The sequence below is a fragment of the Gossypium raimondii genome, chromosome 1 (genome assembly GCF_025698545.1).
Source record: "Gossypium raimondii isolate GPD5lz chromosome 1, ASM2569854v1, whole genome shotgun sequence".
Classification (NCBI taxonomy): domain Eukaryota; kingdom Viridiplantae; phylum Streptophyta; class Magnoliopsida; order Malvales; family Malvaceae; genus Gossypium; species Gossypium raimondii.
In genome coordinates this window covers 45,499,319-45,571,407 of record NC_068565.1, presented here as the reverse complement: position 1 = coordinate 45,571,407, position 72,089 = coordinate 45,499,319, and the positions used below count along the sequence as shown (strand labels likewise).

The following is a 72,089-nucleotide window of genomic DNA, read 5'->3' as shown; positions in this document are numbered from 1 at the left end:
AGCAATCACCCCGAGCTTGGAACAGCCATATTGATTATTATTTTCAGAAGTGTGGATTCCAGAAATGTCCATATGAGCATACTCTCTACATCAAAAGCAATTCTCAAGGAAGATTCATGGTTGTAAGTCTCTACTTGATGATCTTATTTTCACAGGAAATGATGTGAAGATGTTGAAAGAATTTCAACACTCAATGATGGCAGAATTTAAGATGACAGATTTGTGAGAACTTCATCATTTTCTTAGCATTGGAGTTTATCAATCCGAGAAAAGAATTTTCATTTCACAAGAGAGCTACGCAAAGGAAGTTCTAAAAAAGTTCAAGATGGAAAATGTTAATCCAGTCTCTACTCCATGCATCACAGGTCTGAAGTTATCTAAAGATGGTGAAAGAAAGCTTGTCAATTCCACCATATTCAGAAGTTTGGTTGGGAAGTTGATGTATCTGACTTCGACAATGCCTGACATCGTGTATGTTGTTAGCTTGGTGAGTAGATTCATGGAGAGACCTTACTCCAATCACTGGGAGGCTGCCAAGAGAATATTAAGATATGTGAAGGGAATCATTAATTATGGAATTTTCTATAAAGCTAATGCATTAGTTGATCTCATTGGCTATACGGATAGTGATTTAGCAGGAAACATTGATGATAGCAGAAGCACTTCTGGTTATGTTTTTCACCTTGGTAGTGGTGCAGTTTCATGGAGCTCAAACAATCAATTATGGCGCTTTCGACTACAAAAGCTAAATATATCGCTGCATCTTATGCAGGATGTCAATTGATTTGGTTACGTGGAATTTTAGAGAGTCTTAAGCAAAAGCAGAACAAGTCAACGATTTTGTTTTGTGATAATAGTTCTACTATTTCGGTCACAAAGGATCCAGTTCTTCATAGAAGGACAAAACACATTCGCATTCGGTATCACTTCTTGAGGGAACTGGTGAATAATGGTGATGTTCAAGTTGAATATTGCAAGACGGAAGATCAGATGGCTGATATCTTCACAAAGCCACTCAGTGGACAAGTCTTCAAGAAAAATGTTGAAAGGTTGGGAGTTCGAAGCATGTTTAATTTAAGGGAGGCATTGTTGGCACATAATTAAATTAATCATGCACAAAATAAATTATGAAGAGTTGGAAATGTGAAGAAACTTGAAGATCAAGAGTTAGAAATGTTAAGAGACTTGAAGATGAAGAGTTACACACATGCATGAATAGTCACAACTCCTATAGCATTTAAGTGATGTAGATGAATAGTCACAACTCCTATAGCATTTAAGTGATGTAGATGAATAGTCACTTACAACTTCTATATAAAGAGTTGTATGTGATGAAGCATAAGTAGAGAATGAAATAAAAAGAAAAGTTTATTAGAAAGGGTGCTTCTCTCTTCCATACAAAATTTATTTCTCTTCTCCATTATATTCTTCATCATTTTCTTTGTTTTACTTCTCTAAATATTAATTATTCTTCTACATTGATGTAGTTGGTTGAAAGGAATAGATATAAAATAGATCACAGATGAAAATTTTACCTTTAGACTGAGATCACACCAAATAGACGCTGAAAACAAAATCAACAGAGGAAAAATGGACAGACCCCTCGAATACTCATACGAAAATGTAGGCTAAGATTACAATTTGAAGACCCAACAACTTCAAGAAGCCCTAACTCACGGACGAGTTTAGACAAAAACACTTTCAAGAACAGTTAACTCTCCTATTTAGTTGAAGCTAAGATCAGATCCATTTACATCACTGTCGACAATCATCGGAAGTTCATGACAGATTTCTCATAACATAACTTTCTTATTTTTGGCTTGATTTTTTTTTCTGAAAGCTTACCAATAAGCCAAGATCTATAGAAAAAATGGTTGCTTTTAATGAATTTTCATGGTCCACCTCTCTATCTCCCCCCTCAAATTTTTTATTTATTGTTGTCTTCTCTTTCAAAATTTCGAGCTCAACACCCTTTGGTTTTAACCAAAAACCTCTTATTTCTAACTTGAATAAAAAACCTAGAAAGTCTCTTTCCTTTTTTTTTATGCCTGGTAATCCATTTGCAGAAGAGGTTGAAGAACGCCAATTATAAGCTCAATTAGGTTTTCTCTTGTTTTGGCTTGAAATATTGTAGTGTAAAATTGAAAAATAAAATTTGTATCTATTCATGTTACGCAGAATTGCTATTCTTTGGTATAAAGTTAAAGAATAGCTATTACGGGAATATTTGTAATCAGACTGTAATATGTTTTCAACTGAATAGATAATTCAATGAACCAAATGACTGAATAATTATTCCCTTAAGATTAGACTTGGATTTGAGATGCTATTCTTCCCAAGCAAACGAGCTGTAAATTGATTACTTTTTAAAATTTACAAAAGAGACATTATTAAATTATTTTCATTGTCTCTAAGAGTTTTTCTATTGCAAGTGCTAATAGTGAGGTTTGTTTTACTTAAGCAATTTCGTGTTTAGTGTTTGTGATTTTAGATTCTACAACGATGCGCACACGAAACTATTTAAATAAACAAATCTCATTGTTAACACTCGCAATAGAAACAATTCTTAGAGACAATATTTTTATATGAATTTATAATCTAAATATACTAATAGATAAAAATTAACTCCCTTTTCATTGCTATGGTAACAAAGGTAAAAAATCACATTTAACTCGAGGGCAGTGGGTTGGAACAAAAACCACAATTCAGCCTAATGGCAATGGGTCAAAAACCATTAATCTAGTTCAATAATGGTATGGTTGAAACTGATTTCCTAGCACAAAATATAAGTTGACATGACCAATGCTTAACACCCATTGGTAATGTTGGAACATAACATATGAGGAGAAAATATATTTCTTATACAAAAATATAAATTGACGGCATGTTTTTTTAGAACACACTTTATACTAAAATATAATTGATTACCATACATATACCAAAGGGGTAATATCCAATAACATATTTCTCAAAAATAATCACATTAATCCATTTTAAGTATAGAAAATATAATACTTAGAGAATTCAAATTATAATATTGTAAATTTAAAACCATACTAATATGCTAAACCTAATTTTTCATAAAATATGGTAACATATCATATATTTCATAAATAACATAGAACATTTGTAGCTAATTTTTCAGGAATTAAACACTAAAGGAATTTCGAGTCACTTGGTCTACTAAATCGACACTGGAGCAATCACAAATCTCCTAGTAGCCTAAATTTAAGAACTAAACTTGAAAATTAGAATTCGATCAATAAATTAGAAGCCTAAAAGGTACCATTTTCTGTGATAATCCTAATACATTTTAGTTGTGTGGCGATCCCTTTAACAAACTAAGATACAATTGTACAATTTAACAAAATCATCTTTTTACCTTGAATGCAAGTAAAATAAATTTACTAAACTACATACATATATATAAGAAAATTCAATAAATTAATAAAACTCAATTAGTATGGTTTCCAACCAAATAATATGTATTTAAACTAAAAATATTTTAAAAATAATTTAAAACTAAAATTTCAAAATTCTAAAATTCTAAACTTCATGGTCGTTCGGCTTACTTGAAGTTGTTCAAACTCACAGTTTACTTGATATTTCGACAATGTAAAAACATGAATTAGGAGATTAAATGTATTACTAAAACTTAGAAACTTTTTTTTTGTCAAAATCGGTTGCCAAAAACTCAAATTTCGAAAACCAAAACATAAGAAATCATCACAATATGCCCAAATATTTTTCTAGGTTAACAGTTTCAACTAACCTACTATGGGGCCTCGTATTTCTTAGCACAAGAGTCATATGACCTAGATAGTAATACCAAATGAAAGTAAAAACTTTGTACTACCAAAAAACATCTAAATTTCAAAACACATGAACACATATAGACAGATTTCTAACGTGTCAAAGCCAACTACTTGAAACTGCCAAGACCCACAAATTAGAAACTTCAAAAATTAGTCTCCTGATTTCCTCAATAGAAATTGATGCCACACTTACCATTTGAAAGATCTTGAAGAAAACTTTCATTTGTGGTCAATAATATAACGAAAATCTCATCGAAATTTGACAAACTATAAAATTAATCCAAATAAACTAGATGAGTTTTAAGAAAAATAATTTAAAACACAAAGATTTCAACAAATCTAAACCAAAACTCACCTTAACCATTAAAATCCAACATTGATTTGCAATTCCTCTTCCGTAGGGTTAGCTTCTCCCAAATTGTCAAAATCATTGACTAAGAAAAATATCTATAAAACACATAGAGTTGGGCTTATAAAAAAAATGAACTAATAGACCACATAAATAATACTCAATTGAAAATGATGTAATACACGCAAACTTTCAAGAGACCATTATAATAAAGAATTCATCTATCGATGTTACCATGTTAAAAGAATAGTTGTGAACATTTGATAGTTCTCATACAATGTCATGTGTTAATGTGCTCATATTATTTTTTTATTGCAATTATTTTCAATGTAATATATCCATATAATTTTTTAATAATTTTGATGTATTTATATCATTTTTATGTTTTATCATATTTTAATTATTGAATGTTGAATTTAAATTCATATTGTTCAGTTTGATATTTTTTATTCTCCAATATAAACAAAATTTAAATTCATAAAATTGAAAATCATTAATTACAAACTAAAAGTTTTAAAATTAGGTTTCAGACTCCCAAGTGATTAATGATTATTCACATGTTCTCACAATTTTGGATGGAATCCCAAATTGCATTATCAAAAAGCAAAAAGAACCTAGAACATAGAACATAGACATACTTAATTATTTAGAACCTTCTAATATATGATATGGGAATTAAATATTATAAACAATTTATATTAATTGAATAAATTATTTTCTTATATTTTTATTAAAAGTCATGAATTTAAGTATAAAATATAAGTTTTGAGGGTATCAAATATTTCAGTGATATACCGTATAATATATTACTTAGATACATTTATACCGTAATCACTTCATTCAACAAGTTGGTATCTCATACTAATGCCATCAACTGGTAGGCAAATTAACATCCAATGAAACGAAACGTAATTAAAATATCTTTCAATCTTGTCAAATCATTATTACGTTATTTTTAAAATAATTATTATTATATTCTAAATAAAAACATAGTGTTATTTTAATTTTTGAGTAAATTAAAATATATTTTCAAATTTTCAATTTTATATAACTTTTATGTTGTAAAGATAATATGAAAATTTATTATTTTTCAAAAATAATAATAATATTTTTAAAAATTTATATGCATTGAATTTTATACACAAATTATATATTTTTAAATTCTAAATAATTAAAAAAAATTTACTCTAGTAAAAGGTCTTACTTTCCTAGCATGTTTCTGTCTACTGCTTCTAGCAGGTTCTTGTTTTTAGGTTTGTGTTCGTGTTGTGGTGTTCTCCAAGGGTCTAGACGATGTTGTTTATGAAAGGGTCTACATTTTATTTCATTCGTCGGTCTGCTCTGTGTAGTTTGAATCATGGAAAGAGGTTTGGCTGCATTATCTCTAGATGATAAAGAAGAGGAAATTTTGTAGGCTCGGAAGGAACCTGATTTGGTTTTAGAGGAAGATAAATTCTGTTTGGTAGGGTAGTTTTTAACAGTAAGTGTTATACACTTCCTAGAGATGAGAAGCACAATGGCAAATCTTTGGCATCCGATAAAAGGGGTACAAATCTCAGATATGGGGGAGAAAATATTCTTGTTTAGGTTTTACAACAGAATGGATCTAGAGAGGGTACTAAAGGGGTCCCCGTAGACTTTTAATAACCATCTTCTAGTAATCTTTGTGAATTTTGGGGTACAAATTCATAAAGTGCCCCTGGGGTTTTTCTTTGAGGCGTAGGCAAGGAAAATTAGGGATTTTCTTGGAAAATTTTTAGAGTATGATGGTTCAAACCTGGGGAAAGGAATGTGAAATCATCTACAAATAAGGGTTCAATTGGATATGAGGCAATCTCTGAGGAGCAAAAAGACAGTTCTGTTTTTGTTTGGGAATTGTTCTTATGTCAGTTTTAAATATAAACAATTAACCCTATTTTGTTTCTTCTGTGGACAGTTAAGGCATAGTGGTTCTTTTTGCCAACCTAATATGGAGTTTAGGTTTGAAATAGCTGAGATGGGCCGGGATTTGTCACTACGAGCTCAATCTAGAAGAGCTCTTGTAATGAATATTGTGTGGCTGCGAGATGATAGGGGAGGAGTAAAAAAAGGGAGTTCTTTTGAAGGGCATGACTTGGGTAGACACAATTAGGAGGATGCGTGTAATACCCTTAATTCGTCTCCGTCGCAAGATTAGGGTTACAGAGTATTATTGTACAATCTAAAACATTTAAACATTATATCATTCAATATTATAATCACATCATAAATCATTAGTACACATGCATATTGTCCCTAAATTGAGCATTCGAGTCCCTAAAAATAACTTAGAAACAATTTGAGACCAATTTGAAACAATTTAGAAAGTTTAAGAAAAAGATGCAAAATTTGCAAAACAGGGGTCACACGGCTTTATGGCCAGGCCGTGTGCCTCACACAATTGAGACACACGCTCGTGTCTCAGGCCGTGTAACCTTCAAACTAAGTACACACGGTCGTGTCTTAGTCCATGTCCTCACTCGTGTAACTCTTTGAATAGGGCCATACGGCTGTGTCACACACATGTGTGCCAGGCCGTGTAACTCTCTGAGTTGCCCTACACCCCCATGTACCAGACCATGTGTTAGGCCGTGTAACTCACTAATTTGCATCCTAAGGAAATCATTAGATGATACACGGTCGTGTCGCCAGGCCATATACCTCACACAACCGTGTCGTTAGGCCGTGTGGACAATTTACCTAAAATTAAATCATTTTCAAAACCATTTCATGTATGACCTTTCAACCCATTTTAACACACTTTAAAAGTACCTAAACATCACAAAAGCACACATCAAAATACCATTTCAAAATCCTAATTCAACTAACCAATATATCATTCAAAGGCACCTCAATTGCATACAAACAACACCAACCTAAACATGTCAAAATTACCACATTTCAAGCATCATATCCTAGCTCAACACTTACTAAAACATACCACATATTGACCATTCTCAATCCATTCAAAAAATACCATAAAGGACCTTATAAACATGTATAACAAGGTGACCAAAGTGACACAATTTGTCAAGACATCAAATGGTATCAAACCAACATAACTTCCAAAGGTTTATACATGCCAAAGCACCAACATCACATTCATCAAAATATCATTACAAAACACCCTATACATGCCATTATAATCCTTGGCCAAAATACTCAAAAATTACTGAAAAGATTTCTGGATAGTGATAGATCTTCAACCAAATCGAGCTTCTGATAATCTATAAAACAAATGAAAGAAACTTCGTAAGCAATAATGTTTAGTAAGCTCGCGTCAACATAAACACAACTTACCATTTCCATAATACATATCATAGTTTAAAATACAATTCAAGATCAATACCAAAAGCTTATAAATGTCTAGCCAACATCATCAACTCATAAGTTAGTAAGTTTTTCCATGATATAATGAAATCAACCATATGTACATCATATAGTTCATATTTCCATTCAATAAGTCTTGATTCAATCTAATTGTAGACTTACCTTTTCATTCCCTTTTCATGCCTATTGAATCATATAAAATTTCATCGGACACTTGAGAAAGCTCACACGAAATATGCCTTTACATATAACCATAAAATTTCATTTACATTATTTCTCACACGAGCTATGAAATAGGCCTGGTCACATAAGCTGTGGGTCAAAATATAAGCTACACGATACTGCTCACATGAGCTATGGAGAACCCGTAACAAATGTAGGACCTCAGCCATCGGTAGGAAATTCAAGACTAACACCCGAAACATGAAATCCCTAATAACATGTCATTTGTATCTTACGAATTCCTAAGGTTCAACCGGGACTTGATATCCGTTAATTCATCACAACATTGATACATTTATATATTGATCCATTTACATTATAAATAACATAATAAACATTCAATTCAAATAACATAAATCTAATAACCGTTCATACAAACTTACCTCGATGACCAAGGGCGTAGAAGTTAGGTCGAACTAATCTGAAGCTTTGTCTTTCCTCGATTTAGGTCCAGTTGAGGTTTATCTTAATCTAAATAGATAATTATATTCAATTAAGTACTTCAATTAGCCTCAAACATTCAATTCAATTCATAACTCACATTTATACAAATTTACCAATTTGCCCTAACATTTTAAATTTTTTACAATTTAGTCCTTAAGCTTGTAATTTAAAATCTAATCATTTTAATCCGCTTTTAGGCTAACAAAATTATTTAAGGACTCATACCAACTCAATTAAACTATCATTTCATAAATTTAACATTAAATTTTACTATTTTCACAAATCAATCCTTAAATGCAATTTCATCAAAAATCACTTTACAAAACTTGTTCATATTTCAACCAAGATTCATAATCTATCATTTAACATCAAAACCTACTCAAAACCATGCATGGAATAAACCTTAACCTTTAACAATTTTACAAATTAACCCCCGGGCTAGCTAGATTAAGCTAAAACGATCTCAAAAACATATAAATCATTAAAAACGAGATGAAAAACACTTACCATGCACCAATTTATGCTTGGTCGAACCAAGCTACCAAAAATAGAGATTTCATTCTCTTAAAATTGGTTAAGGAAGAAGAAAATAAGATGATACATATTTCTTTTCTTTTGTTTTTAAGTTTATTTACCTATTTACTATATTAACCTTTAAAACTAACAAAATTTCAATTAAACCACGCCATAAACATCCACTATCAACATATATGGTACAATTACTATTTAAGTCCATTTACTTCCCTTTCCAAAGCCATTTAGCCTTTTTAACTAATATAACTAAACTTTTTCACTTTTTATGATTTAGTCTTTTTACTTAATTAATCATGCAAACATCAAAATTTATTAACGAAATTTTAGTAAGAATTTAACATACTCCCATAGACATTAATTAAAATAATAAATAATAATTTACTCGTCAAAATTGTGGTTCCAAAACCACTATTCTGATATCATTGAAAATGGGCTGTTGCAATACGGATAGAAGAGGTTTTGAGAGTTTTAACGATCCCATCTTAAGTGTAAATTTGGAGGGGGTCTAAATCGATTATCTGGTTTGGATGTAGGGTCTTTGAAAACATAAGAACAAGCGGATATGGACTATGATGCAGAAGATTGTGTGATTGAAGGGGGAGATAGGAACAAGAGGCCTAGAAGGAAGGGTGATAAATTTATGGAGGGGGAAGAGATGGGATCTTTGGTTATTAGAAATAGGATAGTGTTGGAAAAAATCACTTTTTATCAACGGCTGCCAAGGGGCAAGCCGACCGGTCGCAATGAAAATAATAAGTTGGAATGTTCATGGATTTGAGAGTTCACGGGCTATCAAAAGGCTTCAGCATTTGCTGAAGATGTATAATCTCCAAGTGGTATTCTTCATGGAGACTAAGATTAAGAGTGCGCGAATGGAGGGTATAAGAAGGAGATGCGGATTTCTAAATTGGATTGACATCACATCGGTTGGTTCAAAAGGTGGATTGTGTATAACATGGAAGGAAAATGCTACAGTTAGTCTAAAAAGTTATTCAAACTCTCACATAGATGTTGAATTACAAGAAAGGGATGGCAAAAAGCAATGGAGGTTCACTTGATTCTATGGCTCACCATATGCGCATAATAGAGAGGTTTCTTAGAACTTGCTAAGAAATTTAAGGGGTACCAAGGGATGAGAGGAGAACGGCGGCTTTTAGAGATGTTTTAGCGGATAACCAGTTAATGGATGTGGGGTGCTCGGGAACTTGGTTTACTTGAGAAAAAGGGAATTTGCCAAAGACTAACATTCAAGAAAGGTTGGATAGAAGAGTGGCGAATGTGGAGTGGATTAATTTGTTTTCATCTGCAGTGATCCAGCATTTGTCGCACTCTTTTTCAGATCATTGCCCTCTCCTTATTCAAACAGACACAAGATTGAATAAGTTGTCTAGAAGGAAAGCTCGTTTTGAGGCATGGTGGGTGAAGAAGGATTCTTTTGAGGAAAAGGTAAGAAGTTTTTGGTAGTCCACCAAAGACGATGTCGAAACCATCTTTAAAATTTGAAAAAATGAGGATCGACTTTAAAAATAAAATGGCAGTCGCTACCGATCTTTTATTAAGGTGTGATCGGTTCACCATTAAAATAAATTTTAGGTCTGCGAGATTTGAGAAAATAGGTCCGGGAGTCAGTTACGTACGACGAAGGGTTAGCACCCTCGTAACACCCAAAATTGGTAGCGAATTGAATGTTTAATGTCTTAATGTCGAAACTTTGAAAAGATTTAAAATACGATCTTTTGAAAAGAAAATTTGAGTAAAATAAATTGGATGATGTGATTCACTTATTTCAAAGAAATAAATCGTCACACTCAGTAAGTTAGAGTGCAACATTTTAAATCCTCTAAATTAAATTCATCTCTTAACTTTTAAAACCTATACATTTTGAGAATGATATCTGATTATTTGGGTCAAACGGCAAATTAAAACCCAATAAGTTAGGGTTTAATTTCCCGAAATTCTTAAACATCAAATATTACCTTTATTTTAAAATCGAGATAACAAAATGCCATACCCAGTAAGTTAGGATCCAACATTTTGAAGTCTCAAAAGCTTTATTTTACAATTGTATGGTTTTACCAAAATAAGCAATTGGCTATCCAAGTTCATCGAGAATAACTGAAGCCCAGTAAGTTAGGGCACAATTCTCTCGAAAACTATGAACACCAGGCCTTTTTGAAAATTATGAGATAGAATGGTTGTAATGCTATAGCAAAACACATTTTAAGAAAAATGAATGTAGCATAATTAATGTGTAATGTAAAAAAATAAATGATAATTCAAACACATACTAAGAAGTAACAAACAAGCAATAGGTAAATACAAATAAAAATAGCAACAATTGTTTTAATAATATTATACAAATGCCAATACGACAACCAAACATCAAAGAAATTAATGTACAATTTTCTAAAATATACCCAAAATAATAAAATAGGAATTACGCCTAATGAATCCTATGCCAAACGTTCTAAAAAAGATTTATACATGATCTCAAAATAGACTTGAAATAAAATAATAAAAACATTGTATAATAGTATTTTGAAATAAATTTGAAAATGATAATCAATAATTACAATAGTATCAATGAATTTAAAATTGGAATTTAAATAAAATTAGAAATAATAAAAGGGTAAAACCAAAATTAAATAAATATATACAATAGATTCAAAATATTAGTTTATGATGAATTCAAAATATTAATAACAAATTAAAATAATAACTTATTATGTTTTAAACTATAATAATAGTAAATTTAAAAATACTATCTAAAGTTAAATATTGAGCTAATGTTAATCTTTTCAAAAATAATATATCAAAACAAGATTTATCATATTTAAAAAATGTGCTAAACAAACTAATTAAATACCAAATTAAAAGGATAAAATACACAAATTTGGACTAAATTGGTGATTGATTAAACTCAACGGGACTAAAATAATAATTAAACGCAAAGTTTGAATGCTCAAATCTAAATAGTGAGAACGATGCCGTTTTAAATAAGGATCGAAATGAAATTTAAATCAAATATGCTGTACAAATTGAAAAAATTGAAGAAAATCAAATTGCAATTACGCCAAACACATAGGGACTCGTCGTGCAAATAGACCCTTGAACTAAAATGCGCGGATCCTACCCCAGGTCGAGTCACCGCGCGGGTCGCACGTCTCTAAACGGTGTTGTTTGATGCTTTACAGAACTAATAAATAAATAAATAAACGAAAACTAAAAACAGAAACAAACTAAAACCCTAGCCCCTTTCAATCAGAATCGCGCCGCAATCAACCTCCGTCCCTCTCGATTTCCGACCACTCTGAAGCGGCCTAGGACTCGATGACTCGACGGTTCTGATACACAGGTAAGCCCCTTTCCTCTCCGCTGCCTTGAAAGCCAGAACTCTCCTCTCTCTCATTTTGATTCGGACAGAGTAGAGGATGGCTCCAATGGCGCGCAAAGGTGAGGTTCATCTTCCCTTTTTCTTTTATTTCACGTTATTTATCTACTGAGTAAAAAAAAGAACAAAGAAAAGTAAAAAAATTCAAAAATCACCTTACGAAACTCTGTTTTTCTTTGAATATCCTTTTTTTTTTGTTTTTTGTATTCAATCTTCTGTCTTTTTTGTATTCGAATATGCGTAAGAAAAAGGAAAAAAGATCCCCTTCAATACAGAAAAATGGGGTTTTATAGCCCCCGAAAATACAAAATATAAAAAATAAAAATAATACAAAATCCTCTCTGTTATTGTTTTTCTACTCATTTTCTCTGCTGCGTTTTTCGTGTGTATTTTCTGCTGTTGTTGGCCCTTCTTTTCATTTGTTGCGTTTGTTTGTCCTTTGCAGGTGTACGGAGGTCGTACAGTGACGCGAGCGAAGAGCGGCTTGAAGGTGTGTGGCGCACGCACGAAAGGAGGCCTGGCTCTACTGCGGCGCTAGAGTTTACTGTCTAGGGTTCCTATTGCTAATTTTCTCTGTTTTGGGCTGCAGGTAATTAGGCTTGATTTTGGGGTAGTAATCTGGGTTTAGGTTTAGTATTTGGGTTAATTTGGCTTTAGTTCTGGGTTTGGGTTAACTGGGCTTACTGTTGTAAACTGGACTGTTAATAATTTATTTTTTTAATTTGGTTTATTTTGTTGGTTTATGGGCCGGGCAAAAATGGGCTCTTACAGACAACATCTTGGAGAAATTGAATAGGTTACAACATGGTTTAGCATGATGGGCGGCCTCAATTAAATACAAAAGGGTAAGTCAAAAGTAGAAGTTGACGAAAATATTAGAGGTTTTGATGGAAAGTGAAAGAATTGATGAGAATTTAGTAGAATTAATTGATGCAAAAATCCATCTAAAGCTCGAGATTGATAAGGATGAGATGTATTGGGAACTAAGGGCTCGTGCTAATTAGTTGAAGTTATGAGACAAAAATACGAAATTTTTCCATAATTACGCTACAGAGGAAAATAAGGAATACTATTCAGAGTTTAATGCATGAAGATGGGAGAGAGACTAGTGATGAGGGAGAAATGGAGAACATTGCTCGAAACTATTTTCAAAATATTTTCTTGTCAAAGGGGTTTGGGAATATTGATCATATCCTTTTTGGAATTAAGAGATGCGTCTCAGAGAAGGTAAATTCAAAGTTAATTGCCAAATATACGAAGGAGGTCATGGTGGCTTTGAAGGAAATGGGTCCAACAAAGGCGTTTGGAGATGATGGATTTTCAGCTTTATTTTTCCAACAGTTCTGGCATATTATGGGGAGTGATGTAGTCAACTTCTGTTTGGGTGTTTTAAAAAAAGGCATGCCTGTGGAATCTTTTAATGTTACTAATATTGTGTTAATTCCTAAAGTTTCTCCTCCGACGAACTTAAGGAATTTTAAACCAATTAGTTTATGTAATGTTCTGCATAAAATGGTAACAAAGATGATTATTAACCAATTTAAACACATATTAGAAGCTTGCATTGATAACCCTCAAAGCGCCTTTATGCCGGGTAAGCTAATTTCAGATAATGTTCTACTTATGAGATTTTGCATACTTTTTGATAAAAGAGAATAGGGAAGAAAAGGTTCATAGCACTAAAGTTGGACATTAGTAAAGCTTACGATGGAGTTGAATGGTCTTTCCTAAGGGCAATGATGCTATGAATGAGATTTCTTACTTCGTGGGTGGAGAATATTATGAAATGCATCTCAACTATCTCATACTTAGTAATCGTGAATGAGAAAGCAGAGGCAATTTTTAAACCGACAATGGGGCTTTGACAAGGGAATCCACTGAGTCCTTTTCTATTTTTGATTTGTAGTGAGGGTCTCTCATCGCTTATGAGACTAACCTTGAAGGATGGTTTGATCAAAGGTGCCAAAATAGTAAAGGGGCCCTCCAATTTCGCATTTACTATTTGTCGATAATTGTATTCTATTTGGGGAAGCAAGTGAAGGGGAATCAAAAATTTTAAAGTTAATTTTGAGGGAATACAAGAGATGTTCTGGGCAATGTGTGAATTATGACAAATTCACTGTTTTTATAGTACAAATACTTCTGAAAGGATTAGACATGTTGTATCTGACATCCTTGGAGTAAGGAATTCGAATAATATGGAGCGATACCTAGGATTGCCATATGTAGTAGGGAAAATAATAATAAAAAAGCTTCTTTCCAGATTTTAAAGGGTTGTATGAAGCAAAGAATTGAGAATTGAAGTGTGAGATTTCTATCGCAAGGGGGAAAGGTGGTTTTATAAAAGCAATCTTGCAGGCTATCCCTACTTATTCTATGGCATGTTTCTTACTCTCAAAGTCCTTTTGTGGCGAATTGGAAAGTACAATAGCTCGATTTTGGTGGCAAAAAGGTCATGGGAAAAAAGGGATCCATGGGACCGCTATGCAAATTAAAGGAGAATGGGCGATTGGGATTTCATAGTTTGACCAAGTTCAATGTTACCTTATTAGCAAAACAGGGATGGCGCATTATAAATTATCCAAATTCATTATTGTTGCGTGTTCTAAAAGCTAAGTATTTCCCAAATACTGATTTTTTAAATGCTGAGTTAGAGAATCTACCTTCTTCTACCTAGAAGAATGTGTGGGCAGGTAAGGGTTTGCTGTAGGATGGAATGTGTTGGCAGGTAGGAACCGGGGACAATTTTTCAATTATAGCTGATACGTGGCTTCCAAGGGCTGCATGTTATGAGGTGTTGTCAAACATTAACAATGATGAGGTCAATATGGTTCCGGACTTAATTGATGCACAATCAAGAGAATGGAAAATTAAGCTTATTAATTCTACCTTTTAATATTAAAAATCCCCTTAGCAGTGGAAGCCCATGATGATATGATGGTTTGGAGAGAAGAGCCATTAGGGGAGTTTTCTGTGCGAAGTGCGTACAAACTATTACATGAAGGTAATTCTAGTCCTAGTTATATATAGACCGAGCTGAAATTTTTTTACAAAAAACTATGGAACATTTATATCCCAGCAAAAATTAATATTTTAATTTGGAAAATTTCTTGGAACTTCATCCCTAATCTAGCTAATTTGTGCCTAAAAAGATTGGTAGCGGAGGTAGCGTGCCCGAAATGTGGAGGGGTTGTTAAGATGAGAAGTTTGGGAAAGTTTAACCGAGCTGAATTTTTTTTACAAAAAACTATGGAACATTTATATCCCAGCAAAAATTAATATTTTAATTTGGAAAATTTCTTGGAACTTCATCCCTAATCTAGCTAATTTGTGCCTAAAAAGATTGGTAGCGGAGGTAGCGTGCCCGAAATGTGGAGGGGTTGTTAAGATGAGAAGTTTGGGAAAGTTTAAGTCTTGATTGGGTATTGACAGAAACAAACTTGGATAGTTGGGAGTGGGGCTTACTTGGGTGTTCAATAGCAGTACTGGTTTGCAATGCCGAATATTTTGCTGCTCCTTATGGGCGATTTGGACCGATAGAAATAAGGGGTTACATGAGGGGAAGAGGAGCATGGGTTATGGTATTGAGGCATGGGTCACAAGGTATATAAAGGAAATGGATGAGTGTGAGATTAAAAAACTAACCAAGGAAAGTGTGAATATGGAATGGTGCCCTCTGAACGAGTCAGATATTAAAATGAACTTCGACGCGGCATTTGATGTGCCACAGGCCAAATCGGTTTCAGCGGTGGTGGCAAGAAATGCTTCTAGGGAGATTCTCGTCCCTAAAACGGTGGCTCACGGGGAGGTTGCTTCTCCGTTCACAGTAGAGGCCCACGCGTGTCTCCAAGCAGTATTATTGGGGAAACAGATGGGATATGCATTAGTAATAACAGAAGGGGATATGCATCAGTAATAATAGAAGGGGATTCGACATCAGTCTTAAAGAAAAGCAATCCAGATCTAGTGGATAGGTCAGTGATAGGGGATTCGATAAGAAACATACAGCATCATATAAGGTTCTTTCATCAGATACTATTTAATCACATTCCAAGATCTGCAAATTTAATGGCACACGAACTAGTCAGGGAAGCTATGAGAGATGGGTTACAGACTTACCTTATTGGAAGACTGCCTGAGCACGACGCATCGGAGGTTGGATCGCGAAGGAGAAGAGAACCAGATTAAAGCTTGACTATTGGATGCATATCGGGTTCGGAAGAGAAAGAGGAAACAGGTGATGGTTTGATGGTTTTTGGAAACTGCTTCCTAGGGACTTGAACCGTCGAAATGAATAAAGATGACATTTAGCGGGTGCCAGCTTTGATGAAACTGGGATTTTTTTTTTATCTATTTTTTTCTGTTTTATTTTAGTTTCTAGGTTATTTTGTTGGTTGGCTTTGTTTAACCCGTATGGTAGGGGTGTGCATAATTCGGGTAAAACCGAAAAAATTCGGTTAACCGACCGAATTCGGTTAATCGGTCGGTTAACCGAATTTTTTTCGATCGAAGTCGGTTAATTTTTTATGATTTTTCGTTAACGATTAATTGTTCGAAACCGGTCGGTTAACCGAAAATTTTCGGTTAACCGAAAAAATTAATAAATAAAATTATCCAACCCAACCCAAACTCAATTACCCAACCCAATAAAACTAAAACTAAAGTTTACCCAATTACCCAATCCAATAAAACTAAAACTAAAAGATAACCCAATTTACTAAAGTCTAAAACCCAATTTACTTTAATAATTTATAAATTTTAAAAATTTTAAAATAAAAATAAAAAAATTGGTAATTCGGTGTTTTTCGGTAATTCGGTTAATTCGGTTAATTCGGTAATTCGTTAATTCGGTAATTGGGTAATTTTAACCAAAATAAAAATACATAATTTTCGGTTAATTCGGTTAACCGACCTTATTAACCGAAAAAATTTCGGTTCGGTTAAATTTTTTTTAAAAAAAATCGGTTCGGTTAACGGTTAAAATTTTTGGAAGGTCGGTTAATTCGGTTATAGTAATTTCGGGTCGGTTAACCGGTCGGTTAACCGAATGAACACCCCTACCGTATGGTCAGACTCATTTTATTGGGCTCCGTTGTATTTTTCATTGTGGGTCTGCCTGTGTGATCTTAAATTGTGATATTTTTTTTTTTAAAATCTAAATAATCATAGTAAAATATTTCAAATTTTTATATTATAAAAATAATAAGAAGATTTTTATTTTTACTTTTACTTTAACATTTTAAATATTTTGAATTTTTATATTATAAAAAAAATGAAAAAATCAGAAATATTTAATGCGTAATTAATTGAATGTTTTATTCAATATATGCTGGGATAGCGTCTGTTTTTTGGTTGCAAATAGTTGGTTCCGCTGTGTCCATTCATAGCTGTGTTGGGACACTCACACTACCATGTCTGATTTTATTTGTCATTTTTGACGTCACCCATGGATGTGTCGGTCTCAAGGGGTTTCCCCCTTTTATTGTTTCATAGCCCCTCGAACAAACAAAACACAAATACAACTACATAATATCAACTCGTGTCACAATCTGTACTCATGCATACATTTTATTTCCATCTGTTTGCAACAAAATATATAATTTCTTCGGATTTTCACTTTTTCTAATTTGAATTTTACATTTTGTTTATTTTTAATTTTTAGATATATATATTTTATAATTTCTTTTATATTTTAAAAAATTATATAAATTATATATTTTTCTACTTTTAAATATTTTTATAAAAAACATATTATAGCATCATCTGTGTCACGTGTCACAATCTAAGAGTGTTATGTGCCTTATATTTAACACTGTTACAGAAAATATCAAAACTCTTGACGGAATAAAAATTAAAGTGCCATCCTGGGACAAGAAAAAACATAAGCACCAACTTGAGAGAATGTGTCAAGTTCGGTGGCCTAAATGAATATTTGAGCTTCATAAATATAATTACATATAAGCAGCGTAATATACAATAATCATTTAATTATATGTGTTTGAGGATGAAATTGATTAAATGAATAAGTATTGTGTGAAATAGAAAATTTTAAACTTGGATGACCAAAAAAGAAATGGGTTGAAAGATGAGTGATGAAGAGTGTAGTTTACCCAATACATAATGATAATGTTAGATCCATTTTATGATTAAGTAGAAAACCGAAATAGAGGTGGGATTAATACGGTTACAACCAAACATTAATGAAAGAGTATAAGTGGAAGTAATCTCTTCTCCTAACCTCTCCATTGATTGCTACCATTACCAACACTCCTTTTATCTTCCCCACAAGTTTCAGAGGTTTGAACCCAAAAAGCCATGTTCATGTTCAGTCGAAGCATTTGTTGTGCAAAGTTGAATCAACTTTCAACATTTGAAACCCTTTTCTCCAACCTGAAGGTATTTCATTCTTCTTACTTTAAACCTCTGTTTTCTCAACTCCTCTTTTATTTTATTTTTTTCTTAATATTTTGCAGCTAAGGCCCTGTGCTACACCTCTCATTGGTCCATTACAGACTTGTGAGTACAGAATTTACAGGTAACAATAGCAATACAATCAATAAAACTTGAGAATATTGATGTTGTAAATTGGAGAGATTATTATTTGGTCAAATTAAGATCATAACTACACCTACAAAGCTGGCTATTTTAAATATATATATATATATGGTTGTTGAATGAAGAAATGAATTCATAAAATTTACCAATTGAATTTTAGTTTAATATTTGAGTTCTAAGCGTTGTATAATAAAATGCTATAATGAGATTTGTTTAATCTTTAGTATCTATATATACTTCATACTTTGGGTTGAACTTCAAAGTCTTGGTTTTATTCCTTGATTCTTTTTGCCAAAGTATTGGTCTCAATTGAATAGAAAGAGAATATTAATTTGTAGTACATAATTCCCGGTGGAAAGAAATCAACCATAAAGGAGTAATTAAGTAGTACCTAACAAAAGAGGATTGATTAAGATATTATAATATAGATTGTACTGGATTCCTTACTAAAACTTTACAATAATTTTTCCAATGCTTTAGGATGATTGATACAACTCTGAATTTTAAATCTAAATCTTAAACTTTAAAGTTTACCTTCTAATTCAGAGTTTAAAATATTATCAAAATTATTCATAGTAATTTTAAATTACTCTAATTTCTAAATCTTTAAATTAGAAAATGTTATTAAACATTTAAGCCTATTTAAACCCACGACCTTGAAGTTGTTGCTACAACACCGTATTAATTGAATTAATATTAAAATTTTTAATAAAATAACCCAGAAAAACTCATTTTTAAAAATCAAAACAAATACAAACTAATGCAGTAGTTTTTTTTTTTTAAACATTGAACTTATCTAATTCATATGCAAACAAATAGAAATCAATGCATGGACAGTCAAAAGGAATCTCCTCAGGTAGGTGTGAAACCATGAGAGTCATTTTATATATATATATTTCCTTTTTTTGGTTAAAGAATTCAATGGAAACTTAATCCCACGTACCCTATTTCATATTTCCATTTTTTATAAATAAAATGCATTTATTTTTCCTATATAAACCCTTCAACACTCACTAGTTTCACAGTAAGTAAACAAAACCCAATTTGGTTTTTCCTTCCCATTTTCGTTTCCTTGCCTTTTCCTCAACAAAATTAACATTTCTAATGGGTTCTTTATCTAAACAAGAGCAGGTGGAATGGTAAGATTAACATTGCCTATATGCATCGTTTTGTTTTTCTTTCTGCTTTTTCTTTTCTAATGATTTTGTATTGTTACAGCAGGGAGAAGGCAGAATATGCGAATGTGAATTGGGATGAACTTGGATTTGCTCTAACTAAGACTGATTATATGTACGTCATGAATTTCACTGAAGAAGAACAAAAGTTCTTCAATGGAACCTTAACTCGCTTTGGCAACATTGAGATGTGCCCTTCATCTGGAATATTAAACTATGGCCAGGTGAGAACTCATTACCGCTATTCTATGTTATCCGGTTCAGATATGGACACCTAAGGCTAAAACAAATGGTGGCAACAGGGGTTATTCGAGGGACTAAAGGCGTATAGGAAGGAAGACGAGGGGATTCTGCTCTTCCGACCTCAAGAGAATGCTCTGAGGATGAAGATGGGTGCGGATCGAATGTGCATGCCATCACCAACCGTTGACCAATTCATGGATGCTGTCAAAAAGACTGTGCTGGCTAACAAGAGATGGGTATTCAACTTAAGACTTTACACTCTACCGGAAAATAATTTCTTCTTCTTGCCAAAGAATTTGTGTAGTAAGTTAATAATGTTTATATGATACAGGTACCACCTTATGGGAGAGGATCTTTATACGTTAGGCCTTTGCTTATGGCAACTGGTCGAAATCTGGGAGTGAAACCATCATCAGATTACACATTCTTAGTGTATGCTTCCCCAGTGGGCAATTATCATAAGGTATGCTGCTGTCTTGAAGCTTCATTAAAAGTCAAGCATGTATGGGAGTTAAATAATACTTTATTGTTGAAGGGTGATCTGAACTTGATGGTTGAAGACAATGTCCATAGAGCTATTCCTGGTGGTACCGGAGGCATTAAAGCTGTCACGAATTACTCGCCCGTAAGAACTGGTTTTGCTGTTTCATTTCTTTTTGGTGCATGATTGTGTTAATGTTGGTTTTGTTGACTATTTTTTGATTGTGCATGCAGGTTTACAAGCCATTAACTGAAGCAAAAGCTAAAGGGTTCTCAGATCTCTTATTTCTGGATGCATTGACTGGAAGCAACATTGAGGAAGGTTCTGCTTGCAATATCTTCATTCTCAAGGTAAAACTGATGGGGGTGTTGGAGTAGTTTGTAGGGTGGATGGTGAAGGACATGAGAAAAATTGCTAAAAAACAGAAGCATATTAACAGTCATATGTGTATTCAAATACAGGGAAATGTTATCTCAACTCCAACAACTCATGGGACAATCCTCCCAGGAATCACAAGAAAAAGCATCATGGAAATTGCATCTGATTTTGGATACCAGGTAACTCATCAGAAATAACTATCTATATATATGTATTCGCGTGCCTAGTAACCCTGGAGTCCGGATCTCTGGTTGTCAGGTTGAGGAACGAGCTATTCCGATCAAGGAGGTGTTTGATGCTGAAGAAGTCTTTTGCACAGGAACAGCTATGGTTGTGAAGTCTGTTGCAAGTATAACCTACCAGGGCAAAAGGTAAGGATAATAATATCTTAGAATTCCTTTATTTGCTCAAATCTGTCAAAAGGATGATTGGCTGCAAATGTTTCAATTAAATACAATTTCATGCTGACTGCGGGGTTGGAGATTACAGTTATCGTTTTAGTTGCTACTTCCATTATCAGTTTTTCTTATCGATCATATTAATGTAGGATCGGATACAAACTGGGAGCAGAAACACTGGCTCAGAAATTGCATGCAACACTAACAGGGATTCAAACTGGTCTGATCGAGGACAAGCTGGGATGGACCATGCTCATCGATTGACCTCCTCTTTTATGATGCAATATCTACATTTCGCGTTGGAATTTGCCATTTTCGTTTCGGTTTTCTTTAGTTTCAATCAAAGGAAATGTTTACTTTCAGGCGCTCTGTGAAAGCTAAAGAATAATAATAGCTTAAACATTTCCATTGATACAATCCAATCTTAAAGCTTTAATTTGACAGAGGCCCTTTTATATAGACCCCATTTGAGGAAAATATTTTAAGCCTCAACTCTCAAGCACAAATACAGAGAGATAGAGAATGAAGACATGGTTGAAACAGAGATAACAATTTGAACCATCACCAGAAATGACTTTAAAAATTAACAAATTTCTTCTTAAAAGCATAAGGAATCAATATCGATAAATATATATAAAGTAAGATGTTAGTTTAATAATAATAATAGATCAGTTTCTAATTTTAAGACTGTTAAGATGAGTTACAAACAAGTCATTCCATGTATCTGTAATTCCCGGTAAGCACCAATGCATGCAATCATCATGTTTCTTTCCTCCAGTTGTGGAAGGATGGGCATCTGCTCTGAACTCGCTCATGTGGGTAATATCTAAGATGTGGAAATTTGATCCCTTGAGAGACTTGTACAGGTGTAGATTCACAAGGCGTGCTTCCATATTCATACCATTTTTCGTCAATGAGAAGAGTTCTTCCACCTAAAAATGGATCCAAACCTTTTCAAACGTTGATTCCAAGCATAAACAAACCAACGCACGAGTAGTTTCTTCCTCAAAAATAGATGAAAGTAGTTGAACTTATAATAAAATGCAGGTCACACTTTAACTAACCAATTATAATGTTCAGTGTGACTAGAAAATAATAGTGATAATTGAAAGAGACTCACTTCTTTTGGTGATGAAGGCTGTAACCGCTGACATGAACCACCCTGGTCCCAATCACCTCCTTCAAAATGTCTGGGTGATCGTGTACAAAAAAGTTTAATAGCACTTGGTCGCATTGTTTTCTCCACAAACCGTATCTGCTAATCAACAATATAACACATTATGAGTGGGTAAACACACACACACACATGTATATGTATATGTATATGTATATGTATATGTATATGTATATGTATATGTATATGTATATGTATATATATATATTAATCAGGGATGTTCACATCATAGGAGTATATTATTATTTCCAAATTACTCAGAATGATGATCATAACAAACGAAAATTAGTAGGTATAACTCTGCCAAAGCTGAGAGTTGTATGCCTCTACGAGGACAAGGTATAGGAGCATTCAGTCAGTTCAAGCTCAATCCGAGTTTGTCCAGGCAGCAGCAAGCAAATAAGCTTTCTTTTGAAAGCACCCTGTGTGAATCTTATTAAAAAATTAAATTACATTAAACACCATGTGCGATAACATACCGTGTGTTTCAAAACCTTATCAAATCCAACATCGGGAGGAATAGGAGGGATCAAGGGCAGACCCCTTTCAAAGAAAAGCATGGGTGACTTGATTGGGTCAAATTTTGAAGGAGCCCACCACCTATGGAAGAAAAAATCAAAATGGTAATCTAAGTCCGGAATCTCTGATACTACATGGAAACATATGGATTGGAATAACAAGAAATTGTTGTGACCAGGAACAAACATATTTACAAATTACACAACCAGTGCCAAAACGCTTTGAATATTGCATATATCTTGCTATATCGACATCCAAGCTCAACAACATTTTAGCATGCATTAGGATCCAATTTTGGCATGTTGTTTAATATGACCATAGAATCAAAAAGGAAAACTCAGGACCAACAAACAAGAACATAAACATATGTTACCATATCATCAACAGTCTATAACATATTAAAATGGAAAATAAAAACTATCAGTGTCCTGTGTTAAAGATGAGTATATCATGGAAGCCTGGAGCCTTTTCCCAAGTGCCTTCCGGAATATCAACATCAACTCTATAACCCTCTTTATATCCAAGATCTTCCAACTTGCCACCATTACTATTAGCTGACCAGCTGCATTAAACAAGGCAGAGTGAACCACATTAATCGCTACCAAGAATAGTACAGTCACTCCAAACACCAGCCCAGACCGTGGAACAAAAACACAAAGCAAAACACCCCACTAGCTATGGTTAAAAATAAAGGCTTAAAACAAGCTTACCTACCATAGCGTGCCAAAAGATTAGTTCGATGATATGCAATGGTAAGATTATAGTGAAGAAAAGTAAAGCCACGATCAGCTCCAGACGGACGCCATTTCTTCACATCACCGGCCACACGTCTCAGAGCGCAAAACAAAGAAACAAACATGTTTCTGTTTAGGGAATCACCAACAAACCCTACACTGCTGAATATTGGTTAAGTGCAACTAATAAAAGCGCAACATAATCAAAATAGAGTCCATCATAACTAAAAAGAAAAAGAATAGAAAATAGAACCCTAATTGCTTCAATTAGCTTCACAAAAACATACTAACAAACAATTCAATTTTGCTCGTACTTTCTCTAATTTCAAAATCTCATGAGAGATGAGAATACCGATATTAGTATCCCTGTAAGTGTGAAGAAACTTGAGAGGATCGAAGGGCGGGAGATGGCAGTTACGAGGTTTCCATCGCCACTTAACGATATCTCGACCGTTTGATTTTTTGTTCAGAATGCAATTCCATCCTTTGAATATTTCCTTGCAGCTACTGTCATATCGATCAAATCTCACATCCGGGTCGTGGATCCACGACCCGTCAGAGTAATCGCATGAAGAGCTGCTCGACGTATAAGGGTTAGAACCGGAGGTGGCATTGGGCTCGATGTTACCGGTGACCATGGTGGGTTTTACTAGATGGAAGTGGGGATACGTTGGGGAAGAAGAAGAAATGGAGGCTTTTTTAGAAAGAGAGAGAAGGCAAAAGATTGAGATGAAGCATACGAGTGAGAATAAAGGGAAAAGAGATGATAGCATATTTGCTGTTGCCATGGCGGCAATCGTTAACCTTTGAACACTAAATAAATTTGCTAAGCATTAACTACCTTTTCTTTTTTCTTTTCTGTGATTTTTAGGGCCGAGGCCCAAAACGATGAACTTGGGCAAAATGTGTAGAACACAAATATTTAAGACTTGGAAACAAAAAAAAAAATTTGTCTGGAGACTAGAAATAATAATACATGTAGTACACTTCCAAGTGAACTCACTTCCACCATTAAAACTTCAAGCAAAAATGTGAGTTACTCCAAAGGCCTTGTTAATCACAACACTGTTTGCCCTTTGGGTAAAAGGAGGATGCTTTTCAGATCGATGACCCCGACTTGATTGGTGGAATGTCTCAACTTGATGCCATTAATGTAACGACCTTAAGTGGAAAACTTGACAAGCTGGCTTGTATGACCTCTTCGTTGATGCTTGTTCAAACTTGTTTGCAGCGGCTTCATTCTCCTCTAGTTTAGTCTCAACAAAATATCTTATCCACCAAGTTGAACTTCGATATTTGGCCTTCACAAAAATGAAAAAAAATAAACATAGATTTCACAGTATCAGAACGCTTCTTCAAGTTTAAATCCCACAGATTTTATTCATTTGCATGGCAAGAAAATTCAGAGCACCCCACAGCATATTTGGACTCATTGCTTCACTTCAAGCAAATGCTACTGCTAGCTTATCTTAGCTCAAGTTGACCTTAGACTCTAGTCAAAATACAAAATGTGATCAATCACACTTACAGGACGACCAAATTTGGATAGCTCTGTAACCTTAGCTCTCTGCTGACCTAGATAACCTGCTCAAGGAATCATACATGCATCAGCAGGAAAGTACAGAACCTGAATTAAGTAACTATGAAACATAAAAGTAGCATGCAAGATTGCAATATTAAAAAACTTAAAAAAAGTCAGGTGCCATTAACTTTATGATATTGATTAGTATAGAAATTAGCAATCTCAGCCCAGTTAGTATTTCATCACATAAAGTAGCTAACGAAAGCTCCATGCCCTAGTCAAATCAGGTTTAAGTTTTGGTTTTCTTTTTAGTACATGCAGACAAATATTGAAAATAAAATATTATTTTATTTCAAACATAACAAACACAATGAGGACATTACCAGAAAATATAATAACACCATCAGATGATACCCTCGCCAGTTCTGGAAGAGTTCTATTAAGGTACCTAGGAGACAAGTAATCCAAGGCATCTGACACAATGACTAGGGAGAAGGATTTTGCACGGTATGGAAGAGGAAACTTGATATCTGCCACACGCACGATGCCTTTATGCACAAGACTTTTGCAACCAGCATCAGCATCATCTAAGTCATATGGCTCCACACCCCAGGCTTGAGTATCATCTTCTTTTAATAACTTGGAGACCACTGAACAAGTATCCGGGCCTACATGCAGTACCTTATGCATGCTGTCACCATAAGCCTTCTTCAGAACAGGTAGTGCTCTCTGAACTTCTAATGTGCATGAAGAACCACCTGCAAATTCATCAAAATGAGCAGTACGAACTTCCTCATCTTTCCTTTTGGGAAATGGACACTCCAACAATTTGAAAAGGCAGAGAATAAATTGAATAGTTGCAGCCTCGAATCCTCAAGAGCAAAATTACCATTTCATTCTACTATTTACAAGTGCCAATGAAAGAAATATGAATGTAAAAGTAAATTTATCCTAAAGTGTTATCGAACTGCAGATGATTGATAAAGTTCCAAAATTTAGGAAATCCATTTAGGTGGGCATTTCAATATTGAGAATCCCATTTACAGATCATTTAGTAATATACAACTAGCAGAAAATCAAACAGGAAATATTTGGAAACTTTACTGATGCATTCTAAAAGTCATTCTTGCATAACCTCCTCATAGACTGCACTGCAGCATCATAGATCAACACCACTTCATACTCGTACCCCAATAATTCAGAAACTTGGGAACTATAATAACAAGACAATATAAGCATTTACCTTCAACTTTACTTAGTGCCTCTTTTACAGTGGTGGATCCCCCTGGAAACCAACAAAAGAAATAATTAACTGAAAACAGAAATAAAAGAAAGCACATAACTACAAGTTATGTAGGAAGACAAGAGCTAGTATTTTTCAATCTCAGTAGCTCAATTAGCCTGATATAGAGATTACTTCATGAACCTTAATAGCTCAGGTATTGCATCTAAGAAAAAGAAGTTCAAAAAGAGGGCAGAAAAAAGAAACCTGAACCATAATGCAAATAGCCAATTAGAAGAATTGCACCCTGAAATTTCAATAAGCGAGTTGATCATTATTCTTGCATTTTAGGTGCACTTTACAGTAAAACTAAAAACATTCTATTAAGAAAGCTAACAGAGATGAAGAACAAGAAAATGAACATGGCAGCGAACCAAAAAAACCATTATTGACAGTAAAATTCTAACACAAAGTGACATAAATGAAGAAAACAAAGACGACAAAAAGCAAGATGGAAGTTGAAGTTACCACAACCAAAAGCCCAATAGATAAGAATGGTGATGAACGTGTCTTAGACTGTACTGAGCCAACAAAAGGGATGCTTCCGCCATCAGCAAAGCGCCGAGCAGGGTTTACAGGCCTCCTTGACATGGTTATATAATAGTGATAAGACTGCAATGTATTATGGCTTCTGATGGTGACAAAGAAGTAATTATAAATCTTCAAAGATCTTCATAAAAGGAAAAGAAACATTTCAAAACCTTTTAACTTCCAATTTGATATCATGATCTGTGAATAAAAAATTCAATTATTTTCATTTATTTCAGTTCTTCAATGCTTGATATCAGTGACATTCACAAACTCACTTCATAATTGCAAAAATTTGTTCAAGAAGCACCTTATCAAGATTCTTATAAGACTTTGTGTAATAGCTTATATATCAAAACCCTTCACCCTTTTTCTAATATCAAATATCAGCAACGGCAGTACTTGTGTTGCAATAAATAATAATATAAAAACTAAATATTAGTAAAAAGAATCACGACTAATAGTTTACTTCATCATAAAGTTAAGCAAAACAAAGGTGATAACATATATACTTGATTAGCTTCAGGAAAACTGGCCGTTTTCATGTATCACAATTTACAAAGATATTACCAATGGAACTTTCATGGATTCTCTGGATCGTAAAAAGAAATTAAAAAAAGAAAAAAAAGGTCAGACAGTAGAATTAACATTCCATCTACCAACTTCCTTCTTCTATAAGCAAGTATAATTCATCAACCAACCAAATAATAAAATCCTCAACCCTACAAAACTGCTTTGGCTACACCAATAGTTCCTAAAGATGCTTCATCATGATCACAAAATCCAGTTCAAATTAACAATCAAATAACGATTAACCCCAATGAAATCCAATATCGTTCCATAATCTTCAACACCCAATTATACTTTCTCAATGAAGAAACAAGCACAATTATTGCAAAAATCATTTGATAAATTTAACAAGAAAAAGAGAAGGATAAAGGACAAGGATAATTCGAAGAATTAAAACAAAGACTTTGATAATAGTGTTGTAATCAAATACAAGCAACGAAGCAATCACAAAGAAGATTTACCTGAAGCAAAAAAAAAAAAAAAAAAGATTTGAAGAATTGAAGTGCTACTCTTTTATGGGCTTTACTTAGGGCACGATCCAGATCTGTATCTGGTCTTCACTCCAGTATATTTTATTCACCTTTATTTCAATTTATTTAATTATAAAACAGAAGGTTTTCTTCTTCTTCTTTTTTAATTACAGAATCTTAGATCCAAAAGTATATAAACACTTGTTCAATCCATTTGGCATTTAAAGGGAAAGACAAGATTCCCTGTCGGAAAATCCGAATGGCCAGCAGGTTTTGTTAGTACGTCGGCCGACCTTTTTTTTGAAGAAAAATATAATTAGGTGTTTTACCCTAATAATATAAAAAAATAAATTAATTACTTAATTATGAAAATAGATAAAATATACAGTAATCAGCCGGTGCGGCCTCACTAGTATTTTTTGCCTGGTTACTCTACGTTATATTTATTTTCGTAATTAAGTATTTAATTTATTCTATTTCGGATAATTTATTATTTTTATATTATTAGAATAAAAAAAGCCAAAAAGGGTTCTGTCTAGCCAAAAGAAATCATTTCCACTTTTTTATCTTAATTATGATGGTATCTATGGAAAGATAGACAGTTTCAATTTCAACTTGTTCTTGACTCTTAAAAAAATTTATCTTGTATCTGAACTCGAAATTTAATTGAAAACTTGATTTTGTCCTAACATGATCCATATTTAATTTAGTTGTTTTATTTTGAAGTAAATAAGATTAATTTTTTTGAGTTTAGACTTAAAATTTAATATATTTATTTATTAAAAGCAAAAATTTAATATATATATATATATATATATTAAGAGTATTTTTACAAGTATCTTGAGAGAGGGCGAGACAGATTTACCCTGCTCCCAACCTGACCCAATCCAAATATTTTTTCTAATTTCACTTGACCTTCTTCGAACTCAATTTTAAAATAAAAAAAAAATCTAACCTTAACTAATAGGATTAAACCAAAACCCGTCAAAATCAGAATTTTTTACCATCCCTATCTATGGACCATACATTGGCTTTACCTTGGGCTCAAGTTCGCTTTACCTTTAGAAATCATGTCCGAAATTCAGATTTATTTTCTGTACTAATAAACTTAGACATATTATGAAAACACATATATGTGTAGTACTTTTTTTTTTTGGACAAATCAGTTCATTGTTTACCCCTTCTATGTATCAATACCATAAAAGGACTTTTTTTTATTGATAAATATATGTAGGGCATACCAATGGATTAATTATATTTGGAAGGCTGATAAAAAAATCGAGAGGATTCGAATCGAATTGGCAATTTAGTTCAATTCAATTTTTATATTTCAATTTAGTTTCGATTAGATAACACCATTAAATCACATCAATTCAATTCGATTCCAGTTTATTTTATTATACCGTTTAAAATTTTCAAAAAAAAACTAATATTTTTAACATATAAGCTCGATATAAAACCCATTTAAAACACAAAACAAAACTCATTGCTTCAAAATTTTAAATATAATTTTATTATACTTTTGCATATTCTGTAATTAAATAAAAGAATAAACATTAAATCTAATTTCAATTTCAGTCTCATAAATTCATTGCTTATTTATTATTATTGTTAAAACTTGTTCATCTCTTTTTACTTGTTATGTACTGTATTTTTTTATTGTTGTTAAAATTTTGGTTATCATTATTAACATTTTCAAGTTGGGTTTTATTTTTTGTTGTTGTCATTACATATTAACGTCTCGTTTGATTAATGGTGTAATAATGTGAAGAAAATAAAATGAGAAAAAACTTATTTATTACGCATGTATTACAATTGTTAGAAGTAGAATAAAGAATAATTAGTACAAATTTAAACTTGAAATTAGATAGATGAGTAAAAATTCTTGTAAAAACTAAGACATCTTCAAAGCAAGCGAAAAATTTTCATTCTCTCAGCTAAAAACAAGTCATACGAGTAGCTAAATATAACCGGCTGAATTAGTTTATTGCTAACCCATATACTAAAGCATGTGTAAAAAACAATGTTCCTACCAAACATAGCATAAGAGTTATAAAATACAAATAATTTAACATTTGATTATGTTAGTGATTAAATCAGTGTTTGATTACATTTTAATAAGCATTTATAATTATTGATTTTCGAGATTATTTTTAGATGAGTATAGTACTTGATATTTTATGTATAATTGAAAAAAATTAAAGTTGTCAAATAATATCTAATAAATCTAAAATATAATTTTATCTAATTGAACTTGAAAAGTTTAAATCCAAAAATAATTTTATCTAAATAAAGTCCAAAAGCTCAAAGCTCGAAAATAATTTAAAACCCAAATCAAATTGATTTAGTACGTTCAATAATAATCGATTTCTTATGTCTATTGATTCGATTTTAATTTAGAAAATGAAAAATTCGAATAAAAAAATCAAAAAAATGGAACCGATCTCACTACGAGTTGTCGTTAAATTTAAATAATAATTCTTTTGTTTTTTAAAAAAAATTCTTAAGGCAAAGGCAGATCGTTATTGAAGCCATGGTGAGATTTTGGGAAATTCTCATGAAGCCCCTTATTATACCTCCTAAAATTTTTGAAAATTTTAATTGTTCACTTAAAATGTTGTGAAGTCTTATTAAGCAGCTTAAAATTTGTAAAAAATTTAATTAGACCCCAAATTTTTTTAGAAATTCTCATTAAGCCCTTTAAAAGTTTTGAAACTTCAATTAAACCCTTCAAAACTTAAAACTCACCCTAAATAACAATTAAAATTAGCAATAAATAAAATATTAATTCATTAACAAAAAAGTCATAGTTTAATTATCAATTGCACCACCCATTGTTCCTAGCCTTTGAATGTCAATTGTGGCCTTCGTTTCTACATATTGCACATTGAGTTGGTTGCCTCACCACCCTAGGGTCTTGTTAATTATGGTTAACCTTTTTTATCTCTATATAATTCTAGATTCAAAAATAATTATATTTTGAAAAAATGAGTCAAAGTATACTTAGAATTTCAAAAATCATAATCCAGAATCATTTTAGATAGTTACAACAATAAATCATCAATACTCTAGTACTTGAATATATATTCATATGAATTCGTAAGTTGAAGAAGTCATTTCTCAATTTAAGTCAAAATGTTCCTCAAAGATCTATACACTTTTATAAAACGATGTCAACTCAAACCACAAAACTTTGATTTGGTGATTGTGAAAGAATATATATATATATATATATATATATATATATATATATATATATATATATATGTCCTAGTGACATTCAATTGCACTTTGAGATATCCGAGTTAATAAAACAAAACTGCACACTAATGAGTAGTGCTGCAAAGGTTTTCCTTCATATTAGTACGAGTAGGACTAAGCTCATAGAACAAATGCCTTGTAAAGGAATGGCAAACAAGTTGCTATCATAAAATCTTTATGCATTAAAGATATGTTGTAACAGCCCGAATTTGGGCCTAGTCGAAACAGTGGTTTCGGGACCACAAATGTAATATTTTGAAAATTTCTACAATAAGATATTATCCTTGGTATAGTAAAATAAGGAAATAAAGTAACAAAAAGGGAAATTTTGAGTTATGTCAACATTGAGAAGTATATTATGACATATTAATGTAAGGAAGGATTAAATCGCAAAAGTGAGAAAAGTATTGTTGCCTAAGAGTAAATACTCAAAATTTGAGGGGTTAAAGTGTAAATATGAAAAAGTTGAAGGACCAAAGGTGTACATATTTTAAGGGTGGAATGATCTAGAAACTAAGGAAAATGGATGAATTAGGACAAAATTGAATAAGATAAGAATTATGAGGGACTAAATCGTAATTTTACCAAATTAAGTGTGACTCAATGATGGAATTTTAAAAGATTATGAAGGGAAAAATGGTCAATTAGAAGAGAGAGAAATCTAGAAGGCAATGATGATGTTGGTGATATTTTAGATTAATTAATTAAATAAATATTAGTTTATTAATATTTTAATATGATTTTTAAATGATATTTTATTAATTTATTATTATTCTATTTAGTATATATATGAAAGGAAAGATGAGGAATTATCATATTCTTCCCCATGCAGCCAACGTATGAAGAGGAAAGAAAGAAAGAAACTTTCTTTTCTTTACAATTTGGTCCTTTATCAAAATTCACCATTTTCACTTAGAAATCAAAAGAATTTCCATATCCATCAAGAGAGAAAGATAACAAGGAGACTATGGGGAGCTAGAATATCAAGTTAGATTCAAGAAATAGAAGCTGGAGGAGAGAAAATCAAGTTAAAGATTGAAATCAATTGAGCAAGGTAAGAACATCAAGATTTCAATATATTTTGAGTTTGATATTATTGAAAAGGTATGAAATTGATGTTAATGTAGAGTTTTATTATATAAGGTTTTATGTTCTTGGTATGTTAGTGAAGAGAGAATAAGAGAAAGTGATGAGAAATAGTGTAGAGAAAGAAAATAAGAGTGTTATAAACTTAGTAATCAATATTTTACACTAAAACAGTTTGGACAGCAGCAGTAGGTTAACTTTGAAAAATCACCAAAATTGTGAGAATTGAATTAGAATATGAATAAAATATGAAATTAAAACTTATTGAGTCTAGTTTCTCATAGAAGAAACGATGTAAGTAATAGAATTGTAAATCACGAGGTATAATAAATTTTGTGAGACAATGTCAGAATAATTTCAGGTTCCCCTGTTCTGACTTTGGAAAATCATCAAAATTGAAGAAAATAATTATGAGTTATAATTTATATGATTAGAATCCTTAATGAATCTATTTTCAAATAAAATAAACGGAAACATCATCCAAATTCTGTACAATTAGATAATTCATTTTTAGTGAAGAGTGGTCGGAACTGTCAGACAGCAAAATAGGGGAAAATTTAAAGAATAAACTGTATTATTTGGCTGAATCAAAAATTCTGAAAATTTTATGGCAAGAAGGTATGTGAGTCTAGTTTCAGATAAAGTTAACGGATCTTAATTTTTATTTCTGTAGCTCAAGATATAAATGATTTAGTGACTATGACTCAAATGGACAGCTTTGAATAAATTTACAAGAAAATAGTGAAATTATAGATAATGTTACTTATAAGAATGTTATGTAAATTAAGGATGTGGAATGGAGAGGAGGAGGAGGAAAATAAATTATGAATATTATGCTAGCATGGATTTGCATTTCAAATGGTTAATTTGCATGATTTGGGCTCGAGGACTAAATTGAATAAAAGTAAAACTTTAGGGGCAATTTTAGAAAAATGTCAAAAAATGACCAAATTGCATGAAATGAATTGTTTTATTATTTAAATTACTAAATTGAATGAAATATTAATTTAGATCAATATTGGGTGGAAATTCGAGAAAAATAGAAAATTTTCAAAATGTCTCCGAATTTTGGTATTTCTGCAATTTAGCCTGGTAAGTTCGTATGAACTATATTTTGTATAATTTTAATTGAATTGAATGCTATTTGGTAATGAATATTATATATATGTGTGTTTGGAATTGAATTATTATTGGATGTTTTGAAATGATTATCGGAAGCTCGATTGGGTTGGAAGCTTTTTGGAGATATATCACATTATCCATTGGTTCTATCGGAAATTTTGGATGATTTGATTCTGGTTATTGTATAAGTTAAATTGGTTAATGTTAGCTCATAAATGTTTTGATTTTGATTGGTTATAAACATGAATGCTTGATGAAATAAAATGTCTGAAAATTAATTTGTAAACTCCGGTAATACTCTATAACCCTATTCTGGGGAAGGATACGGGTTAGGGGTGTTACATATGTTCCCAGTTAACCACCAGCTAAATGTTTGTCATGTCAAAGTTTTTCGATAAATTCAAATATATCAATTTATGAAATTAAACGACTTATCCGCCAGCAACATTTCTTCAACTATATAGAACATGCAAGCTCTGGCGTATCAATTAATCTCATTAGGAGTTGCATGGGCCTGTGATAGCGGTTTAGTGAATGGTTTCAACCATTTAAACTTTACTAGTGCTTATTTTATGTGGGAACTGTGCCCAATAATTCATAGTATAATGAGAACAAGTAGAATGAATTCATTATCGTTATTAGTTTAGAGTTATATCTTCAAGCGTTACTGTCCTTTGTCACATGAAAAATAAAAAAGTTTCCATCTTTCAACTAAAGTGACAAATAACTCTTGCACAATTCTGAAGTTTCTAGTATCCCTTTGTAATTTGTCTTCTATTTGCTCGTACAGAGCATCAAATTTCTATTGATGGCAGACCTGAAGATTTAAGGTTAAAAGTAGGAAATAAAGAGTTTAGGTTGAGAAATTTAGGAGCAAAATAAGGGAGTGGGATATGTATATATAGGGTGCGCCTTGATAACCATGGTAGGGGAAAAGCTAGGAATTTTGAGTTGGGGGCCAAGATTAAATTAAAATTTTTGGAGAGGCCAAAGTTAAATATTTTATGTTAGAATGGTTTAAATCAAATTATTAATTTTTAGAGGGCCAAAATTTAATTATAGGGTTAAAAATGATTAAATTAAAGTATTAGTTTCAAAAGGGGCCTAAAGAGCAATTATATCGTTTAACTAAGGGGCCAATGCTCCACCAATGGATGTTGAGGTCATATTTGAATTAAATTGGGTGATTTGATCTATGATCAATAACTACTCAAATCAATATTTTAGGTCTAATTTCGACATCCACGAATGTTAAAGGAATTGTGAAATATAATAAAACAAAAGACATAGTGGAAAAATGTCATTGTAATTTCTCTAAAGGATTAATATGTCATTTGGTACTTGAGTTCAGTTTTAATGTATAATTTAGTATTTAGATCAAATGTCATCAATTACCTCGATTAATATTTGACAAGTCTACTCCAATAAAATAATATAAGTGCTTAGTTGGGATAAGAACAAGTTCAAGTATATAATTGAAACTAAAAAAAAAACTTTAAATACCAAATTGAATATTGAAAAATACTATATTAATCATTCTCTAAACTAAATATGATAAATTCTCTAAATCAAAGAGAGACTGGTGGGCATGGCTTAGCTTTGGTTACTAATGACTGATTAACAATTTTCTTGGTTTTCAAGAATGATAAATAAGCAGCAGGGCATAGGTAATTGAAGATACTGAAAAAGAGAGGCCTAAGCCATGCAGTGGCCGACTGATGATGCCTTTGCCAAATGGATTTTCTTTGATTCTTCGACAGATAAGACATCAAATCCGCTTTTGGCCAAAAACAGAAGAAGACATCAAATCTGTTTCCAAATCCTTTTCTACTGTGCTTTTTTAATTGTCCATGCTTTGCCCACGTCATATAACTCTTATATTTTAATTTGTCTTAAAATATAATAGAAATATAAGATATTTTTTAAAAAATTCAAATTCTGTCATGAATTTCAGATTACTTAAGAAAGAGATCATAATAAGACATCCTATATTACGGGATGATCAAAATATTGAAATCTAAACTATGTAATATAATTTCAGAATGTAACATCACAAGTCATAATTTTATATTCAATGAACTAAACAACCTTTTAGAGATTTTTGCATATTATAATAATATTTAGGTTTAATGCTCACTTTGGCTCTCGAATTATATATGTTTTCTTGTTTTGGTGTCTTTTTTCTTCTTCTCACTTTGATACTTAAATTATCTTCCATTATTCAAATTAACTCACGACGTTAAAAAATTAAAGATTGACATATGGTATTATTAGAATGCATCACGTCAGTCTCCTTTTTATTTTTAATATTATTTATATTATATTAATTAAAAGTTAAAAAATTATATATAATACATAAATAATTTAAATTTTCAAAAAAATCAAAATCAAAATGCTTTTTAAAAAATTTCTAAAATTAAATATATATATATATATAAATATAAATTTTAAAACATCATAATAATATATAAAAATAGGAAAAAGTATTTAAATTTTAGAAACTTTCAAAAATATATAATCTACACTAGTTGTAATAAAATTTAATTTTTTTCAAAATTTCTATATTCTAAAATGACTAAAAAATCAAAAAGTAGAAAAAGTTTAACTTTTGTCTAGAAATTGAAAATGTTTAATTCAAAATTTTAAAACTTAAAAAATCAAAATATATAATTGTAGAATTTTATTTATTTATTTTTAAAATTGCAAAACCTAAATTTTAAAAAAATTATGAAAATTTGAAAATATTTAAAAGTAAAAAAACACCGGTCAATGCTGATCAGTAATGGTAAGTATTTATAAAATATTTAATTTTTAATATTTTTTCTATTTTTGAATTTAAATTTATTTCTTATCAATATTAGTAAATCTTTGAGGCGTGACTCATTTTAATTAGTGGATTTGTCACAGGATATATTTTAATAGATTTATTTAAATTCCGTTATAAACTATGGACTAAACCGTAATAGAAGATAATTTAAGTATTAGAGTAAGATAAAAATAATAATAATTTTCTTAAAAAGTAAAATATAAATAATATTCTAACATTATATAATGGTATAGGTTGGGATATTTTATTTCACCCGATGTGATTAATTGGAATTTGGGAAATACCAAATTCCAATTGAAGTCACAAAGCACAAGCTACAGCACAGCCCACATGTCACAATGTCACTCAAATCCACCCTTTTTAAGCCAAATCGGCCGCTTACTCCTTTCTTCTTCTTATAACTTTTATCAATCTTCTCTCCTTCCTCCCATTTTCTAATAAGACACACACCTCTTCACATATAACATGCTTTTGGCAATGGAATATTCTTCCTTTTCCTAACTACAGCTCCTCGACTTCATTTTGAATTTTATTTCTGTTTGGAGACAAGCAGATAAAATTCAACAATGGCGGTGGAGGTAAGATGTTGCGGGACCGATTTCATTATTCACATACTCATAATAGTACTGTTGGTGTTGTTCGCTGGGATGATGTCCGGCCTTACTTTAGGCCTTATGTCCTTGAGTCTTGTTGATCTTGAGGTTCTTGCCAAGTCTGGTACTCCCACTCATCGTAAACATGCCGGTATTTCTTCATTTCCGATTTAAAATGCGTTTCTATTTGTATTCAATAACAATGATTTATTTTAATTTATGAGAACGAATCATTAATGGAATCATAGAATGTTTATTTCTTGATTATTTAGCTTGTTCATTGAAATTTGTAGTTCACAGTTTTTTTTTTCCTAAAAATACTTCAAAGTTTGAAGGATATACTTGGAAATCACATGACAAAGCTAAGTGATGATTAATGAAATTTTTGACATATTTTGCTTTGTATGATGGATGTTCAATAGTCAGAGTCAATGCTTTGCCAATGCTAACTTTATCACTTATTCACTCGTTCCAACAGCAAAGATATTGCCGGTTGTCAAAAACCAGCATTTGTTGCTTTGTACGCTACTTCTATGCAATGCCGCTGCAATGGAGGTATATTTTTATAAATACATCTTCAACAGGTGATCCAGCTTCTTGATTTTGGAACCTTTTTTTTGTTACTTTTATTCAGGCACTTCCCATTTTCCTTGATAGTCTGGTCACAGCATGGGGTGCTATCCTAATTTCGGTTACCTTGATTCTTGTGTTTGGTGAGGTGAGAATCCACTTTGATTAGATTACTCACTTTTGATCCCTTGTCGAACCTGGAACATGAGATTTTCCATAAGGTCCCCATACTTGGTTTAACAATTGTTTCGTGGTCTCTGGCTTAAATTTGTTCTTGGAAGTGCAGATAATACCACAAGCTGTTTGTTCTCGATACGGTTTGGCAATTGGTGCAACAGTGGCTCCTATTGTTCAAGTTCTTGTTTGGATCTGTTTTCCTGTTGCCTACCCAATAAGCAAGGTGATGAGTGTTGCGATAATTCCTCGTATGCCATTTTAACCATGAGAATGACAATCAAGCTTGTAATTCCTGCAAATAGCTCTCTTGACTGATCTTAAGTGATTTTCAGCTGTTGGACTTTCTTCTAGGCCATAGACATGTTGCACTTTTCCGAAGAGCTGAGTTGAAAACACTAGTAAATTTGCATGGCAATGAGGTGTGCTTTAACTGCTTTCTTAGTATCTTATTTGAAATACTATAGGTAGATTACCTTGTTTTGCAATTCAGTTGTTATTAACTTGGTTGTCATTTATCCCATCAATACTTTGCTTTAAGAGAATCTGCTTTCTTTCATCATAACTTTGAGATTTATGATCCTTTATTAGGCCGGAAAAGGTGGAGAACTGACGCATGATGAGACAACAATTATCGCTGGAGCACTTGAGCTTACTGAGAAAACTGCTAAAGATGCCATGACGCCCATATCTGAAACATTTGCAATTGATATTAATGCCAAGTTCGACGGGTATGATTTTCTGCAAATCACCAACAAAGATAGATATATAGCAATTGCATCTCTTTTTCGACTTTGATTAGATAAGTATAATTACATACTTGCTATGGACAGGGAATTAATGAGTTTAGTTTTGGAGAAAGGGCATAGCAGAGTACCAGTTTATTATGAGCAGCCTACAAACATTATTGGAGTCATTTTGGTAATCATTTTCTCTGGATACAAAGTATTTTCAGCTCTTTCTAAGTGTTCCCTTTAACATGAATATGTCATAAGCCCCTTTTTGGTACTTAATAGGCTTTTTCATATCCCTTAGGTTATTATTTTTCTAATTTCTGAGGGCTAATTGTGTTTTATTAAGTCATTTATCTTTTTAATCTTCAAGGTCAAGAATTTATTGACAATCCACCCTGAAGATGAAGTGCCTGTGAAGAGGGTTACTATACGAAGGATTCCAAGGTATCTTATACTTAATGAACTCCAGAAAAAATAGACAAGACATATTCTGCAAAAACATTCACAATCTATCCCTTTTACTCATTGGTTGATAATAATATATATGTTTGCATGTTATAGGATTCAAGAGGCGTTGCCATTATATGATATATTAAATGAATTTCAAAAGGGTCATAGCCACATGGCCGTTATTGTAAGACAATGTGACAAGACAGAGCAGTCGCCATCTACTAACTCTGCCAAGGGTAAGTATTAGCCACTGGCATTTTTTTCCCCAAATTTTCACTCGTACGATGACTTAGCAGTCCATAGGGACATTTATAAAGCAATTTTTGCCACTTCAAAACAGGTCCCTTGCCGGAAGTGAAAGTCGACTTTGATGGCGAAAAACATCCTCGAGAGAGTGCTTTAAGACGAAAGCATTCATTTAAGAAGTGGAAGAGCCTTCCCGTCACTAGTAATTCTTTTAAAAGTGGTTCTCGGAGCAGGAAGTGGACAAAAGGTTTGAATTCAGACATCCTACATCTAAATGGCAATCCACTCCCAACACACTCTGAAGAAGAGGCTGTTGGCATAATAACAATGGAAGATGTCATTGAAGAGCTTTTAAAGGTACCATTACCTCTTACCATATTTACCAAACTTCTTGATTCCATTTTTGTCGACAGTACCTCACACATTTGCTTTAAAAATACGACCTTGGCCAGGAAGAGATCTTTGACGAGACAGATCATCATTACGACGACTGGTGACCATGTCAGACGTCTGGATCAGTGGTGGTATAAAATGAGATGAAAGAAGGAAAAGCTCAATATAGCTTATGATGAATCAGCACCATGGAATAAGAAATACGAAACTTGTAGTGTACATTAATTGTCAAATACTCACTTCACTTGTCATGTTTACTTCTTTTCTCATCTTTCCTCTTCTTTTTCCTATTTCTAGCTTTTTCTTCAGATTTGTGCTTCCTACTGTGCCTTTTATTTGATCTCTCAGGGTGGTCCTTTTCGTTCTTTCCATGTTCATGGGGCTCTGAATCAGAAGAAGATTCATCAGACTTCAGGGAAGAAGGCTTTTCAGGACCCAACTTGACACGATCATCCATTCCAGTTCAGCTTGTTGACTGCTTCCCTAGGGACTCGGAATTTGTAGGTAGATAAGGTCCAGTTTCATCCATCCTAGAACCTATAGAACCTCGACTGCACTTCACCCTGTCATCCTAAAATCGGTTTAACGATTGAACTTTTTACTGATAAAAATCTAAATCAACATATATAGCCTACGTGAGGGGTGACTTCACATGCAAAGAGACTCATCATGTGAATCCACTAATTCTCCCCCAACATACCAACTTTTTGTATAAATGTGGTACAAACCTTGACTAAAGAAATTCATCGATCTCATTGTCTCTTAGACCTTCATGTCCCTTGAATAACTACCCTCTGCTACTGCTTTGCTTGATGAGCATGAAGAACTAACATTGCTCTCATGCCTCCTATTTCTGCTTCTATAAGGGATGCTAATATCCACACAATTCTGCTATTCCCACTATGGTCATTTGATCTTGATTTTAGCCTCTCATTTAGTTCCATCTCCTTTTGTCGAACTCGCCACATCTCATTCACTTCAACAGCTCTATTTGCTGAAAAAGAGGGGAGAAGAAACATATCCAGATAATTTACACACATTAGCATCAAAATGTGAAAGTTAAAAATCCATTTATAGGGGATTCTTCATTCTTCTTTAACCACATGTTTCCAACATTTTGTCCTATACATTCAACATTATAACTGATCTTACTGTACACCAAGCACAGTTGCAGCGGGGAACCGTGAATTTGAGCGACCCCTCACTTTAGGGTGCTGAAGAAAAACATGGATGCCATCCCTCTCTGCTTGTCGTCTACGTTCGGCTGCTTCTTTCAAAAGAATTGCAGCTATTCTGTTTTCTGTGATGCAGAAATAGCATTGTTCATAACCAGATTTCATTAACAGATGCAATTTTTTTTTACCAAGCGGCAATTTACCCATGTCAAAAATTGATCAGATCCAACCAAAAACTATGATCACATGTGCAAATCTTATCCTTTAATTGCTCAAAAAGAAGAAACTCTGATACGTTGGAATGCAATACTAACAGCCCAAAAATTAATATAAACAACATTCATTTGATCTAACTGATGCAGAAGAAATTGATTAACAAAAGAAAAGAGAAAGAAGAGGAAGGGAGAAGAAGACACAGAATCCTCACAAAAGTTTCCTCCATAATTCATCATTTCCCATGCCTTTCCTGTATATTGGCATAAGGAATGGCGGCGACAAAGAAGTTTGCTACAAGCAGAGCAGTTACAACAGTCCCATAAAACGCCCCGTTTCACTAAAAACACTCATCACCTTAAACGCTCCGTTTAAGATAACCAACTAGAATGTGTTCTCTTTTTTCCATAACCCCCAATTTATCGAAAAGAATTCTTAATAAGAAACGGCTTTTTTTTAATTTAATTAATTAATTAATTACGAAAAATTCAAGTTAAAAATTATATACGAAAATGAATTGAAATTCATTGTGCCCGATGTCGTTTGACACGCTTGCAGTATCACCCTAATTATGAGCCAATGATCGACTTTTAAAAAAAAAAGAATTTTTTAAGTGTCGTCACTGTGTCACGTAATACCAGTATATATTTTTCGTAAACTAATAAAAACTACGAGTATTTACGATGAAAAAAAACAGAAAAAAAATAATTTTAATGGGTCAAACTAGTGGCATCGGGAAATTTAAAAAAAATAACAATATTTTTCACGACGGAAGCACCAGTGATATTTAAAAAAGATCTATCGTAGAAAGAGTAATTTGAAGCTTGGATCATTATTTTTAAAGATTTTAAATCAACTATTGCAAGATTTAAACCATAGAAATCAATAAGAAAAGAAAATATCTTCTTTAATGACAAAATGCAAAAGTCACCATAAATGATAATATCGGTAACTATTATGTACAATGTCTAGGGTTTTCAATTGAAAATAAAAACAAAACAAAAAGACAACGTGAAAGAAAGAAGAAAGAAAGAAAAGAATAACAAAAGGAAAGTAATGTAAATTTTAATGAGAATTTGAACCAAAAATGGAAGCATTTAATTCCCTTAAATATTTTCTTTTTTTACTTCTATTTTTTTCAAATTCTCATTTAATTTTCATTAAAATTCACTTGATCTTTCCTTTCCATTATTCTTTTCTTTCTTTCTTCTTTTCACATTGTCCTTTTCTTTTTCTTTTATTTCTTTTTTTCCTTCTTCTGAATTGAAAATTTTAATTGTTGTACATAATTATACCAATGTCATTATTTACGTGGCCTTTTGTGTCGATTTTGACATTGAAAAAAGATTTCCTCATACTAGTTAACTTCTATGCTTCAGATATCCCAATAGCCGACTCCAAATATCTAAAATAATGATTAAAACTTTGAGCTACTCTTTCTATTACGCTTTTTAAAATATCACAGTGTCACCGAAATAATGATAATACCTAAAAAATATTTCTTTTTAAAAATTTAATGGTTGTAGTTTTGACATACTAACACACCAAAAAGTTTTTTTTTAATATTTACTTTTTTTTGCCTAACATACTGGCGACATAAAAAAAATGTTGAAAATTTTCCGGTGTCGCCTGACAAACCGGCGACACCCATTCAAATTTTTTTTTCTCCACCATGAATATTGATATTTTTCACAGGTATTACAAAAAATATATATTGGTGTTATCTGACACAGTGACAACATCCAAAAATTAAAAAAAAAATCAATTATTGACTCATCATTGGGGGCGATACCACCGATGTGTTAGGCGGTACCGACAGGCACTATGAATTTTAAATCACTTTCATATATAATTTTTCAGTTGAGTTATTTTTTGAAAAAACCCATAAGAAACCCAATTCTTTTCTCAAAATTTCTCGAAGATGAGATGAAAAAAAGGGAAGAAATTTACCAATTTAACGAAAATGAACCGATGCAAAGCGGAAGTAAAGTAAAGTAAATAAATTCAATTGACACAGCCACCTAGCTCTCCAAGAAGAACTGATCCTTTACCACCATTGATCATCTCTCCAAGGAAAGAAGGCAATTGGATGCAAATGGGTATATGCAAAGAAGGAAGGATTTCCTGATAAAAATGAACTTCGATACAAGGCTAGATTAGTAGCAAAGGGTTACGCTCAGAAAGAAGGAATAGACTACAATGAAGTATTTTCTCCAGTTGTGAAGCATTCGTCTATTCGGATTTTGCTAGCCTTGGTTGTGCAATATGATCTTGAACTAGTTCAGCTCGATGTGAAGACCGCATTTTTACACGGTGATTTGGAAGAGGAAATCTATATGACTCAGCCAGATGGATTCAAGGTTGCTGATAAAGAAAATTGGGTTTGCAAACTGACAAAGCGCTTTATGGATTGAAACAATCTCCGAGGCAGTGGTACAAGCGATTTGATCAGTTCATGAAAGGGCAAAGGTATACAAGAAGTAAATTTGATCATTGCGTGTATTTTCAGAAGCTACAAGAAGGATTTTTTGTATACTTGCTCTTATATGTTGATGATATGTTGATAGCATCTAAGAGTAAAGTTGAAATTGAGAGATTGAAGACTCAACTCAACCTTGAGTTTGAGATGAAAGATCTAGGTGAAGCTAAGAAGATCCTTGGCATGGAAATATGTAGGATAGAGCTCATGGCGAGTTAGTTTGTCTCAGAAGCAATATTTAAAGAAGATACTACAGAAGTTTGGCATGAACGAGCAGACTAAAGCTGTAAGTACCCCGTTGGCTTCTCATTTCAAGATTTCTGCACAACTATCTCCTTCGACAAATACGGAACAAGAATACATGTTACAAGTTCCGTATTCTAATGCAGTAGGTAGCTTGATGTATGCAATGGTGTGTACAAGACCCGACATTTCACAGGCAGTTAGTATAGTGAGCAGGTATATGCATAATCCTGGAAAAGGACATTGGCAAGCTGTGAAATGGATTCTACGGTATATTCATAAGACCATGGATATTGGATTACTGTTCAAGCAGGATACTACACTTGGTAAAGGTGTTGTTGGGTACGTTGATTCTGATTATGCCGGTGATTTGGACAAACGAAGATCAACCACTGGTTATGTGTTTACTCTTGCTGGAGGACCAATAAGTTGGAAGTCTACACTGCAGTCTACAGTTGCGTTGTCAACCACAGAAGTTGAATACATGGCTGTAACAGAGGCTGTAAAGGAAGCTATTTGGTTACAAGGTATGGTTAAAACCTTGGGATTGGTTCAGGAGCATATTAATGTGTATTGTGATAGTCAAAGTGCTATTCATTTAGCAAAGAATCAAGTCTATCATGTACGTACAAAGCATATCGACGTATGTTTCCATTTTGTGCGGGAAATTATTGATGAGGGGAAAATTCACCTTCAGAAGATTAAGACTGCAGATAATCCCGCAGATATGATGACCAAGGTGGTAACAACAATCAAGTTCGAACATTGTTTGAACTTGATCAATATTCTGCATGTTTAACAGTTGAAGAAGGCACTATCAAGTGTTGTTGACAAAGGCAGAGAGAATTGTGTGAAGATAAGATTACTCGAATCAAATCTTCAAGGTGGAGATTATTGGGAATTATCCATATTTATGGAAAATCAAAGATATGGGTATCAAATAATAGAAAGTCAAAGATATGGGTATCAAATATTGGAAAGTCAAAGATATGAGTATCAAATATTGGAAAGTCAAAGATATGGGTATCGAGATATTGGCATAATAAAATCTGAGATATTTGCAATATATGGTCCCTAATTGTAAAGTGACTTTGCAAGTTGATCCCTGAACCTCAACTATAAATAGGCATAACCATCTCTCATTCTGTATCTAAAACTTGCCATTCTCTACTTAAGGCATTGTTTTCTCTCTCTCTCTTTGTAAATTCTCACTTGTATTTTGGAGTGAAATATATTTGGTAGTGCCCGAGGACGTAGGCAAAATTTGCTGAATCTCGTTAAATTCTTGTGTTTTTTATTGTATTATTCTGCATGAATTGTGTGTGTGATTGTAGTGATTTATTGTGCTATTAAATTACGATTGAGGGATATTCTGGCTAGGAAAGACCTGGTACTTAAGCGATCCTTGTGATTCACCTCTCTTTCCTGGGAATTGAACTTAGTGTGATTTTTTAGTACAATAATTTTACTCTTTTACACGCTTCCGCACAACAAATAAAAACTACGAGTATTTACGATGAAAAAAAACAGACAAAAAATATATTTTTAATGGGTCAAACTAGTGGCATCGGGAAATTTAAAAAAAATAACAATATTTTTCACGACGGAAGCACCAGTGATATTTAAAAAAGATCTATCGTAGAAAGAGTAGTTTGAAGCTTGGATCATTATTTTTAAAGATTTTAAATCGACTATTGCAAGATTTAAACCATAGAAATCAATAAGAAAAAGAAAATATCTTCTTTAATGACAAAATGCAAAAAGTCGCCATAAATGATAATATCGGTAACTATTATGTACAATGTCTAGGGTTTTCAATTGAAAATAAAAACAAAACAAAAAATACAACGTGAAAAGAAAGAAGAAAGAAAGAAAAGAATAACAAAGAGGAAAGTAATGTAAATTTTAATGAGAATTTGAACCAAAAATGGAAGCATTTAATTCCCTTAAATATTTTCTTTTTTTACTTCTATTTTTTTTCAAATTCTCATTTAATTTTCATTAAAATTCACTTGATCTTTCCTTTCCATTATTCTTTTCTTTCTTTCTTCTTTTTCACATTGTCCTTTTTCTTTTTTCTTTTATTTCTTTTTTTTCCCTTCTTCTGAATTGAAAATTTTAATTGTTGTACATAATTATACCAATGTCATTATTTACGTGGCCTTTTGTGTCGATTTTGACATTGAAAAAAAGATTTCCTCATACTAGTTAACTTCTATGCTTCAGATATCCCAATAGCCGACTCCAAATATCTAAAATAATGATTAAAACTTTGAGCTACTCTTTCTATTACAGTTTTTTAAAATATCACAGGTGTCACCTGAAATAATGATAACACCTAAAAAATATATTTTTTTAAAAATTTAATGGTTGTAGTTTTGACATACTGACACACCAAAAAGTTTTTTTTTTAATATTTACTTTTTTTTGCCTAACATACTGGCGACATAAAAAAAATGTTGAAAATTTTCCGGTGTCGCCTGACAAACCGGCGACACCCATTCAAAATTTTTTTTTCTCCACCATGAATATTGATATTTTTCACAGGTATTACAAAAAATATATATTGGTGCTATCTGACACAGTGACAACATCCAAAAATTTTTAAAAAAAAATCAATTATTGACTCATCATTGGGGGCGATACCACCGATGTGTTAGGCGGTACCGACAGGCACTATGAATTTTAAATCGCTTTCATATATAATTTTTCAGTTGAGTTATTTTTTGAAAAAACCCATAAGAAACCCAATTCTTTTCTCAAAATTTCTCAAAGATGAGATGAAAAAAAGAGAAGAAATTTACCAATTTAACGAAAATGAACCGATGCAAAGCGGAAGTAAAGTAAAGTAAATAAATTCAATTGACACAGCCACCTAGCTCTCAAAGAAGAACTGATCCTTTACCACCATTGATCATCTCTCCCATGGTTAGGTTAGATATTTCTTAATTTTAATTTAATACAGTTGATGGTCTCTTCTTATCTTAGTTGCTGATGGGTAAAAGTCATTTATCTATGAAGCTGTACAGATTTTTAGCATTTAAAATATTATCACTAAAGGTACAGTTCCAACCATGCACATTCAATTTTAATGCGGAAACCACATGTTGTAGTTGAAATCTTGTTACATCAACCCATACTGTCTATTTCATTCTCAATCAACTGGGGGAGCTCTGTAATATGCTGGCATTGTTATAGGGAAAAACATTTGTCGAATTCCTTCAGCCTTGATAATGGGGAAAATGATGCTTGTTGCACCCTAAAATACGTTCATAAAACATGTCAAATTTGTCTTTAACCATTTCCAGGTATCGAAATGGCAATGAAACAATGCTTAGTTAAAGATACACACCGAAATCAATCGAGCCCCTATTTTACCATCTAACTCCAAGAAAAATTAATATTTATAAAAATGACCCTGATTCAAAAACCTTCACCAAAATGTCCTGAAATGAACAATAAGTTTGGGTTTTGGGAACCCAATGGCTGACACCTCTTCGTAGTTTGGCCCCATGATTGCCTGATGATTGTGTTAGGCTTTAAAAAATTAATTTTTTTGGGACATGAATAGCCGACATTAGGGTGTTTTTTTTAAACCGTATCATACTAGTATACTAAAATACCAGTATTTGAAAAATAAATTGGATTATGGCCATCTAATGGCCGACACTAGAGTCCTTTTAAAAAAATTCACCTTTTTTGTGTCCTAAGACAAAATTTTTTTCCTTTGGGACACTGATGGTCGACTACACCTTTTTCGGGTCTCGATTTTATTTTTGTTTTGGGAATTGATGGCTAGTACCACCGTTTTCGGGTCTTGAATTTTTTTTTCTTTTGGACACTGATGGCCGGCACCAACTTTATCAGATTAAAAAAAATTGGTTTTGGAACACTGATGGCCGACACCAATTTTATCATATATATATAGGTGTTTTGTCTTTTATTTGAGTTTTTGTTTGCTTTTTTGTTTGCTTTATTAGTTGAAAATCGAGATTAAAAATATCAGTTTTTTCTTTGTTGAGAAGGAAGCAAAAAATTGTTAATATGAGTTCCCAGATTTTGTTTGTTTATATTCATTTCGATGGAGAAATGATAAATACAACTGAAGAAGGTTGTGTCTTTCAAAGTCAGAGAAAAATAGGAATGAGATTCAACAAATGTGTTTCGCTGGCAAATTTAAAACAAAAAATCAATACAAAGATAGCTACCCGTTGCGGGAAGCAAGTGTTGAGATTGTTTTACAAATTTTCGGTTTCAACAGATCCGCTCAAGTTCTCGAAAATGGAGCTTAAAGATGATGATGATCTAGGGACAATGATAGCAATTTATTACCCCTTGATATGGATAATCCTAGCCCGGTTGAGTTGTTTGCAGAAATAGCTGAACCGGATCCCATTCAAGTTGAAATTCTAGCAAGCCAGCATTTTGGAATTGATTTTAATCTTAACGTCTGCTGGGAAGATCAGCCGGGTTGTGGAGGGTCAATGCCAACTCCCGAAAATCCAAACACGTGGAGGGTCAATGCCAACTCCCAAAAATCCAAACATCGGTAGATGTTCGTATAATATCCCAAATTAGTGTACTCGTTTAAAGATCCACCCAGAGGTGTTGACCACCACAGAATAAAGGTGATGAAGGGTCTGATAATGATGATTAATCCCATCGTAATCCTAACAATGATTTCAGTTACCCCAATTTGGATGACATCCTTGAAGACATAGACCAAGAAGGCCTGGTGGAGGGTGAAAATGTAAACCCCGATTCGACCGGGAACACAGGCCCCGGTATAGTTATAAAGAATAATCTAGGGTCCTTCATAACCAACGTGGATCCTGATGCGGCTCTTGCACGCAAGTTCTCAAAATATACAAATATTGTGTCGGCTCACCTACTTGATGAAGAATTCGACGGTAAAGAGTTGTTCGTAGGACAACAATTCGATAACAAAAAAGACTTTTTACATGTAATAAAATAACTTAGCTTGAAGTTAGGTGTAGACTATAAAGTAACTAAGTTGACGCAGTCTTTGTATGTCGGAGAATATTGGAACGCCTCAAATGGGTATAACTAGCATGTTTGAGCTGCGTTAATGCAGCAGACACAAATGTGGATGATAAGAAAAATAGAAAGTCCACACACATGCACGTCTGCTCGTATGTCGTAAGATCATCGAAAGTTAGATGCAAAAACTATATGCAACTGCATCATCCTTTTAGTGAAAAAGTGGCCCACCATTCAGATGTCGGTCCTTATTACGGACATGCAAGCTCGATTCAAGTACAAAGTGTCGTATCGAAAGGTATGGTGGGCAAAGCAAATGACGATGTGAGAGTTGTATGGTGACTGGGATGCGTCATACAACAAGCTTCAGGGGTGGGTAGTCGCGATGCGAAAGTATGTGCCTGGGAGAGTGACTGATTTGCAAACACTGCTGTATAAAGGCTTGGATGGGAAGATACAACCAAAGAAACGAGTTTTTCACAGATTGTTTTGGACGTTCGAGACATGTGTTAGGGTCTTCCCTCACTGCAAGCTGATGGTGCAGGTGGACCGAACCTGGTTGTACGAAAAATTCACGTAAATTCTCTTTATTGCTGTTGCACGAGACGACAACCAAAATGTACTTCCGACCGCTTTCGCCATCGTAGAGCATGAGTGCTTCAAGTCTTGGGAATTTTTCCTTAGAAATCTGCAGAGGCACGTTGTCAGAGAAGACAACATTTGCCTAATATCAGATAGATCGAAGGGACTACTTGTTGCGATAAGGTGATCGAGGGTTCCGTTGAGGTTTGTTTATTGCATCCGACACATCGCAGTAAACTTCCGCAGAGATTATAAGAATAAAGAATGGAAAAAAGAACTCGTGAACATGGGTAAAAAAATATTGTTTGTATTTATTTAAAAAATTCCTCTTCAAATTTTATCAGTTTGTAAGTTTTTAAAATATTGATTCCGAATTGCATATGCAACTCATGAGTTAGAACCGCGAAGATTTAGGCAAAGGTTCGCGAGGCTTAAATCTCAGATGTCATCTTTACCAACAAATCTTCGGATATGGTTGGGTAGCATGGAGAACTGACAATGGACTTTGTCGAAACCTTTTTTTTTTTAAATCGGCTTATTATTAAAAACGAAAATAGAGTCGCCACCAATCACCTTCATGAGGTGTGATCGGGTCACCTTGTAATTTGATCATTTTAATAAGGTGTTCGATTTACTAAAATAATATTTTTCAGTCTACAAAATCCAGAAAATAGGTTCGGGAGTCGGTTACGCACGAGGAAGGATTAGCACACTCGTTACGCCCAAAATTGGTACCTGATTGATTACTTGATGTCTTTAGTGTCGAAAATTAAAAATTTGAAGAAAATTTAAAATACGATCCCTTTTTGTATTAAGATATTTTAATAGAAAAGACTTTATTCTGAATTAATCGAGAAGAAGGATCATGCCCCGTGAGTTAGGACATGACACCTTTAGTTTTTGAAAACCAAAATAATCGTCGTTTTAATCGTTACTTGAATCTCGTTTTTTATATTTTTGAAATGGATATTCGATTATTTTGGTTTTAGAAAGAAGCTATATTCTGTAAGTTAGGAACACGACTTTTCTAATTCCAAAAATAATGAACATTGCCACGATTTAAAAATTTTACCTTTTTTATGCATCATGCCAAAACGAATGTAACATTTGAAATAACATGTATTTGATTTATTCGGGTATAGTATAGAAACGAGTATATATATTTGAGCACGGTTCGTGTCTTGGTTGTAGGAATAATAAAATAATAGCGCACATAAACGAAATGATGATATACTAAAAAAAACAAAATCATATTAATAAATGATGATGATATATCTATAATAATAAAACAACAAATAAACAATGGCAATAATCATATTATAGTTACTAATTCTAATACTAATTAAATAATAATATGAAAAATAAATGATAATAATGATAATAATAATACGAAAAAACAAGTGCACGAATAGAGAAAATATAAATATCATAATTTTAAATATAAAAAGGGTAAAAATAATAAATAGATAAACAAATAAATAAAATAATAAATGTAATTTCTATTCTAATTCTAATATAAATAATCAAAACACAGTAAATAATAATAATAATAATAATAATAATAATAATAATAATAATAATAAAATGGGCTAGGATGCATAAACAAAAAGAAATAGAAAGGGTAATAACATAATAAATACGTAAGATAAAAAATCTATAAAGGGTTCCCATTAAATAAATGAGGACTAAAATTGGAATTAAGTACCTAAATAAATAAACGAATAACGGTAAAAAAAAACTAACAAAACAGAAAAAGGATCAAAATAAAAACACACGAAAAGACGCAAGAATTAAATGAGAAATTATCCCAAACCATCTAAATGCATCTTTCCAGTGGACCAAATTGAAAATAAAATCAAAATTTCATGGCATAAATTTTAAATAAATAAAAAAGGGAAAATGACTGGATTGAAAAGTAATTTAAAAGTGGAAGGGTCAAAGCAACAATTAAGCCATTTTTTAAAAACACGCGGATCCTGATGGGTCGGGTCAGGTTGGCGGGCCAGTCCCTCAAAAAGACGTCATTTTGGTATCTGTGACATAAGCCCAAAACGTCGTTGTTTTGAAGGGCTATATAAGTAAAAAAGTTTAGAAAAAAAAATTCATTTCAGCCTATTTTTTTTAAAAAAACTTTAAAAACCTTTTTTTCTCTCAAAACCCTCTTCAGCCAGTCTTGGCTCCGGTAAATCACCGCTGCGCCGACCACCAATCGACGACGATGGCTCCACCGTCCCCGATGGCCGGAAAAACCAAAATCCCCATTTTGCATATTTCTTTGCGTAAAACTCCGATTTGGAGTTGAAATCACCCAAAATCAAAGCCAATGTTCAGAAAGAACAAAGAAAAACCCTTTCGGTTTTCTTCTCCCTGACGCAACCTTCAACGAATCCTTAAAGATTAGGAGGTCTCGCCCACCCATGACGAAGAAAGGTAGAACGTCAAGTGAGTTTTCCCTTTTTTATTTTATGAATTTTTTTATATAAATATATATAAACAAAAAAATAGAAAAAAAAGTCACCTTTGGGTTTTTTGTATTTTGTTTGATTTTTGGATTACTTTGTTTTTCTTTTAATTTCTATTTCAGAAAAAAAAACCCCTTTTTACAATCGGTTCAATGGCTTTTATAGCTGATTTTACAATATATTTTTTTATTATTTCTACTGTTCTTCCCACTGTTGTTTGCGTGTTTTGCTTATTCTTCTTTTTTGCAGGTGCCTCTGGAGTCAATAATGTGGCAGAGGCTAGGAGCGACGGTGGCAGAGGCAAGGAGCTGCGGTGGCACAAGCTAGGGATTTAGGGTGCGGCGGCTAGGGTTTTTGTTCCGTTTTTTTTTAGGTGTTTGGGACATTTGTGCCATTAGGGTTTTTTAATTTTTGGGCTTTGTAATTTAGGTAAAGGACTATTTTTTTTATTTTTTATTTGGTTTGGTTTGGTTTGTTTGGGCCCGGACAGGATTAGGCCCTTACAGTTGCCCCTCTTTACTTGTTGTCGTGTAACAAGAATGGAGCAAAGACTTTTAAGAAGGACCAATTTTGTCTGGTCTCGCTGAATCTCAACCTTTTTTGTGCTCCTCTTTTTGAAGTAACTTCATTCTATCCCACTGCAACTTCAGAGGTATAAAATTTGTTGCTTCAATCTACTCCACTACAACTTCAGGGAGATAAGACTTGTAGCTTCAATTTGCTCCACTGCAACTTTAGGGAGATAAAATTTGTAACTTTAATCTGCTCCACTGCAACTTCAGGAAGACAAGATTTGTAACTTCAATCTACTCCACCGCAACTTCAGAGAGATAAGATTTGTAACTTATAGCTTTAATCTATTCCACTGCAACTTTAAGGAAATAAGATTAGCTGTCTTCAATCTACTCCATTGCAACTTTAGGGAGATAAGATTTGTTATTTTCAATCTGCTCCACTGCAACTTGTAGCTTTAATCTGTTCCACTGAAGTGGAAATAAGATTAGCTATCTTCAATCTACTCCACTGCAACTTCAGGGGGATAAGATTTGTTATTTTCAATCTACTTCACCGCAACTTCGGAGAGATAAGATTTGTAACTTGTAGCTTTAATATGTTCCACTGCAATTTCAGGGAAATAAAATTCGCTATCTTCAATCTGCTCCACTACAACTTTAAGGAGATGAGACTCGTAGCTTTAATCTACTCCACTGCAACTTCAAGGAGATAAGATTTGTAGTTTAAATCTGCTCCACTGCAACTTCAGGGATATAAGATTTATAGTTTTAATCTACTCCACTGTAACTTCAAGGAGATAAGATTTGTGGCTTTAATATGCTCCACTACAACTTCAGGGAGATAAGATTCGTTATGATGACTCCAATCCGTCCCATTGCAACTTCAGGGGTATAGGATTTGTGGTTTCACTGATTTGTTACACCGTTTTCTGGGGAACATGGCCTATAGAATCCATTTCATGGGCCTATATTTATGCCAAGCGATTAGGATGTTATGATCAGAATGAATCAAATCCTCCTAACTAGATGTGTATGAATGATATTTGCCTGAATGCAGAATGTCATTTTTCGAGAATGGCTCCCTTTTAATGCTTAGGTTGACATTGCTCGTTGTTCATCAAGGTTTTATCACTGACGCATTACCCTGCCTTCTTGTTCAGCTGGTATCTTTGGCAGAAAACCTGAAGAAATAATCAAAATTTAAACTATTTGTTCCCAAACATTTCCAACTCTTAGATTTGGTTAGTTCTGACCAGAAGTTCTATTTTAGGTCCTTGTACTATTTAGAACCTTTTAGAGCAATATGCAAAAAATATTTTACTTGAATGTTATTTTTCCATTAATTATTATTTCAATGAAAAATACTTGAAAAATATCGTAGTAATGAACAATTTTGAAATTTATTAGGAGCAGCGCTCAAAATAAGTAAATTAATTAAAGATAGCAAACGTTGCTAAAATACAAAAATGAGTAAGATGAAAGTAGGTGCCCCAAATATCGCAGCATGAGCTTCTCTGCACAAACTTCTTGAGGACTGTTTTGAGTCTGATATGTGTTTAAAAGATCTAGAGTACTTTGTTGATGCCCCAAGATGTAACGTTTCTCCTTCTGAGAATACCCGACCATCACACGTTCAACCTTCAATCCAAATTTGAGCTGCCATTTTCTGGGTTTTCAACTCAAAACCCCTTTGGTCTCAAGGCACCCTTTACAAGTTTTTGCCTTGGCCTCTTCATTTTTTTGTTTTTTTTTCAAGTGAAATATTTCTTGACTAAGTCTGAATTCATAGGATTAGGTAGGTTCTTGTTATCCATCTCGGTCAAAATCAATACTCCTCCAAAAAAGGTCTTTTTTTACCACATATGGTTATTCCCAGTTTGCCATCCGCTTTCCTCTGAAGTCCTTTTGTATAGGAATAATCTTTTTCAATACCAGGTCCTCCTCATAGAATTCTCTAGGGTAAACTTTTTTGTCATAAGCTCGTATCATTCGTTTTTGGTACATCTGATCATGACGGATAGCTTTCAGCCTCTTTTCTTCAATCAAGTTCAGCTGATCATATCGAGATTGGATCATTCTACTTCATTTAACTTCAACTCTGACAAAACTCAAAGAGAAGGAATCTTAACTTCAATAGGCAAAACCCCATTCATTCTATAAACTAATACAAAAGGTGTTTCCCCGGTGGAATCCCTAATAGATGTTCGGTAAGTATAAGGGGAAAATAGTAACTTATCGTGTCAATCTTTATAAGTCTCAATCATTTTCTACATGATCTTCTTAATGTTCTTATTGGCTACCTGCACCACACTATTTATTTTTGGGCAATATGGTGACGAGTTGTGGTGTTTGATCTTGAATTGACTACAGACCTCCACTATCATGCTGTTATTCAAGTTCAATGCATTGTCAGATATAATCATTTCTGGCATCTCATACCTACATATGATCTCTTTCTTTAAGAATTTTTCGACTGCTTATTTCGTGACATTGGCGTAAGAAGTGGCCTCTACCCACTTGGTGAAGTAATCAATGACCACGAAGATGAATCGATTCCCATTGGAAGCTTTTAGTGAGATCGACCCAATGACATCCATGCTCCACATGGAGAAAGGCCATGGAGAAGTCATAATATGGAGAGGTGAATGAGGCACATGAATTTTGTCTCCATAAATTTGGCACTTATGGTATCTCTTGGCATAACTGATACAATCTCCTTCCATGGTGGACCAATTATATCCAAGTCTCATGATCTGTTTAACCATTGTAAAACCATTAGCATGTGTTCTGCAAACACCCTTATGGACTTCTTCCAAGATTTTTTTTAGCCTCAACAGTGTCCACACATCTTAGTAGCACCTGATGCTTTCTTTTTTTGTATAGGATCTCCCCATCTAAGACATAGTCACTGGCTAGTCCTCTCAACGTCCTTTTATCATTCTCGATTGCTTGATCAGGGTATTAACGATTTTTCACATATCGTAGTATATCGTGGTACCAAGGGTGATCATCATTTTCCTTTTCTTCGATGTTGTAACAATGAGCCGAAGCCTCATAAATACTCATCTGGATAAGCATTACATCCTCTTGTTTGTTTATTTTGACCATGTAAGCTAAAGTATCTAAGGTATTAGCCATCTAATTTTCATCTCGCGGAAGGTAGTAGAAGGTAGCAGAAGGTGATGTTATCAAACTCTTCAGTTAACTCTAGGACCAGCCTTCTATACTCGATCAACTTGGGATCTCTTGTCTCACATTCACCTTTAAGTTGATAGATCACTAATGTAAAATCCCCATATACCTCTAGCACTTTGAGATTACATTCTATGGCTGCACGAATACCCATGATGCATACTTCATATTCGGCCATATTGTTCGTGCAATCAAAATCTAGAAAGCAGAATCTGCCATTGGGCCATCCTTCTATTTAGAGGAATCGAATTCATCATGTATTTTAGTGGGTCCATATTTTAGATGAACCAAGTTGTGTCGTACAACATGTACTATCTCAGTCTTCGGGTTGTCCAGATTAAGGCGCAACACAACTTCTCAATTGGCGAGTATCTTATCTCACATTCAGTGAACTTCTTATTGAGATAGTATATTGTTCTTTCTTTCCTTATTGACTCATCATATTGACCCAGCACGCATCCCATAAAATTTACAAATACTGTCAAGCACAGTATCAGTGGCTTATCTGGACTAGGTGGCATCAGCACTGGGGGATTAGAGAGGTAATGTTTGACCTTGTCAAAAGTTTTCTAGCACTCCTCATCCCATACGCCTAGATTGTGTTTCTTAAGGAGACGAAATATGGGGTCATATTTCTCAGTTAATTGTGAAATGAACCGGGCGATGTAATTTAGTCTTTCTAGGAAATCTCAAACTTCTTTTTAAGTGCATGGTGGAGGCAACTCTTATATAACCTTAACTTTATTTGGATCGATCTCGATCCCCTTTTTGCTGACTATGAATCATAGAAATTTTTTCAACCTAGCCTCGAAGGTACATTTTGCTGGATTGAGCTTTAGTTGGAATTTTCTCAACCTCAAGAACAATTTCCTCAAGACTTGTAAATGTTTTTTTTCTTTTCACGATTTTGCAATCATATCATCAACGTAAACCTCAATTTCTTTATGCATCATATCATGAAACAAAGTTACATGTTTGTTTGATACGTCGCTCCCGTATTTTTCAGTCTAAATGACATTACTTTATAGTAAAATATTCCCCACACGGTTAGGAATGTAGTCTTTTCCATATCTTCAGAATGCATCTTAATCTGGTTGTATCGAGAGAAGCCATCTACAAAGGAGAAAAGTGAATAACCTACCATATTATCCACTAAGGTGTCGATGTGAGGTAAAGGGAAATTGTCCTTCGGGCTAACTTTGTGTAAATCTCTGTAGTACACACACATTCGTACTTTCTCATCTTTCTTAGGGACAAGGATTATATTAGCTACCCACTCTGAATATTTAACCACTTTTAGGAAACCAGCGTCAAATTGCTTCTTGATCTCTTTTTTTATTTTTAACAGAATGTCAGACCTCATCCTTCGGAGTTTCTGTTGAACCGGCTTACATTCTTCCCTTATGGGAAGCCGGTGTACCATGATATTAGTACTTAGACTAGACATGTCTTGATACGACCATGCAAAGACATCTTTGAATTCTTGGAGTAACTCAATGAGGTCTCGCTGTCACTGCAGTGATGCAAGCTCCAATCTTCACCTCTTTCTTTTCTTGTTCATATTCTAAGCTCACAATTTCTACTAACTCCTTGTGAGGTAGAATCTATTTCTCTTCTTGTTCTACCATTCTTAACAAATTAGGAGATAGGTTATAATCTCACTCATCTTCAAAGTTCTGAGGTTCCTCTAGACACATATCTTGTTCAAAAAGAGATTTTGAGTCAGTAGCAATGTTGCTCATATCATTGATATCTAGAGACTTGTTATAGGAACAAAGGAAGACCCAAAGAAAAAACGAATCTAAGAATAATTATCTGTATGTTGTGAGTATGAATGAAATGGAAAGAATAAAAGAATATTTGCCAACATGAGACACAAAGATACATTTTATTGAAATAAAAATAATGGACATATGCCTTTTTCACAAAAGGATTCTTATTGCTCCCAGGCTTAGAGCAATAAGTATGTTTTGAACGTTACTCTGAATTAGTCCTAAAAATTACAGGGATTTCTTCCGTAGTCCAATTGTTCAGAACACTTTCGGAGATGTAAAGACGAATACCTGACAGGTTTTCCCCGATTTCTTCTTCCAATATTGTATTAATACTCAAGTTTCCCAGCATTCCTTGCAGGCTTTTTTTTCTGTCATTCTTCATTCAGGATAAATAATTTCTCCTAACACAAACGTTTTGGATATATGGAGAAAGGTTATCGATTCTCATTAAACCTCTCCCCCACTCAGTAGCACTCTGGTTTTACCGCGGGTACCGTAACAATATTCGATTGGCAAATTCTTGTTGGTTTCCAGGGTAACTGTCATAATTTTGATTAATTAAGGTCTTTTTATGAAACTTAATGCATGTGATGAAATGTAATACTGATTAATTAAGGTCATAATTTTGATTAATTAACGAATCTCTTTACATAAAACAGATACATTTTACATATACGACCTTACCCTAATACTCAAAGTGAAGACATCAACCCTTTTCTTCGCATCCGGATGTGCCAAGATCAAATCTTGCAAACTTTTCCAATAGATACCTTTACTATCTCCCTTTTATTTAAATTGGGTCGCAACCTATTGCTCGCTCATTCCAAGGATGCTCATTAGCTTCTTTAGGGAAGTCGGGACGTTGGTGGCTCTAGAACAAGCTTTGTCGGCTTGGATCCTCGGTCAACGAAGCAAATTTGTGAACTCCTCTACAAAAGGGACCATATCTACCTTTCCAAAAGTAAATCAGCTATAGGTGGGATTCTAATACTAGGCAAGAGCTCGGAACAAGTGCATATCCACTTTGACATCGAGTAAATAAGGCAAATTACCATAGTTATTGTGGAATAACTTCTTGGTTTCGCCATTCCATTGGTACTATATTTCTTTCAACTCTCGGAGATTATTCTGAGTCACACTAATGCGAGTGAAATCCCACAATTCTAACATATATCGCTCCGTCAAGCTATCACATTTCTCTTGTTGTTTCTTCTTAAACCATATCCGGACGGCCGCATTGTCTTTCACTTTATCAATAAATCTATTTTCCATGACAAGCTCTCTATTTAGTAACTGAACGTGAATCAACACCCTTTTTTATGATGAAAATACAATGCAATCACAGCCAAAACAAAACGTAACAAGTCAGTACATTTCATACAAATCTAGAATTTAAAGAAAGAAATAATAAATAGAACACCTAATCGGATGACCACTAGAGGCCTGGTATGATTCTACCTAGGGTAGGCTCTTAGGGCTCATTATATGTGGTTCGATTCTAAAGTAAAGATACCTGAACCGACAGATTCCATGATCCTCACCCATTATAGGCTCATATAGACTGAGTTTAGTTCAGGGAAATACATTTCCCTATGGCTATACGGAGATGAAAATCTCACGAAGACATAGGTATGGATGTATTCCGAAAGCGGTCCACTATCCTATACGAAGGTGAAGACCTCACGAAGGCATAATTTTTCACTCCCACTTAGAAGGGAAAAATCGAACAATTATGCAATGAAATATGCGGAAAACACACAAAAAACTTTCGAACCAATAAAATAGATATACTAGATCGCTATACAACCCAAGATATCAAAACATGAAATATGAAATGCAACGAAGGGATCATAAATTTAAACCAAATTATCAATTTTCGACAAAAAGACCAAAAGTAACCAACTCGCGGCTTGACTCTTTAAAAAAATCTCCAGCGGAGTCGCCAAGTTGTCAAAACCGTTTTTTTTAAATAGACTTTTTATGAAAAAACAAAAAATGGAGTCGCCACCAATCACCTTCATGAGGTGTGATCGAGTCACCTTGTAATTTGATCATTTTAATAAGGGGTTTGATTTACTAAAACAATATTTTTCGGTCTATAAAATCCAGAAAAGGGTTCGGGAGTCGGTTATGTACGAGGAAGGATTAGCACCCTCGTTACGCCCGAAATTGGTACCTAATTGATTACTTGATGCCTTTAGTGTCGAAAATTGAAAATTTGAAGAGAATTTAAAATACGATCCCTTTTTGTATTAAGATATTTTAATAGAAAAGGCTTTATTCTGAATTAATCAAGAAGAAGGATCATGCCCCCTGAGTTAGGACACGACACCTTTAGTTTTCAAAAACCAGAATAATCATCGTTTTAATTGTTACTTGAATCTCGTTTTTTATATTTTTGAAATGGATATTCGATTATTTTGGTTTTAGAAAGAAGCCATATTCCGTAAGTTAGGAACACGACTTTTCTAATTCTAAAAATAACGAATATTGCCACGATTTAAAAATTTTACGTTTTTTATGCATCGTGCCAAAACGAATGTAACATTTGAAATAACGTGTATTTAATTTATTCGGGTATAATATAGAAACGAGTAAATATATTTGAGCACGTTAAATGACATGGTTGTAGCAATAATAAAATAATAGTGCACATAAACGAAATGATGATATACTAAAAAAAAGAAATCATACTAATAAATGATGATGATATATCTATAATAATAAAACAACAAATAAACAATGACAATAATATGATATTATAGTTACTAATTCTAATACTAATTAAATAATAATATGAAAAATAAATAATAATAATATGAAAAAACAAGTGCACGAATAGACAATATAAACATCATAATTTTTAAATATAAAAGGTTAAAAGATAATAAATAGATAAAATAAATAAATAAAATAATATATGCAATTACTATTTTAATTCTAATATAAATAATCAAAACACAGTAAATAATAATGATGATGATGATGATGGTGACGATGATGATATGAGCGAGAATGCATAAACAAAAAGAAATAGAAACATTGCACATTTTAAATATTATAAAAGGGTAATAAGATAATAAATAAATAAGATAAGATAAAAAATCTATAAAGGGTTCCATTAAATAAATGAGGATTAAATTGGAATTAAAATGAAATTAAGTATCTAAATAAATAAACGAATAACTGTAAAAAAAAACTAACAAAACAGAAAAAGGATCAAAATAAAAACATGTGAAAAGACGCAAGGATTAAATGGGAAATTATCTCAAACCATCTAAACACATCTTTCTAGGGTACCAAATTGAAAATAAAATCAAAATTTCATGGCATAAATTTTAAATAAATAAATAAAAGGGAAAATGACTGGATTGGAAAGTAATTTAAAAGCGGAAGGGCCAAAGAAAAAATTAAGCCATTTTTTAAAAACGCGCGGATGCTGCTGGGTCAGGTCGGGTTGGTGAGTCAGTCCCTCAAAGCGACGCCGTTTTGGTGTCTGTGACTTAAGCCCAAAACAACGTTGTTTTGAAGGGCTATATTAGTAAAAAAAATTAGAAAAAAATTCATTTCAGCCTATGTTTTAAAAAAAACTTTAAGAAACTTTTTTTTTCTCTCAAAACCCTTTTCAGCCAGTCTTGGCTCAAGAATCGTCATTGCGTTTACCACCAATTGTCGGCGATGGCTCACGTAGTCCTAGTGGCGGAAAAACCAAAATGCCCCCTTTTGCGTATTTCTTCGTGTAGAACTCCGATTTGGAGCTGAAATCACCCAAAATCAAAGCCAAAGTTCAAAAAAAAAAAAAGAGAAAAACCCTTTCGGTTTTCTTCTCCCGACGCAACCCTTAACTAATCCTTAAAGATTCGGAGGTCTTGCCCACCCACGACGAAGTAAGGTAGAACGTCAGGTGAATTTTCCCTTTTTTGTTTTATGAATTATATATATATAAACAGAAAAAAATAGACAAAAAAGTCACCTTTGGGTTTTTTGTATTCTGTTTGATTTTTGGATTGCTTCGTTTTTCTATTAATTTCTATTTTGGAAAAAAAACCCTTTTTACAATCAGTTCAATAGCTTTTATAGATGATTTTACAATATATATTTTTATTATTTCTATTGTTATTGCCACTGTTGTTTGTGTGTTTTGCTTGTTCTTCTTTTTTGCAGGTGCCTCTAGAGTCAATGAAGGTGATAGAGGAGTCAGTGGTGGTAGAGGTTAGAAGCGGCGGTGGCGTAGGCTAGGGATTTAGGGTGCGACGACTAGGGTTTCTGTTCCCTTTTTTTCTTGCTAAAAATTTGTTTAGGTGTTTGGGACATTAGGGTTTTTAAATTTTTGGGATTTGTAATTTAGGTAATGGACTATTTTTTTTATTTGGTTTGGTTTGGTTTGGTTTGTTTGGGCCCGGATAGAATTGGGCCTTTACAGACTTAAAGTTACGATGAGGGGTTTCAGTATGGCCAGATGACGACCAACTTGGTAGATGCAGTTCACTCTATCTTGAGGCGTACATGTCATCTGCCAATTTCTGTTGTTTTCTCGGCAACATTCTATAGGCTAGCCACATTGATGCCTAAGATAGGGTTGAGACAAGCTAAGCAGATCGAGGCCGAGCACGTGTACGTTAAGACCGTCCGAAAGGCCATGGCGATAAACAAATCGAAGGGCACAAATGACGAATTCAGAATTATATTCACGCGACTTAAAGACTTTTCGGGTTCAAGAGTACATTGGTCGTCATTCGAGTCTTACGCCTAGGTCGTATGCAGTTGATTTGCAAAAACAGACGTTCCGAGTGCAGGATATTTCAAACTCTCCGATATCCGTGTGCGCATGTTCATATAGCGTGTGCGAGAGCAAACTTAAATGTTGAACAATTCATATACGATATCTACACATTTCAACGCACATTACGTATCTGGCAAAACGAATTTCCTGTAATCCCCGATGTTTTGAACTGGGAAGTTCCACCGCTTACTTTTGAGATGGTGCTTGACCGTAATCTCCTTAGACATCCTAAAGGTCGACCACAATCGACGAGAATTCAAAATGATATGGACGTCAGGGAGACGGGCGAACCCAAACTGTGCACGGTGTGCCGAACATCCGAACACAACCGATCAACTTGCCCACATCGTGTCTATGTTTCTGGTCAATCGTCTCGTAATGTCGGACTCAAAGATGACGAATGATATATTATTGAATGCATGTTTTTGTAAAAACATTGTAAAAATATTTAAATTATACAAATGACATACTTTATTTAAACTATACAATTGATTAAATATAATAATTAATACATATTTTTTCTTAAAAAATAATATACAAATTATAATACAATATACATACATATTTAATTTAAAACACATTAAATATATTAATACAATTGAAATTCAAATAAAGTAAAAAGTGAAATGAAAATGAAATTAAAATTAAAATTGGGAATAAAATGAAAAAAATGAAAATATATTTAAAAAGATATATGAGTAAAATTTTAAAAAGAAATTGAATTTAAATTTTAAAAAGAAGTTGAAATTAAATTAAAATTGGAATGAAATGAAATTCAAATTTAATAGAAATTGAAATGTATATATAATTAAAATGAATATATAAATTTAAATGAATTGAAATCAAATGAAATGAAATGAGAAATGAAAATTGAAATGAAAAAAATAAAATTGACAAGACATATCATTACAGTCCTGTGTCAGGCCAGCGTCAGAGCTATCAAAACGGGATTTGAATAGCTGGCACTAGTAGGCAGCCTTTGATTTGAAAAAAAATAAATGAGAAAAATTTTGAATTTAAATGAAATTTAACATTTTAAAATGGAATGAAATTTAAAATGAGAAAAATTTAAATAAAGTAAAATTTAATTAAATAAGACAAAATTTGAAATGAATATGAAATGATATTTGAAATGAATATGAAATGAATATGAAATGAAATTAAAATATAAATTGAAATGAAAAAAAGAAATTTAAATGAAATGAAACGTTAAATAAATATGAAATGAAACGTAATTTGAAATGAATATGAAATCAAATGAAAGTTGAAATGAATATGAGATGAAAATAAAATATAAATTGAAATGAAAATAAAATTGAAATGAGACTACTTGTTATTAATATGAAAAAAGAATTGAAATGAGAAAAAATTAAATTTAGATGGAAAAAAAATTTAATGAAATGAAGTTTGAAATGAAAATGAAATGTAATTAAATGAAATTTGAAATTAAAAAAAAATGACAAGACATATCATGATAGGCCTGCATGAAGCCTGTCAAAACAGGCCACCAATTGGCCGGCACCAGTCAAGCCCAGGGCACGTACCACCTTTGAATGGCTGGCACTAGCAGGCTAGGCCTACTCCGACGTGACCTAACTGGTCAGTGCCTAAAACTATTTTTTTTCCACTTTTACCTCTGCTCAGCCACTATAGTCCCCCACAATAAATGGCATACTTCAACCCAAAACTCGATCACCAAAATTAAGAAAAATAATATTTCAATACTTGGTGCCGGCCATTAGTGTCCCAAAACAAAAGAAAAATTAATTTGGTAAAGTTGGTGCCGGCCATCAAAGTCCCCAAACAAAAAAAAAATTTCGGACCCGAAAAAGGTAGTGCTGGCCATCAATGTCCCAAAGAAAAAAAAATTCTTAGGATACAAAAAAGGTGCTGGTGCCGGCCATCTATTGGCTAGTACCCAAAAAAATTTTTTTAAAAGGACTTTGGTGCCGGCCATTAGATGACCATAACCCAATTTTTTTTTCAAATATTGGTATTTTAGTATACCAATATGATATGGTTTAAAAAAAATACCCTGATGCCGACCATTCATATCCCAAAAAAAAAGTCTGACACAATCACTAGGAATTATGGGGCCAAAATACGAGGAGGTGCCGTCCATTGGGTTTCCAAAACCTAAACTTACTGTTCATTTTAGGTCATTTTGGTGAATGTTTTTAAACCAGGGTCATTTTTATAAATATTAATTTTTGGGGGTTAAATGGGTAAAATAGTCACATTTGGAAGAAGAAAATGGAAGTAACAACCGTCCAACACCATATATTGCCACCACAAAGAAATGCAGTACAAGGCTTATCGGGCGAGGGTTGAGACCGGAAAGTAGAGATATCAGTCATTTGAAAAGATGCCCTCAAGGCTCCAATAGTCGAAACATGCTTGCCGCATTTCCTTCATTGCTGGATCAGGGGAGGCACTGAACACCTTGTATAGTGAACCAACCAATGTGTTTATTGTAGATGCCACTGGCTGCATATCACAATGGAGAAAAACCAAAAGCCCTCTAGTCATTATTTCCTTGTTAGTATCAATATTATTTGTCCATCAACATGTGAACATTGCATTTGAACCTTACCTTCCTCAAGGTGTAAAACGATTCCAGATATACGCAAAGAGCGGATGCATCATGTAGATCGTACAGGGGCCTTAGAAGATCCTTTAGTACAACAATATCAAATAATGCAACTATCATTCCCCCTCCAATTAAAGGGTGTCACATATCGAATGCATCACCCATTAAAAGTGCACCAGGTGTTGGGTGTGGAGCTACATGCATGCTTCTATTCGGCATGGTTCTTATGTTCCCCTTATCGATTGTTGAGATAAAGGCAGCCTTCAGTTCAGCAGGAATTTAATAATCCATAATCAATTTGGTTATGAGTTAACAAGTTATCTTTTTCTTTGAGTTGGTTTTCCATCACTATAAGAGTAAAAATAGATATATAGAAAGCACCTGGGGGCAACCACAGTTTTCAAGTAAATGGCCATTTCACCGTTGGAAAGTAAAGGTACTTTTTGACCAGGCACATCAACCAAGCAACGATTCTCAGTGTTGCTAATAGGATAAAAAAATATAGGTGAAGGATATGCCAGTATGACATGTCCATAATTTGCATACGAAAGCTGTTGAAATTAGTTCCCATGCATCATGTTGAGCAACAAAGGTGGCCATGCAGGTCACATGCAGCAGGAAGCACAACAAGCAGTCGAGCCAAGCTTAGAAACAGCTGAAGCACAATGCTACTGTTCTGTTTGTTTCATTTAGTTACTTCAATGATCATTTTGTAATAAAGTTAGATTTAAACTTGGTAAATCTTTTGATGTATTTTTTGATGTTGATTGACTGAAAATTAAGCAAAGTAACTTACGCAAGTTAGTTTAGCAATTTTCAATGTATTAAGTGGTGTTAGGTAAGTGTTTAGGTAGTATTTTGACTTGTAAGGTTAACTCATGTTTTATATATGTAATGGCAACTTGCCAATGCTTTGTTAATGAAAAAATTCAACTTGTTTTTCATTCATTTACTCTCCAATTTCTCTTTTGCTTTTATTCTGTTTTATTAAGGCAAATTTTACTTTTGTTTCTTCTCCAAGTCACGAGGCTTGCTCATCAAGCAAAGCAAAATCTGCTTGCTCACTGCCTTTGACACTAATAATTGGTATCTAGAGCCTTTGTCTTAGAGGACCTGTTGCAACTAAACCATAACTTGAATGGCTTCTTCAGGATTTTCTCCAGCAGCCCCACCAGTCTTCAATGAGGAAGGCTTTCATATATGGGTTGTTAAGATGAGGACTTACCTGCAGGCCTTTGATCTGTGGGAAGTTGTGAACACTGATGCTGAACCAACACCGCTTAGGGCCAATCCCACAGTGGCTCAGATCAGACAACATGCTGATGAAATGACCAAGAGGCATAAAGCCATGTCCTGTATTCAGAATTGTGTCTCAGATGTCATTTTCACCAGAATCATGGCTTGTGAGACACCAAAGTAAGCTTGGGACAACCTCAATGAGGAGTTCCAAGGCACAGAGAGGACAAGGCAACAACAGTTGTTAAATTTGAGAAAAGATTTTGAAAACTTAAAGATGAGGGAAGAAGAAACAGTGAAGTAGTATGCAGATACGATCATGGCAGTGGTCAATAGCATAAGGCTCCTTGGTTAGCAGTTCAGTGAAGCAAGGATAGTGGAGAAAGTCCTCTCTACCTTACTTGAGAGGTATGAGGCAAAAATATCCTCCTTAGAGGATTCAAGAGACCTAGCTGACTTCTCTCTAACTGAGCTAATCAACTCCTTTTATGCTCAGGAATATAGGAGAGCTAGCAGAGTTGAAGAGCACCAAGAAGGTGTTTTTCAAGCTAAGGCCAGAGAACCTCGAGCACCAATGCCTACAAAGACAAAAAGGATTGGAAAAATAGGCCTAAGCCTGATGCTACAAGGAGAGGAGACCCTGTAGGCACTGCAAAAGGCCTGGTCATCCAAAAGAAAAATGATAGTTTAGACCAGATGCATTATGTCAACATTGCAAGAAGAGAGGACATGTTGAAAGGGTCTGCAAAAACAATAGAAAAATGAAGAAGTTCGACTGGCTGAAGACAGTAGTAACCATGAAGATTAGGTCTTTGCTGTGTCTTGCTCAGCTGGTGAGAAGAAGAAGGGCTCAAAAGGTTGGCTATTGGACAGTGGTTGCACTAATCACATGTCACCAGATGCATTCATTTTCAAAACTTTGGACAGAAGCTGTAAAACCAAAGTAAAAGTTGGCAATGGTCAGTTTATAAAGGCTGAAGGAAAGGGGGATGTATTGATATGCACTTCTACAGGTGCCAAGGTCATCTCGAATGTGTTATTGGTGCCTGAGATTGACAGAAACCTTCTCAGCATTGCTCAACTGCTTGAGAAAGGTTATTTAGTTGTGTTCAAAGGCAAGGAGCTTCAAATTGCTGATCCAAATGGATCAAGCTTCATGACAGTCACTATGAATGATAAATGTTTTGAAGTCGACTGACTAAGTGACTCACACTCAGCCTGTACAACCTCCACTGATGATTTCAAGCTTTGGCACCAAAGACTTGGGCATGCTAACTTCAGATCAATGATCCAGTTGGTCAGAGAAGAGCTAGCTAAAAAATTCACCAACTCTGTTGAAAAGGATGAGGTTTGTGAAGTTTGTCAACTTGGAAAACAGGCCAGATTGCCATTTCCTACCAACAAAGCCTAGAGAGCCTCAGAAAGGTTGCATCTCATGCACACTGATGTATGTGGCCCCATGAAAATTGAATCACTCAATGGGAACAGGTACTTCATTCTTTTCATTGATGATTGTACCAGATATTGTTGGATTTTCTTCTTAAAAAAATCTGAGGTGTCTAAAGTGTTCTTGAAGTTTAAAGCTGTTGTTGAAGTTGAAGCAGGCTGTAAGCTAAAGACCATAAGGTTAGATAATGGGACTGAGTACACTTCAGCTTAGTTTCAAGCTTACTGTGGTGATGCAGGCATCAAACATTAGTTAACTAATGTCTATACACCTTAGCAGAATGGGGTTAGTGAAAGAAAAAATAGAAGTTTGATGGATATGGTAAAGTGTCTTCTGTTTGAGAAGAATTTGCCCAAAACCAAGTGGGCTGAGGTAGTAAACACTGATGTCTACCTTCAGAACAAGCTTCCAACTAAGGCACTTGCTCACAATACACCTTTTGAGACTTGGTTCGAATTCAAGCCATCGTTGGCTCATTTGAAAGTCTTTGGTTGCCTGTGCTATGTACAAATACCAGCTGTGAAGAGAGATAAGCTATCATAAAGGGCCCAACCTGGTATCCTAGGAGGCTACAGCTCAGTCAAGAAAGGCTATAGGATCCTTAATCCTTCAACAAATAAAATTCAAGTGAGCAGAGATGTGGTTTTTAATGAAAAAATGGTACTGGAACTGGGAAAGAAATGAGCTAGAAGCTATTTCTGAAGAGCTAATGGCTAATCAGATTGGACCTGATCAGTTTGGTCCTGAAATAAACATTGATGATGTGCCTGTCAGAGGTACAAGGCTCTTGGATGAAATTTATGAGAGGGCACAAATTGCCACAGTCGAACCAAGCAGTTTTGAAGAAGCAGAGGCAGATGAAGGATGGAAGCAAGCTATGATTGATGAAATCAACATGATTTAAAAGAATCAGATATGGGTGCTGGTTGAAAGGTCTGCTAACAAGAAGACCATTGGTGTAAAATGGGTCTATCGAGCCAAACAGAATGCTGATGGCAGTCTGAACAAATTGAAAGCCAGACTAGTTGTCAAGGGATTTAGCCAAAGATATGGTCTAAAGTACATGGAGACTTTTGCACCAGTAGCTAGGCTTGATAGAGTCAGAATGTTAGTTACTTTGGCTGCACAAAACCAGTGGACCATTCCTCAGTTAGATGTGAAGTCTGCATTTTTTAATGGCTTCCTGGAAGAAGAAATTTACATTGATCAGCCTCAAGGATTTGTTGTATCTGGCAAGGAACACATGGTGCACAGACTAAAAAAGGCCTTATATGGCTTAAAGCAAGCTCCTAGAGCCTGGTATGCTCGAATTGACAACTAATTGGTCAATTTGGGATTTGAAAGAAGTGTTAGTGAACCAACACTATATGTCAAGAAAAATGAAGTGAAACACAGCTCATCTTGTCCCTTTATGTTGATGATTTCTTGGTGACAGGAGGAGACAAGATTATGTTGGTTGATTTCAAAACCAAAATGATGAAGATGTTTGAAATGTCTGACTTAGGCAGAATGAACTACTTATTTGGAATGGAGGTGATGCAAACCAGTAAAGGAATCTTTCTTAGTCAAAAATCCTTTGCCATGAAGATTTTAGACAAGTTCTCTATGCAGAACTGTAAGCCAACTAGCACACCTATAGCTGTTGGGATGAAACTATCAAGCCAAGGAATTGGTGAGCCAGTCTGTGAATCAATGTACAAAAGTCTTATTGGTAGCTTACTGTATTTGACAGCAACCAGACCTAATATCATGTTTGCTATTAGTTTGCTATCAAGATTTATGAATTGTTGCAATGACCAGCACTTTCAAGCAGCTAAGAGAGTGCTAAGGTACATCAAAGGCACTCTTGGCCATGGTGTAATATTCAACAAAGCTGAAAGCTTGAAGCTGATAGGCTATACTGACAGTGACTGGGCTGGTTCGTGTGATGATATGAAAAGCACTTCTGGATATGCTTTTACCCTTGGCTCAGGCATGTTTTATTAGAGCTCGAAGAAGCAAAACCTTGTGGCACAATCAACAGCAGAAGCTAAATATGTTGCTGCTGCAGGTGCTGTAAATTAAGCCATATGACTTAGAAAAATCCTAGTTGATTTGAACCAACATCAAGAAGGAGCAAGAGAGATTTATTGTGATAACAAGTTTACAGTTACAATTGCAAAGAATCATGTTTTCCATGGTAGAACAAAGCATTTTAATATCAAACTATATGTGATAAGGGAAATGGAGCAAGCTCATGAAATAGAGCTGATTTATTGCAATTCAGAGGTTCAAATTGCAGATATTTTCACAAAGGCACTTAATGTGTCAAGATTTATAAAATTAAGGAAGCAGCTAGATGTTACAAGCATGGAAACTAAGGAGGAGTGTTGAAGTTAGTTCCCATGCATCATGTTGAGCAACAAAGGTGGCCATGCAGGTCACATGCAGCAGGAAGCACAACATGCAGTCGAGCCAAGCTTAGCAGCAGCTGAAGCACAATGCTATTGTTCTGTTTGTTTCATTTAGTTACTCCAATGATCATTTTGTAATCAAGTTAGATTTAAACTTAGTTGGTAAATATTTTGATATATTTTTTTATGTTGATTGACTGAAAATTCAGCAAAGCAACTTATGCAAGTTAGATTAGCAATTTTCATTGTATTAAGTGGTGTTAGGTAAGTGTTTAGGTAGTAATTTGATTTGTAAGCTTAACTCATGTTTGATATATGTAATGGCAACTTGCCAATACTTTGTTAATGAAAAAATTCAACTTGTTTTTCATTCATATACTCTCAAATTTCTCCTTTGCTTTTATTCTATTTTATTAAGGCAAATTCTGCTTTTGTTTCTTCTCCAAGTCACGAGGCTTGCTCATCAAGCAAAGCAAAATCTGCTTGCTCACTGCCTTTGACACCAACAGAAGTTTACAGTTCTCCAGAACCAAACTGACAAAATAAGAGGCGACATTAACCTGCATAACAAAACCTAAAAAAAATGAAGATCTTCTTACTGTCTCCAAATACAAAATAAAAAAATGAATAGGCTTACAGAAGCTTGATTAACTCTAGTAAATGTTCAATAACCTTTAACCTTAAGGTTACAAAGAGATTATCGCAGATTCGAGAAACAATCGTCACATACAATATAGTAAGGGGAGCATATATAGGCGCTTGACTCTCGACCACCCTTAGTTTTGTACTAAACTCCTTTGATAGTCCCATTTTCTTCAATGAGAAATGTCATTGTTCCTTGTTCAATACTTACACTGCATTACTGTAAAGGAAAAGAATTTGAACTAAACTTGCTTTGATGGTTATGAAAACAAACTAATAAAGTAGAGAAATGTTGAATTGTTCGTTGATGGTTAAATTTATGATGGGAAAAAATAATTACTTGGGAAGAGAAGCAGCTTTGTGACGCATCCTTTGCATGAAACGTCCATTATGAAAGCTCATTCCAGCTACATCAAATTGAAAGTGTTTAAGGGTATAAGACAACCTGGTGTTCTTCCCATTCTTGTATAGAACATAACTAAAGACTCGTTGAGCATCGATCTCATGGACACAATCTGCAGTGAGAAACAAGGTCAGAAAGGGTATAAAAAACATGGGGGAAGGAGAAAGAAGAGTGACTAAAATAGGTTCCTGCATGCCTTGAAAACCCAGTTCAAGTAACTTGAGGTAGCCTCCTAGTTGCAAAAGTTCACCAACAATTCTGTCAGGCTGGTTTAGATCTCTCTCGATCACACGCACTCGCTGTCCTTCCTAAAACATGTAAGCTCGTAATACAATTAATTAAATATCACTTATATTTTGAATATAATTGAAGAAGGATGTAGTTGGATTGGGACCTTTCCAAGTGTATAAGCAAGAGCAGAACCAGCAACACCAGCACCAACTATGATTACCTCTATAGCATTCCTCCTATCAACCTTCCCATTCCTTGTTTTGTTTAAGCAATATTCCCCTTGAAGCAAAAAAATCTTGTTAATAAAGTATTGTACAAGAAAAGAATCCACATTAGAGAAGTTATCACTCCTTCAACCATAAAATTAAAATCCATAATATGAAGAACAAAAAATGGGAAAACAATGAATATTGGTGTAGAAGAGGGAGGAAGATGACAACTTTAATGACCTCATGGTTTCTGATTACTGTTTTACGTGTAATTTTAGCAGGCGTTGCTGCCTTCTTAAACACGATTTGGCACTGGCAGGTGGCAAATGTAACTATATAATAAAGGTAAGTTATAAAATTTAATATGATATTAATTAATTGATTCTATTGGTTTGCTAGTTTGAGATGGTCTTTTATGATCATGACTGGAAAAAATGGGAATTTATTTAGTTTAATGATGATCTTAAAATTAATTTATTTTACTCTATAAAATATTCTACTAATTACTTATTCAATATTAATATTAATTTATGTAACACCCTCTATCCGTATTCGTTGTCAGAATAGGGTACGAGGCATTATCGAAGTTTACTAAACATTTTCAATAATTCTAAATCATTTATTATTCATATTCTGAAAATAATCATAACGTCCCTCTATTGGGCTCTCGAAGCCCAAAACATTTATTAGGAGCCTACTGGGATTAAATCGGAATCATAGGAAATTTTTTTGCAGAATCCTAAATATATATATATTTTTTAATTTTTTTTATTTTCGAATTAGGTGCAGGGTACATACGGGTGCATCACATAACAAATCTTTTCATAAGAAATTGCATAACTGAAACCTTTCCACTCTTTCATAAGCTCAATTATATTTTCATCTAAGCACTTACCATTCCAATGCACCTTATAATTAAACATATTACCA

The 72,089-nt window shown here is 33.5% G+C and overlaps 5 protein-coding genes and 1 pseudogene across 8 annotated transcripts; 2 read left to right on the top strand and 4 right to left on the bottom strand.

The window, feature by feature from the left end:
- Positions 1-18,354: 18,354 nt before the first annotated feature.
- LOC105786055 (branched-chain-amino-acid aminotransferase 6) lies at positions 18,355-21,750 on the top strand. 4 transcript variants are annotated; one of them, XM_012612312.2, is made up of 10 exons: positions 18,355-18,499; positions 18,577-18,638; positions 19,880-20,057; positions 20,136-20,312; positions 20,408-20,539; positions 20,612-20,701; positions 20,791-20,907; positions 21,019-21,114; positions 21,194-21,306; positions 21,483-21,750. In XM_012612312.2, exons 1-10 carry the CDS (start codon positions 18,419-18,421, stop codon positions 21,595-21,597), a joined length of 1,161 nt encoding a protein of 386 aa, XP_012467766.1. In that variant the 5' UTR covers positions 18,355-18,418; the 3' UTR covers positions 21,598-21,750. The 4 variants fall into 4 exon arrangements, with proteins under 4 accessions (XP_012467766.1, XP_012467765.1, XP_012467769.1 ...); XM_012612311.2 differs by having other exon boundaries at positions 19,877-20,057; XM_012612315.2 differs by lacking the exons at positions 18,355-18,499; positions 18,577-18,638 and adding an exon at positions 19,658-19,797 and having other exon boundaries at positions 19,877-20,057.
- A 154-nt stretch (positions 21,751-21,904) lies between these two features.
- On the bottom strand, positions 21,905-24,550 carry LOC105786054 (protein trichome birefringence-like 13). Its single transcript, XM_052634388.1, has 6 exons — positions 24,113-24,550; positions 23,737-23,914; positions 23,449-23,588; positions 22,987-23,108; positions 22,454-22,588; positions 21,905-22,265 (listed from the first exon to the last, which is right to left on the bottom strand). The coding sequence occupies exons 1-6, from the start codon at positions 24,546-24,548 to the stop codon at positions 22,002-22,004; spliced, it is 1,275 nt and encodes a 424-aa protein (XP_052490348.1). The 5' UTR covers positions 24,549-24,550; the 3' UTR covers positions 21,905-22,001.
- Positions 24,551-24,654: 104 nt separating this feature from the next.
- Positions 24,655-28,427, bottom strand: LOC105786057 (probable pectin methylesterase CGR3). The gene is made up of 7 exons (XM_012612319.2): positions 28,124-28,427; positions 27,033-27,234; positions 26,772-26,811; positions 26,526-26,567; positions 25,666-26,040; positions 25,289-25,344; positions 24,655-25,061 (listed from the first exon to the last, which is right to left on the bottom strand). The coding sequence occupies exons 2-7, from the start codon at positions 27,153-27,155 to the stop codon at positions 24,909-24,911; spliced, it is 789 nt and encodes a 262-aa protein (XP_012467773.1). The 5' UTR covers positions 27,156-27,234; positions 28,124-28,427; the 3' UTR covers positions 24,655-24,908.
- Positions 28,428-36,829: 8,402 nt separating this feature from the next.
- Positions 36,830-39,857, top strand: LOC105786052 (DUF21 domain-containing protein At2g14520). The gene is made up of 11 exons (XM_012612305.2): positions 36,830-37,172; positions 37,500-37,576; positions 37,656-37,739; positions 37,878-37,991; positions 38,101-38,187; positions 38,357-38,496; positions 38,599-38,686; positions 38,870-38,943; positions 39,061-39,185; positions 39,290-39,552; positions 39,648-39,857. The coding sequence occupies exons 1-11, from the start codon at positions 36,995-36,997 to the stop codon at positions 39,690-39,692; spliced, it is 1,275 nt and encodes a 424-aa protein (XP_012467759.1). The 5' UTR covers positions 36,830-36,994; the 3' UTR covers positions 39,693-39,857.
- LOC105786053 (uncharacterized) lies at positions 39,759-41,241 on the bottom strand. Its single transcript, XM_052634376.1, has 2 exons — positions 40,740-41,241; positions 39,759-40,586 (listed from the first exon to the last, which is right to left on the bottom strand). Exons 1-2 carry the CDS (start codon positions 40,968-40,970, stop codon positions 40,386-40,388), a joined length of 432 nt encoding a protein of 143 aa, XP_052490336.1. The 5' UTR covers positions 40,971-41,241; the 3' UTR covers positions 39,759-40,385.
- Positions 41,242-46,852: 5,611 nt separating this feature from the next.
- LOC105787073 (squalene monooxygenase SE1-like) lies at positions 46,853-71,325 on the bottom strand (annotated as a pseudogene).
- Between the last annotated feature and the right edge of the window lie 764 nt (positions 71,326-72,089).

Bases quoted from the DNA above. Each gene is read 5' to 3' on its own strand.
- LOC105786055 (XM_012612311.2), top strand. From the start codon at position 18,419: ATGTTCATGTTCAGTCGAAGCATTTGTTGTGCAAAGTTGAATCAACTT. The intron at 20,058-20,135 runs GTGAGAACTCAT...TGGTGGCAACAG, and splicing joins GAATATTAAACTATGGCCAG to GGGTTATTCGAGGGACTAAA. The intron at 20,313-20,407 runs GTATTCAACTTA...TATATGATACAG, and splicing joins TGCTGGCTAACAAGAGATGG to GTACCACCTTATGGGAGAGG.
- LOC105786054 (XM_052634388.1), bottom strand. From the start codon at position 24,548: ATGGCAACAGCAAATATGCTATCATCTCTTTTCCCTTTATTCTCACTC. The intron at 23,589-23,736 runs GTAAGCTTGTTT...TGTTTAATGCAG, and splicing joins CTTTTGGCACGCTATGGTAG to CTGGTCAGCTAATAGTAATG. The intron at 23,109-23,448 runs GATAGTTTTTAT...TTTTCTTCCATA, and splicing joins CATCTTTAACACAGGACACT to GGTGGTGGGCTCCTTCAAAA.
- LOC105786057 (XM_012612319.2), bottom strand. From the start codon at position 27,155: ATGTCAAGGAGGCCTGTAAACCCTGCTCGGCGCTTTGCTGATGGCGGA. The intron at 26,812-27,032 runs GTAACTTCAACT...TTGAAATTTCAG, and splicing joins CTATTGGGCTTTTGGTTGTG to GGTGCAATTCTTCTAATTGG. The intron at 26,041-26,525 runs GTAAATGCTTAT...ATGAATTTGCAG, and splicing joins GGCACTAAGTAAAGTTGAAG to GTGGTTCTTCATGCACATTA.
- LOC105786052 (XM_012612305.2), top strand. From the start codon at position 36,995: ATGGCGGTGGAGGTAAGATGTTGCGGGACCGATTTCATTATTCACATA. The intron at 37,173-37,499 runs GTATTTCTTCAT...TCGTTCCAACAG, and splicing joins CACTCATCGTAAACATGCCG to CAAAGATATTGCCGGTTGTC. The intron at 38,497-38,598 runs GTATGATTTTCT...TGCTATGGACAG, and splicing joins ATTAATGCCAAGTTCGACGG to GGAATTAATGAGTTTAGTTT.
- LOC105786053 (XM_052634376.1), bottom strand. From the start codon at position 40,970: ATGGGTAAATTGCCGCTTGGTAAAAAAAAATTGCATCTGTTAATGAAA. The intron at 40,587-40,739 runs TAAGATCAGTTA...CTCCCCTCTTTT, and splicing joins CAACTGTGCTTGGTGTACAG to TCAGCAAATAGAGCTGTTGA.